This window comes from Sprattus sprattus (assembly GCF_963457725.1).
Source record: "Sprattus sprattus genome assembly, chromosome: 1".
In the NCBI taxonomy this organism is placed as follows: Eukaryota; Metazoa; Chordata; class Actinopteri; order Clupeiformes; family Clupeidae; genus Sprattus; species Sprattus sprattus.
In genome coordinates this window covers 17,189,349-17,261,437 of record NC_137920.1, presented here as the reverse complement: position 1 = coordinate 17,261,437, position 72,089 = coordinate 17,189,349, and positions in this window count along the sequence as shown.

Genomic DNA, 72,089 nt, shown 5'->3' with positions numbered 1-72,089 from the left:
TTTTTTCCTGCGTTTGCTGCTGCTATTTTTGCTATTGCTTCTTCCTTTCTTGATTTTGCTGCTTCTTCTTCTTTTCCTGCATTTAATGCTCCTTGTTCTGCTTCTATTTTTTCTTTTTCTGCTTTTGCTGCTGCTATTGCTGCTTCTTTTTCTTCTTTTTCTGCTTTTGCTGCTGCTATTGCTGCTTCTTTTTCTTTTTTTTCTTCTGCTGCTGCAAATGTTTTTGCTTCATCTGCATTTTTTGCTTTTACTACTGCATTTATTCCTGTTCCTACGCATGTTCCTGCTCCTGCTGCTCCTGCTGCTAGTGCTGCTCCCGCCAGTCCTCCTGTCGCTACAGTTGCTGCTATTGCTGCTGCTCCTGTTACTACTGCTCCAATCCAATAACCAATATAAGATCCTTTTGATTTCGCTTGGTATTCCCTCTGTTGTTTTTCGTAGTCCTCCTTGCGTGATTTCGCATCCTGCTCCAATAATTTTTGTTTCTCCTTCTCGTTTTTTGCGTCCTTCAAAATTCCTTCGTACTCCAGCTTTTTGTATTTCGCGCAGTTCTTCTCTTCTTCGTATTTCTGCCTTTTGCCTCTCGCGGCCTCCTCCTCTTCTTGGTATTGCTGCCTCATGACTTTCGCGTCCTCCTCCTCATCTGCGTATTGCTGCCTCATGACTTTCGCAGCCTCCTCCTCAGCTTCGTATTGCCGCCTCATGTCTCCCGGGGCTTTCTCCTTCTCTTCATATTTTTCCCTGTTTTCTTTCGCATCCTTCTCCTTTTTTTCATATATCTTCCTCTTTTGTTTCGCAGTATTCTCCTTTTTTTCATATTTCTCCCTGTTTTCTTTCGCGTTGTTCTCCTTTTCTTTGTAATTCTCCCTGTTTTTTTCTGCGTCTTTCTCCTTTTCTTTGTATCTCTTTCTCCTTTCTTCCATGGTTTTAATGACTGCTTCGCATTTCTGCCGTATGGCTTCAGCAGCATCAATATTTGCCTCTCTGGTCTTTCTTTCCCCAATTTTTGACTCCAGCACTGCTTGTTTTTTCTTTCTCTCTTCCTCAGCCTTCTGTCTCTCTTCCTCTGCCTTCCTTCTCTCCTCCTTTTCTCTTATTTTTCTCTGCACCTCCTTGTACATCTCACTGGTGTAGTTTTCTCCCCCATTCTTCTCCACCATGGCCTCAATTTTCTCTTTTAGCTCTCTGACTGAGAGAGTGCAAAGAGTGTTGTCTTTACTCTTATTGTTGAAGACGTGATATCTACCCCCAACACTTTCAATAAGAGATGAGAGATCAGAACTTTTCCTCAGAAAATCCTCCACTATCCCATCCAGCCCATCCCCACCAGTGAAGAGCACTATAGTGTACTTCAGCGCCCCCTCACCAAAGACCTCCTTGATCAACTTCACAGCATTCCTCTCCTCCTCTGTGAACCTCCCCAGCCTGATCACCAGCAGAAAGCAATGAGGCCCGGGGAGAGACATCTCAACACACTTTTCTATCTCACCCTTCAGCTTTTCAAAGGGTTTTTCTGTATCAAACAATCCTGGTGTATCAATCACTGTAATTTGTCCACCATCCAGTACAGTATGTTCACTCCTGCACGTTTCAGTCACAGATATAGGTGAGAAACCAACTTCAAAAGCATCTTTCTTCCCCAGGATGGTGTTTGCTGAGGCACTCTTTCCAGAACCAGATTTTCCCAGCAGCACGACATTTAGGGGAGACACTGTGGAGGAAACAGTCAAATCTCTTTAATGGTGTGAAATGAGCAGTCATTGGAGAAAAAAGACAGGATCTATATTTACATGACCTCATCCACATAGTTATCAACACAAAAAGGGGAATAACAACACAAGGATCAACACACGAGGATATTGGGTTACAGGGGAACAACATTTAATCTGCTTAATGTTCTTCAGAACATATGGAGATGCTGTCATGAGAAACACTACTCATGGTACAGTCTTGTGATGGAGTGTCATCACTCCACATGAGTATACGCTCTGAAATTGTTGAAGTGATTGAAGAAACTGAGACATCAGTTCTGAGAAAATCATCATATTATTCTGCTTTTAAGAAAATATTGTTCTTCAATAAATTAACTCCATTGTCTCCACACCTGTGTGGTTGGTCTTTACTTGTGTAAATAACCTGTTTGTGCTGACCCAAGTAGCCTTGAAGGCGGAAACACATGCATGCGACAGTGTGGGAAGTCCCCAACCAATAACACAGGGACTGGCACTTCTTTTTCTGTGTATAACTAAAATAAAAAATCAGAAAAAAGGCTTTACACATAAGAATTGCAATTTGGAGGTATGGTAAAGGACATTTGTCTTACATTCACTTTTCTTTATTTCCTTGGGTGGCTGAGCGATACTCTCCTCCATCGTAGCCTCTTTCATGTTCAGCCGTCTAATTATCCAGCTCTCTATATATAATCACACAAGGGTTAAAGAAATGGTTTGAGCTTCACAGTGGTTAAGAGTGCCTGTCACAATGAATAGCTTTTTGTCCTTAGATCACAGCTAAACCGATCTTACATGATTGTGATCTTGAATCTGTGCACTAAAAGTGACACATTTCAATTATTGTGGACCTTCAAGGTTATTATGATGTACAGACAAATGTGTGAGGTGGTCAGCTTAGTACCGTTGACAGACTGCACCAACTGTATCCACGCTGTAGAATCCCATTGTCTGACATAAAGTTAGGCCAACATAAGATGTGTTATTGATTTCTAATCTAAACAATTATATGCGAATCATACAAAACATCACTGTCATTACATTTGGTTGGTCTCATGCACTCAAGTCTCTTCCAGTACACTCGCCTGTATGGCTCAGTGAAATAGTTTTACTGTTAAACTAAACACAGTTGGGACTTTCACCCTCGAAAACACCTACAGGGGGAGCTTTGTACGCGAGGGGGGAAGTTTCCATGTTATGTAGCCTAACTTCAGGCGGTATATTCGAAAAAACCAAATAGAATGGCAAAGAGCTAAACTCAGAACTGGACAAATATCTATTATTAGCAGTAGGGTTACTCTTTGTTTGTTTTGTTTATTTATTTGGATCCCCATTAGCTTCCATAGAATGGTTGCTAGTCTCCCTGGGGTCCGTTTGGTTAGAACTTCTCTTCATTGACAAACATTAGGCGTATGTTTTGATCAGCCAGTCCTAGTCTGTCATTTCTTTACCGTATGCATCTTTATAAACCATTATAACAAAGGTAGATGAAATCAAGCATTCTGAGAGTGAATCATGGGGTGTGCTTTCAGTGGCGATTTTAGCCTGAAATTTCTGGTGGGTCAAATTTATATGACGTCATATTACGTCACAAAAATAGAGGTAGCTGATTATTATAACAGTAGGCCTATGCATATAGACCAGTCAGGTATACTATGGGCTGCATTTTGAGTGGCAGCAGGGAGCAGACATCCTATTTGAAATACATTTCACATGCTTTAGCGCTCAGTACGACACAAAGATGTTGCCTATAATAATAATAATAATAATATTTGCATTATATTTTAAACGCACTATTCGTTCCAAAGAATCTCAGAGCGCCTACATGGTATGCACTATAATATAGCATTAAAGTAAAACAATTAGACAGACACATAGGTTCAATAACTTCCATAATTTATTAAATAAAACTTTGTAAAAACAAAAAGACGATCTCCTTCAGCTCAAAAAAAAAGAAAAGGTTTTGACTCACCAAAAAAAGGAAGTTGGCTCGACGGTTCTTTGCTTGAGCAAACCTCTCGATTACTTTGTCATTAAAATCCAGCAGTCCATTAATGAAGGTGTTTTCAATAGAAAGCATGGAGAGGGCGTTCAGTCTCTTCTGTCCCATCGTGTTCCTAGTGAAAGTCTTTATCCTTTTCAGCGTTGAAAAGTCCCTCTCAGACTCCGCAGACGTCATGGGGGTTGTGATGATGATGCTGAGTAGAGTGCAGGTTTCAGACAAGGCCTCTTGCAAGTTGTTGTCGTGAATGGCCTTGAACAGCAACAGTGCTGATTTCCCTGTGTGCAGCTCAGTGTGTCCGTAAAAAAGAGTCAGCTCAGTTTGCAGCTTCCCCTCGTTTATCAGAGCTGTGGGCCAGAGCTTGATAGCACAGGCGAGTTGGGCCGCCGGGAATGACTTAACAAACTTTGGGAACAGTGTGCAGTCCACCAGTTGTGCGGCAATAAGATGGTCACTCTGTGAGAACCGGTCCTCCACTTGCGCAATCATCGTATCACAGGCCTCCTTCATCACGGCAGGCGTATTTGTTTTCCTGCGCTTTGATGTGCCCGGCTCCTCACTGGCTTGGTTACCAATCTCATCTGCTTTCTCTCTGATTTCTTTCACGTGCACTTTAGGCCGTAAGGTGACCCTCGAAAAGTGCTTTAGAAATCTAACTTCGCTCCACAGGCTCCGAACTAAGCGAACTTCAGTTCATTAAAAAGAATGAGTCGTGCTGAGCTACCAAAAAAAGTTTGCCGTTTTTTCTGAGCTATAAATTATTCTGCGAAAGGGTAATCCGTCAAAGGCTGCTGATCAACCAAGAGGTGCTGAGGATGAGCCAACTGAGGAAGGCATTTATTGACCTTGTGCAGTCAAGTGAAGGTGTTGATGCTTCAACCTACAGGTAATTGCAAGGCAGTTTATTATTTGTCAAATCCAAGGGAATCTGCTCTGCTTGTCATATGCACATACTGTACATGTATTATTAATAAGGAGGATGACAGTGTTCTTGATAGTGTGATGTTTGTTACAGTATGTGCTTCTCTTGGGAATACTTGGTATTATATATCTGTGGCATAGCAAGTAAACTCCACCAATATTATTTTATTCACTCTGAGTTAATTTGTGAAGGTGGCTATTGTATATCAGCCACACCATGAAGCCCCCCTTTGCTGGTACTCATATGACTCTTTTTTTGTTGTTGATTTGTTGTGTTGCAGACAGGATGTATTGAAGAAGAGACTCAGCCGTGATTTTCCACAGCTAGTGTTCCACATCCCCGACAAACGCAACACTTCTGAACTGGTCTTTGCTTTTCTGCAGTACTGTGTTGCACAGATTTATGTCATTATAGTTATTGTGCCAATTCAAAAGAAAGTGAGGAACTTGATAGTGTCCTTAATCTGTTATTCTTTAATTCTGTTTTGTACTGTTTTCATATTTTTCATAAAGATTGTTTATATGGTTGATCAGTGTTGTATTCATTTGTGGAAGAATGAATGAATGAATGACTGAATGAACAAATGGACATTGGTTGAAGTACAATGCTGCCTTTTATTGATACAAGGAAAGAGGTTTATTTGTCACATACATAGAAATACTAACGTAAAGCATGTAGTGACATTTTGTTTGGTGTTAAGCTTTTTGCCTGACCTCAGTGTTTTGAAAAGTCAATGGCCAGTGATGATGCCGTCAGGACACTATCCACAGCTGTGGGGTGTACTACGAAACTCGATTAGAGAGGTAGGTATGCAGTACCACGAACGTTGTTCTCTTTTGCGTTGCTACATCACCATGGTATCTTATGCTAGCAAGTAAACCTGGTCGGGAGGAGATTTTGTGCTAAGTAAAACTCAAACCGTGTCTCCCGTTTTTCTCTTTATCTGTTACGTAAATTCAAACCATGGTGGTCGCCATCTTGCCAGTCTGTTTACAAAAAGCAGCTACCTCATTGGTGTAGAACGATCACGTGTCGAACCGTGCCACCACTCGCGACCAAAATCTTATTACGCTGCGAAGGCTCTAGTTCTGCATAAAACATAGACGTATCGACAATCGGCTGGAAAGTAAGCGGCGAACTTTTTTTTGGTAGCTCAGCACGACTCGTTCTTTTTTATGAGCTAAAGATTGTGTAGTTCGCCTTCTGTGGAGCGGGATGAAACGATAACAGGGTTCACCATCCGGCCTACTTTGAAATTCTCCACTGCACGATTCACCCCAGACGCGTCAATCTCTCGTTTCTGTAGTATGCCCTACAAAACATCCACTTCTGGCATAACTCTGGCAAAGAACTCCAGCAGCTGGAGAAACGTACGGTCCCGCAGGTGAATGGAGAGGCCGAATGCCTCGCTGATGGACACCTTGTCCCATCCTGGTTGAGTGCGAATGTAATCCAGACACTCCAGTATATCTTCGCGAGTTTCCCATACCACATTCACGGTCCTACTTTTAAAATTCCATCGGGTGCCGGGTGGCCGCGGGATCCGCCTGTCCGATGTCTCTGCCAGAGCAGCCATTCTTTTCGGTGAGATGGAGAAGAACGTGGCAAATCCAGACAGATCAGCAAAGAACACCTTCAGCTCACTGATCCTGCATGCACGTACTTGCTGCAGAGTTAGGTTCAGCTGGTGTGCGTAGCAATGTACAAATATTGCGTTTTTGTAGCTTTCCTTAATAAGTACTTGCACGCCGCCTACACTGCCACGCATAACCGCTGCCCCGTCATAGGTTTGGGCTATGAGCTTGTCGGTCAGTCCCAGTGGGTCGAGGACATGTTTCATAGCAGTAGAAAGTCCAACGGCAGTTTTGTCCTTCACTTCAATGAACTCAAGAAACCGCTCTGTGACGCTGCTGTCCACCATGTATCTCAGGACTATGACCATTTGCGATTTGCATGAGGCATCAGTGGTCTCATCCGCCTGGACAGCTACAAACTTGGTGTCCCGCAATTGCTTGGCCACCTCACACCTGTAGACCTCAAACATGCAATCCAGGAGTTCGTTCTGAATGGTGCTTGATGTCCCCTTGAACGTAGGCTCCGAATCGTAGTGACGTCTCAGCCTGGTGTCGCCCTCGCACATCGTTTCAAAAATGCACCTAAAAATGCCGGGGTTTACAGAGTCGGCTGACTCATCGTGACCACGCAGACCCAGTTCACACTTTCCACACAGCTTTAGGCACGATATCAGTCTCCCCAGTACACATTGGTTTTCCTCCGCCTGCTTGTTGTGCTCTAAAATGCCACGCTGATAAGCACTGTCCAGCTGTGCCATGATGTTGACCCGTCCCAATAGTCCCAATTTCATGGCGCAATTGATATGAGCTTTGCTACTTTCATGCTTTACCGTTCTTTCCGCCAGATGCTTCAGGTCTTTAAAGCCATCAGTGGTCCATACTGAGTCTGCATTAGTGGTATTTCCAAAAAGAAGGCATGGAAAGCAAAACAGTGCTTTTTTTGTTGTGCTCGCAGTGAGCCATGTCTTTCTTTCAAACCACTCCATCTTGAAATTTCGGTTAGTTTTCTCACCAGGCTGGTTCAGAATGAAGTCGTCTGGTCTGTGTGGTCCCAAACGTTTTATTTCTAATTTCTCTTCCTGGGGCAATGTGCTGAATTGCACCCTCAGCAAATAATCTACGTTATTCCTTGCCCCTTGGGAAACAGGAAACGGAAATATACACATAACGTTCATTCAAGCAAGCTCACAGGCAGTAGAACACACGAATCAAATTACTCCAAAACAAGGCTATAATGCTTGTGAGTCAAGTTTATTCACACAAATATGTACGCTACTTTGCATATAAAAATATATATATAGTTTGCCACGAAGTAGGAATGGATTGAGCCTTCTGCTCAACAGCGCCATCTCGTGGGTCTGGTGGGGCACTGCCTAATGTAGAAACGCCACTGTGTGCTTTAATCAGCGATAAAGGTACTGTACGACCTGTTTACAGTTACCTGAGCGTTCCATATAAGTGCGCACTCAAAAATAACAGTAGATTCGAAATCGAACCAAGATGGTTACATGTTAGGAGCCTGTTAGTGGGAAATATTTTATGCGAATTAGGCTATCTACACGACTTGTTATATGTCTACATTGACTCGGTTAGTTGTTTATATGATACACGAATGTTGCAGAGTATTGTAAGTCTTAACTAAAGCTCTCGAGTATTAGTTGTAGGTTGCTGCTAACGCTTAGACCAAAAATCCATTGAAACACATAGTAGCTAGCTAGCCTTGCTGCTAATTATTATAACGTTGCTCTCACACGCCTCCCTCATTGAGGCAGAATTAGTGGCGATATCCAAATCAATATAAACAAATATTAACAAAGTTGAAAGTGTCCCATTGTCGTTTTTGTTATTTTAATGGCAACTTTATAAAATGAGCAATGTGAATGAACAAAATGGTGCGAGATTAATGTCGATCTCCTAGCTAATCATCAACAAACTTAGGCTAACAGACGTGTGATGTTCCCTATGCTGTTTGTCTGTTGCATAGCAACAGCCACACAAAAGGGGACTATTTTCTCTAGGCTACTGAGATGCGATACACAATGTTTGGTGGCTACAACTTTTTTGTGCTGAAAGGCAGCTTACTATTTATAATTTAATTGTACTTAATATTTATAATGTCGCTGGCAACCGTGTTATAAAAGCAATAAGGTACTCGAGTCAGTACTGTATCGTCAATAAGGTACTTGTTCGAGGGTTTGCCTCCGCTGCGCGTCGGGCCTAACAACACCCTCAAACAAGTACATTATTGACGATACAGTACTGCCTCTAGAACCTTTTGCTTAAGTAGGACACAGCCATAGTGTAATTTAGTTTGTATAATTTCACGTAGGCCTATATAGACCAACAAATAGTCATAAATATCAACTCTAATGTATTGAAATATTCACACTATCGTTTTCCCGGCGGCCTTGTAAAAATAGTTCATTGCCAGTCTTTCTTTGCCCAATTGAGTCCCATTTGTCAGCACAAAATCATATCACTTACCATATTTTGTTTTGTTTTTCCTCGTTCCTCAAGGTGTTGATCTTTTGAGTTTCTAATCACTGTTTAGGAGCATCATTCAATTCCACACCACATGCAATTTTCTGTGACTGAAACGTCAGAATGTTTCACAAGGAGACAACACGATACCTCCCACTTTTCCTATCACAGTGCCTCCTTGTGTTGCCTATAAATTACCTTATTTGTTATTTGTGTTGTCAGCAAATTGCCTTTGAAAGTAAGAAGACTATTAAAGAGCAATGCCTAACAGAGAAATAGCCCTCACTAGAGACCATTTGCATTACAGAATTATTACAAGAATCGCCGGGAATCATTTCCTCCACAGGAACCTTCAATCTATCTAATTTCTGGTAGACAACTATTTTGTTGCAACGCACTTCTATAGCTAAATTACATCATATAAAACACTTGTCTGTGTTAAGAGCCATAATCCCACATGTATTCCCTTATAACTTGGTAATACTGTTTACCTGAAAGATCAAATACAATAGAAAGGGTTTAGAGTCTAATCGTTTGAACACAAGATACAATAACCCAAAGATACATACTGTAGAAAAGACTGCAACTTCTAGGCTCTTCCTTTGGCTTCTTTGTCGTTTATTGGACTGTTCAGGTGAGTCAAACCAACATATCTTTATGCTGTGGTTAATGATTAACAGCTGTGACAGAACTCACAGATAACTAGGGCAAACGAGGATGCTTCACCTGGAGGAGGAAGGAGGGCAGGTATACAGACCACTCCCTAATTAACTCCCTAATTCTACAAAAATATGGACGAGCCCCCATTATGTTACAACCCGGCTCTTGGGAAGCAACACAATGAGACCACGGACAGAAAAAGGCTTAAATTAACTAGGATCTTTTATTAAATAACAGGGAAAAGGTAAGTGGAGAGTAAAAGCTGCTGGTCCTGCCACTAGACCAGCAGTTTCAGTGTGAGAGAGAGAGCGTAAAAGAGGGGTGTGGCCAGCTCTTAAAAGGAACTGACACCTGCAGGCAATCAACTAGGATTGCAGGTGACAGCCAAGGCACCTGTTGGGAGACAAAACAGTGAACACAAGAACCAGGCCCGTAACATCTGTTAGCACAATAAAGGGCAATTACAAAGTTAGGGGCAGAGAATGACATATTCTACAGACAATTAAGAATAAGTCAATAACATCCCTGGTGTTTAAAATTTGTATTTTATTTTGGGGGTTTAGTGAAGGTGGGTCATTTTGACTGGGACGGCAAGGGTGTATACAGAATGTAAAAACAACAAGAGGGTTAATGCACTTCTCGGTCAGAGTACTGTAAGTTCTCAAAATGATCTTAATGCTGTGTTTGTTAATGATTTACAGCAGTTACCTGACTTTGTCAGCACTCGCAGATAACTAATGCAGTCAAGGATCCTTCACCTGATTGGAGGAAGAAGGTCAGGTATGCAGACCAACCCCTCATACACGTGTTCTGGTAGCACAAGTAGAAAGTAAAGGGATGAGGGTGACATATGCGACAGACAATTTTGATTTCGTCAACAACATCCCGGCAGCCCATTTAGACGGACAATGATTGTATCCTAGTCGGTAAAGCGATGTTTTCACACATATTTTAATGCACTTCTCAGTCAGAGTACTGTAAGTTCTCAAAATGATCTTCATGCAGTGTGTAAATGATTAATGACACTTACAGATAACTAGTGCAACCAAGGACGCTTCACCTGATTAGGAAGAAGGGCAGGTATGCAGACTACTCCCTCATAAACGTGTTCTGGTAGAGAGGTGAATGGCAGAGGGTGACATATCTGACAGATGATTCTGAATAAGTCAACAACATCCCAGCAGCACATTCAGACAGACGCTGATTTTATCTTAGTTGGTAAAGTGATGCTTTCACACAGAATTGAACGCACTTCTCTTTCAGAGTACTTTACTTTTTCAAAATGAGCTCTGTGCTGCGTTTGTTAATGATTAACACCAGTTACTACCCGTCTTTGCTAGATACACACACACACCAATCAACACACCGCTGGCGACTACAACACACAGCACGCTTCAGATACACAGACACACACATGCACAACCACCATGCCACTGGAGACCATATAACACACATTACACCAAATGTGTAAGCCACATATAAACAAAACACACAGCTTACACTGAACACTGGTTGTCACACCTTTACATAACACTGCTCCTCCACCCTCAAACCATGACTCACATACAGCATGCCCAAGGTGAGCCCTATCAGCTAACAGGTTTAGTACGTGAGCTACATGTGTGTCCTAATAGATTATCTTCAACAAACTTGAGTTTTCACAGATAGCTTATGATAAATTCATGCATGTGAGAACTAACGAGTGAATTCTAACAAACTTGTCAGGGCCTGCTGTTCACATGGAATCCTTCTCTCCAGTGATATACAGGTGCCACCTAGTGGTGAACTGCACCACTACACCCATGAATCAAACCGTTCATTCCCTGCTTCAATGCAAACTGCTTCCTTTCCATTCACCCTCATGCTGTGTCTCAGTCAAAAATGAAAAACTTTTCTTTTCTTGCATTCTAAACTCCAACGGATTTATGACATACTGCACCTTTTTGACTTGAATGGATAAAATAAATTATAGTAATAAATAAAGTTTTTTTTAACACTGTTACTTTAGTGTCTCCAGAATGGCCAGGCCCTTAATGTTAATGTCCAAGCCTGTAACAGTCAGCAATGTGCTGTCCATAAATAAATGGCAATAAATGTTTGCTCAATTGTTGTTTGTTCAATTTCATCCTTAAAAGTTATGAATCATTTTTCTCTTTAGTGTTATGTTTACCTGTAACAGTCATGCCATTTTTTAATTAGATGCGGATGACATCCAGACTTGCTTTTTCAGCGCAGGAGGACACAATTTGCACAGAAAGGTGATATGTTACTGATGCAATCTTTTTTATCAGACAGTGTGTAAAAATCCTGCAAATAACAATAAGGTAAATCGGATGTAGTCGCTGAGTCTGCGTCTTTGCCTTCACTTGCCATTCTTATATAAGACCGACAGCTTTTGTCTTGGAATACCTTGCCTGTTTGCTCTACATGTGTGTGTGATGAATCATGGGTAACGTAGTGCAAAGTCGAGTTGGTTGGTTTAGGTTAGGCTACATCACAGAAATGTTACGGGCACTGAGCAACAAACTGCTGCAAGCATTCGATTTAGACAGCATCTCTCCTCAGGAGAAGGAAAATATTTCGTAACTTATGACATTAAGTAGATTTGCCATTCCATACATTTAACACAACTGTGGAGAGCATTACACATCCCGGTAGATTGTTTTTGAGGTACACAATAATTCATGGCTAACACGAATCGAAGTAAGAGTGTCATGTTCCAGGGGACGTTAGATAGGGTGACCATATTTGAGTTGGTGAAAAAGAGGACATCGCGGGGGAGGGGTTGGCGTAGTGTATACTGGAACCCGTGGGGCATACAGGTGAGCCGGCCCTCTCCCTTGACAAAGTTTTGTCATGCAGATGTCATGTGCTCTTGTAAACAATGCAACTACTGGAAGCGGCAAGGTGCTCTGTGTTGCCAGATTTGAAATGGCATATCGTACCAAATGCTCAAAATAATCGTATTTGAAGGATAATTATCATGCATCTGGCAACACTGAGAGGGCGGTCGATGAATGACAGTTCTCTCTACAGTCAGAGCTTGCGCAAAACTTGTAAGGTTCGAAACAGTGGTTTTGTGAAAGACCCAGAGAAACACAGGTATCCCATGAGGCAAACCCTGGACAATTTTGTAATCCCTGCCGGACGCATGTTTAAGGTCTTGAAAAGAGGACGTCTCCAGGTAAAAGAGGACGTCCAGTCACCCTAATGTTGGACCAATCATGCCAGCTACTGTCTGTTACTAGTTATGTTGCCGTGATACTGCCTGTTCTGGTTCTTTTGCCGTGATACTGCCTGTTACTCGTTCTGTTGCCGTGCTACTGTCTGTTACTGTTTCTGTTGCTGTGCTACTGTCTGTTACTGTTTCTGTTGCCCTGCTACTGTTTGTTACTAGTTCTGTTGCCGTGGCAGTGCCACACATCTCTGTCTGATTCTGAACCGGGCCATCAGTCAGAGGTGTCCAATAGTAACAAATGACTAATCCATGTGATGTATTAACAGACAGTGACAACCATTCTTGGGTTACTTTTAGGCAGTAGTCAGTCAAAACGTGATGCAAATTCAGACTAAGTATATATTTTAAGTATATAAAATAATGCACAACCCAAAATGCTTTACTGATACTGGAAATACTGTAAAGATTTGCTATGTGTCACATCATTCAACTGACCAGACTCAGTTTGAGATTGATGAAGATAAATTATAACTAGAATGCGTTTCGTGAACGAACTGTGAGAGTGTGCTTGCTCTGTTGCGGCCATCAAGCACAAGCAACTGCAGTGGCCGAGTGCGCATATGTTGTTGAGGGGCCTCACAGACTGATATCTGAGAACAAAATCTGTATAGTACTGTGTTTTCTGTGTTCAGTACAACGTTTAATCCAGGTTGTAGGATGAATCTGCCAGCCTTCCAGTGTTACCATCTGCAGTGACACTGAATACACCTTTTTGTTTTCAACAAATATATTTTAGCAAGCAACCAAGCTCAACCATTATATTTTGGCTCCGATGACGTTTAGACATATGAGGGTATCTTTGTTGTTCTGTTTTTGTTTGTTTGTTTGTCTGTTTATTGTGAAAGGGTCTAGTGTGTTACATTTAGCTTGGAGAAGTCTTAAAATAGGCTCCAAGTGACATTATCTCTTATGGGGTGTAATTATTCCTCCAAAGGTCGTGTGAGGGAGACTTGGGCTTGTTTTGATTTTGTATTGGTTGCGGATGCAATAAATCAATGTAAATATATTTATTGTCTCTCTATGGTGGAAATCAGATGTATTATGAAACTTGCATATTTACTAAGCACAAACATTTCAGGTGTCATGGTCATAATCCTAGTTCCAGAGTTTCGTTATACTGACTTACTGAGCTAAGTGAATTGTTGAAATTGTTACCTTGGCAAAAGGACACATCTCTGCAACAATATATATGAAATGCTGTGAAATTTCATAACCAACAGATTTAGCTGGACGGATAGTTTTGACAGTTGAAAGTGGTGTCAATGATAATAACAACTGCCCAGTTAGCTAACGTTAGCTAGTGACATGAGTATATTAACGAGTTAACAATGGATACCGACAGTTAGCATACCTAGCTAGGTAGCATTACCATTGGATGTGAATGACAGTTATGCTAGGTCTTGCTAGCCCTTTGGTTAAAGGAAACATCTCTGCAACAATTTATATGAAATGCTGTGAAATCTCATAACCAACAGATTTAGCTAGACGGATAGTTTTGACAGTTGAAAGTGGTGTCAATGATAATAACAACTGCCCAGTTAGCTAACGTTAGTTAGTGACATGAGTATTAACGAGTTAACAATGGATACCGACAGTTAGCATACCTGGCTATGTAGCATTACCATTGGATGTGAATGACAGTTATGCTAGGTCTTGCTAGCCCTTGCTGTCCCGAAGAAGGAGGGGGATTTTCACTTGACGAGCGGGGGCAATACAGTCATCTGGAGAGTTCAAAATGATACTAAACGAGGGGAAATCTACTGTATGGAGATATTTCTGCTAAGCAGACTGATAGAGATTATTTACAAACACTGCTAACGACTTAGGAATATAATAATCAAGTGCCTTGTATTAATATATTCCTTGTATGAATCATGTGCTTATGAAAGCAGGAGCATGGCTTTTCTCTCTGTGTGTGGAACTAGAATATTAGGTGCCACTAAGTCTGCATATGAACAAGAGCATGTTTAGACCAGAGGAGATAAGAAAGGAACTGTGCTTCTTCCGACCTTGTGCAAAACTTCCATCCTTGCAAGACAGGGAGCTTCAGACATGAGAAATACACCACGTGATCATCCCTGCTGAAAGCTAAACTTCTGACTATATAAACTTTGTGCGAAGGATTTATCATGCCTTCACTGTCAGCCTCGGCTGGGAAGGGAGCCCAATTGCAATTGTTGTTGTTTGTCTGTCATATATATACTTTCATGCAGCTCCGGAGTCCTGAACTAACTAGGGTGAATTTTCACCTATCACAGACAATTCAGATTCTAATTAGGCTGTTGGATATGTCCAATGTAAGGAGTGTGAAGTTTTAATGAAATATGATTGATGCAACTGTCGTTATCAGCAACAACATGAATAAATCTGGATGGTTGGATGTAGTTTCAGAACGAACGTCAAAGATCTTCAATGGTAAGACTTGTCTGTTGTGCCTCTGTTGGTGTCTCGTAAAACGTGAGTTTTATTAAAACATAGCGTGTGTATTGTGTAGCTATTTCATTCCGAGATGGCAGGGGAGTAAAATGCTCCGCTCGCAAAATAGATAACATGTTTTTAACTTGGGGGTTAATTCCCTTTCCTTTACATCTGCTGCTGGTTAGTATTGCAGACAGCCGGAAAGGTTAACAAACAGAATGAAATAGCTACACATTACACACGCTATGCTTTAATAAAACCCACGTTACTCACATACTGGTTAACACTGTTAGAGCGGGTGTATAAACTGTACCTGTAGCCTAACTGTTGCCACTACATTCGTTCATATCCAACCACTCGTTCAGGTGTTTTCTTGAGTTGGTACAGCCAACTACTGCACACGTAGTTCCCGAACCACTTTTCCTCGTTAAGTTTTCCATCCTTTTTCACACTGTGTCTCTGCGTCGATATCGGAGGTACCTAGCAAAATAAACCTGAGCCTGGGTGAAGGCTAAATAGCTCGCTAGCTATCATCACTCTATTCACGATTGTATCAATTGTATATCTAGGTTTTCTTTGGTGACTGTTTTCGCATTCAACAGCACAACATATCCCGGGCCTTTTGAACTGTCTGTGGGTTGTGAACGTAAACAACTCGCTAGCTATTACTACTACTGTATCATGATATAAAGCTTGATGGTGGTCTAGATGGAAACTCTCAGCCCAGCTAGTCATTTATTTATTTTGATGCCACCGCCGTGTTACAGAAATAACGTCTCTTGTCCTAGAGTGGGTGAAGTCACAATGGCTCAAGATTCCCCCATGTTAGTCTATGAGAGAAAAAGGTGATGAAAAAGAGGAATAAAAAAGGAGTGGCAAGGAGAACCGCCACGAAAAGATATAGCAGGTTGCACCGGATCGTGCCGGACGTTTCGGTGTTTGAACGGCGTCTGTACCTCGAACGAGCGAGGCCTGATTCGATGCAAGAAAAATGGGCGGAATAAAGAAAATTTATGAAGAACAATAGTGTGCTTCCCTTCAAGCAAGCACACTAATTATCATATTTAATATATAATATTTATAATGTAATGTGATGAAATATTCCTTTTTTGGGTGATGTGTGTTAAAGGCCTCTCGATATTGCATTTCATCAGACTCTCAGTTGCTTTTTTTGAACATGGTAGCATTCAGAAATATTAGCTTGCCTTTTTATATGGAATATATCACTTGTTTGTCTCATTTTAAAGAAACCATATCATGAGATAATTTGTTTTAGAACAGAGTCCTCTCATTTCCTGTCCCACTTTTCACTAAACGAATTGATTAAACTAATCGATTTTCACTAAACTAATCGATTAAAGGCCAAAAAGCCCAAAAAAGAATCCTTAAAGACATTAATGCCAGATTATGCTACACTTTCAATAACTTTGCACAATACGGCATATGTCATTTTGCCTTGGCAAAGGCACCTCAGGTCCACAAGTTTTAGTTTCTGTATGCTGTATCTGCAATGCAGGGCTGATTTCTTGTTGTGAACTCCAGTGCCACCATACGTTCTCAATGTTTCCATCATCAGTTCATTTAAAAATGCTCATCAGCTGTTTCAATATAGAGTTTGCTTTGAACAGATGTACTCCTCCTGCTTTTTTCACTCTTCTGAGTGTCTATGCATAAACATCCAGCCTAAAGAACCCTTGCATGAGTATAATAATCAGAATCAGAATTGTGTTTATTGGCCAAGTAAGTTTACAAGGAATTTGACTCTGGGTTAAGTGGCTCTAAATGTATAATGACTATATAATACATAATTATTACTCTTTGACATAGTTACTTGAAAAAAAAACAAATGTTGAAAAACGTCAGACCCATAACCCAAACCTAAACAGACGAAAGAGAATATTTGGCCCACAACCAATAGGGAGCTTGTTGAAAATTATCATTGTCAAACATCATTGTCAAACAGTGCCGTGGTGGTCATAGAGCAGAATTGCAGCTACAATTGTCATTAGGCCCGTGCGCAGGGATGGGTATCATGTAAGGTCAAGCATGAAAACCAGAGTGCAGGTGCAGGGCAGTGGAAAGTTACAGAGCAGTCAGGAGGGGGTCACCCATTTACACCCACACTCACACACACTTATACATACACACATACAGAAATACACTTACACATACACACACAGGCATATGTACACTTCTATATACACACATACACACTTACACGCACACACACATATACACATACACACATTCAAACAAACACTCAATTACACATACACATACACACACACACAGATTCACACACACCTACACACATGGATACACAATCACACACATGGATACACAATCACACACATACACGCATACGCACACAACCATACAAATGCACACAAATGATGAGGCCTCTCAAGGCCAACATGGCCTTTCATCATGTGATAACCAAGAAAATTGGCAGGAGGATCTTTTCTCCGCAAAGCAAAAGCTCCCTCGCAACAGGTGAGCGAGAATATTCTTAGTGGCTAATAATGAGTATAAAAAGTGTGAAAGTATAAGGGAATATTCTGATTGGGTCATTTTTAGATAAGGTGATGACCATGATGCATAAACTGACGAATTATGAGTATAAAAGACAATGCATTGGGTCTTAGAATTCAGAGTTTGCCCGGGGACCCCCACTCTCATATTTGGATGATCTGTCTGCAGGATTGAATAAAACTTCAGTTTATCGGACTCCGGACTTCTGACTCTGATTGAATATTATCTCTAAGTTTTTGGAAACAGTTGTAAATTCGCTACAACAAGCTCAATGGTATTACTGGACGTGAGGCAGCAGGAACAATTACCTCTGCTGGTGCAGTTCAGGTGAAACACCACTGGGTAGAGCTTTCATGTCATTACAGATAAGGATTCTACCTAAGCAGCAGTCCAGAAGTCCACAAGTGTTAAAAAATTAAAAAAAAGACAAAAAGATAGGATAGAATTGGAATAATAGGAAAGCTAAATGAATACTATTTGAATTTGTGTTATATTGCTTGTGAATAGACTGAGTGACACAATTCTCCTTCATAAGGTTAGATATCCTTGTTCTCAAGAAGTGTTACAGTTATATTGGCTTTTCCCACACAGAGAGCATGTCTATTACAGTGTGATGAATCAAACTGGCTAGGTGGCTATGATGTTTCCCAGAGCTTTGTTCTGTTAAAGGGTTAAATCATCCCTGCAAATGACTCCCACACTACTCTCAAAGTATCGCTGTAGTTATTTTTCATAGCCGTTACTTCTTTAAAAAAAAAAAAACAATAACAAATATCCTGCTGTTCCCCAAGGTCACAGCTCCAACTCTCGCACCAACTTCGTTGCCAAATGCAGCACCCAAACAGCTGCTCCTGTTTTTCGACCATATTCTTCCTTCTCCTCTTGTTTTGTCCTCTCCTTATTGCCAATACTGATGTCGATTACAGAAATAAAGCACTGGGGTGTCTCCATGTCTGGATAAATACATCAGCTGATTTGATCACGTGTTGCTGATTGGTCTCTAACCCACGGCCATAGGCCAATGCTAAGGCATGATGGCAGAGGCACCTAATAAGAGTTATTAACAGCTCTGTGATTATGACTAGAACATGAGTGCACTAAAAGAAAAGGTAGAGTGAGTTAAAAGAAAAGGTAGAGTAAAACACTCAGATAATAAAAAAAACAGAAGCATAAAATCAATTTTGATTATCTCTAAGTGCCAGAGGGAATTCCTCTTTAACGTATTCCCATAAAGTAAACATTGGTGTTACAACATAACCTGCTGCTGCCCCAGCCGCACCTACAACCGCTGCACCAACTAAAGGATTTACTGTTGCCATGCCAACTGCAGCCCCCACAACTGCTCCAACACCTGCTCCAACTTTTTTGACAAATTCTTCCTTCTCCTCTTTTTTCTTCCTCTCCATGTCAGCCTTGCTATATTCTTCCTCTGCTTTCTTTCGCTCCTTCTTCTCATACTCCTTTCTTTCCTCCTCTTCATCATATCTCTTCCTCTCCTCTTCCTCTCTCATCTTTCTTTGAGCCTCTTGGTACATCTTGTTTGTGAAGTGTTCTCCACCATTCTTCTCCACCAGGGCTTCAATCTTCTCCAGCAGCACTTCAACTTGATTCTGGTCATGCCGCTCTAAATTATTAAAGGAGTGATATCCTCCTCCACAGCTGTCTATCAGGTTCCGAAGGTCTTCATTTAAGTTGTTATCCAATGATTCTCCCTTAAGCTGATCAGCATGAGTGAACAGTACCATAGTGAACTCTGCCGCTCTCTTGCCAAAGTTCTCCTGGATCCACTTCACTGCATTCCTCTCCTCCTCTGTGAGTGTCACCCCTAATCTGATCACCAGCAGGAAGACGTGAGGCCCAGGAACAGACAGGTTGACACACTTCTCTATCTCACTTTTCAGCACATTTGGTGCCGTAAATGTATCAAGCAGTCCTGGGGTGTCGACCACTCTGATCTGCCTCCCTTTCACCGTTCCAGTCCGCCTTAGAGAAACTGAAGTGTCAGAGTAAAAGCCCTTTTTCCCCAGGATGGTGTTTCCTGTTGCACTCTTTCCAGCTCCACTCTTGCCCAGCAGTACAATCCTCAACCCTGTGGGGAAACATTCAGAAACAGTGTGTGTGTGTTAGATTAGGAGACTAAGAGTTTGATTGCTAAAGAGTGACAATACAGGTAATACCTAGAAGGTTAAAATCTGTTATTCTGTAAGCAATCAGTAAGGCCAAACCCAAACTAGCATTAGCTAAAAGTTTTGCTTGTTCAATGCTGTTCGTGTTGTCAGCGTGGCAGAACCATCCATGGGCTGTTTCCCACTCTACACACGTTTGTTTAGTTATCAAAACATCAAATGAGTGGGAAACTAAACCCAGGACATTATATTGTCGGTGAAAATTACATCCGTACAGCAACATAAATAACATCTACCCCTGTAAATGTGGATAAATGCCACATCATCTGTTATTATGAGTTTCATTTCTGAGGAAGGTAGGCGACTAATGTTAAAAATATTAAAACAAGTGGCTCAACTCGTGTATCAAGAAGACTCATTATACATACACACAAAGTATTTGCTCTTCAACATATTTCTCATTCATTCAGAGAGATAGAGGGAGAGATGAAAGGAGAGATAGATAGAAGTAGAGAGACAGAGGGAAGGAGAGAGATATGAAGAGAGGAAAGGAGAGAGAGGGAGAGAGGGAGAGAGGGAAGGAGAGAGATATGAAGAGAGGAAAGGAGAGAGAGGGAGAGAGGGAAGGAGAGAGAGATGAAGAGAGGAAAGGAGAGAGAGGGAGAGAGGGAAGGAGAGAGATATGAAGAGAGGAAAGGAGAGAGAGGTAGAGAGGAAAGGAGAGAGAGGGAGAGAGGAAAGGAGAGAGATATGAAGAGAGGAAAGGAGAGAGAGGGAGAGAGGAAATGAGAGAGATATGAAGAGAGAGATATGAAGAGAGGAAAGGAGAGAGAGGGAGAGAGGAAAGGAGATAAATATGAAGAGAGGAAAGGAGAGAGATAGGAAGAGAGGAGAGGAGAGAGAGGGAGAGATGAGAGAGGAAAGCACAAAGAGGCTAAGGAGAGAGAGATACAGTACAAGCAAGGCAAAAAGTAAACACTATAAATATCAGAATAAAATGTTAAAAATTCTGTCTCACCTGCAGATAACAGAGGCATTATCCACAACAGGATAAAACAGATCCCAAAGTGTTTCATCTTCTCAAATCTGTTCCGCTCTTGTGAAAGGAGACCAGACTGTTCAGAAAGTTCAGACAGACTCACTGTTGAAACAAACAATATGCTCGTCAGTGAGAGACTGAAACTTCCTGATAGATCATATCATCCCATTCAGTTCCATACAGGTCACCTGCACCTCCCACTCAGTGTTTCACTCTCCCTCCCTCTTACACACACACACACACACACACACACACACACACACACACACACACACACACACACACACACACACACACACAGACACACACACACACACACACACACACACACACACACACACAAACACACACACATGGACTGTGGAACTGGTAGGGCCGGTGGGGCTACTTTTCATTGAGGTGATGAGCTCCACACTCCAAAGCCTCCCAGGTCCACAGTTATGCAAATTAATAGAACATTTCCTTTTTCATTGTCAGACATGTCTGCAAATCAGATTGTTCTATGGGGTGGGCGTAATTATCGACAGGAAACGCCTTCAACCAAGGACTTCTCAGCTCGTAGCCCACTGCAGGCCAACGCATGTCATCTCACTCTGGGCTGGGGATTGTGGGTTGGTGTGGTAATGGACCCAACCAATTTCAAACACACAAATATATACACACACACACACACCATTTGTAATTGTGGCATTTGGTAATGTTTGTGCGTCACCAATTTTTCCCCGCAGATGTATTTGTGTACATGGTATGGTCTCCCCCCCTCAACCCCAGTGACAACCCATAACCGCCAGTGCACATCCCAACCCAACAGACCCAAAAACAAAACACTCCAGACTCCCCTATAAAGGGTCAAGAATGATCGACAACATCCAGTAGTTCATTTGTTTTTAATAAATCGGTTTTAAAGGCACCCAGTGCAACTTTATATAAACATTCAATGAAAAATAAACATTCAATTTCTAGTCTATTTTACACGTAGTAAGTCTCAATAACTCCATACCATTACATATCGACATTCAAGGAGCAAAGATGAGACGTCGTCGTTGTGTGGTGAGAACTGATAGAAAATCGTAAGCAACAACAATCGCAGCAGTCCTGACAAGTGTAAAAAAGACAAACAGAGAGATGTTGGAAAGGAAAGATAAATGTGTAATATTTGTATTTGTGTTTTATTGCTTGTAAATACACTCAGTGACACAATTATCCTTCATAAGACTGGGCAGCCTTTTTTATAAGAAATGTTACAGTTATATTGGATTGTCCACAAAGAGCATGTCTATTAGAGTATGATGAATCAAACTGGCTAGGTGGCTACGGTATTTCCCAGAGCTTTCCTCTGTCTATTTTATTTCTCACTCTTAAAATTAAAGAAAATAAGTTCACTAAATCGGTTGCAAGGTGCCCCTGGTTTATTATCTATCATTTTATATTCTGATTTTATGAGGCTACACGTTTTATCTGCTTACACATTAAGCTCGGTAGGCTATCAACTTCCTTACTGTCTGGAAAAAAAAGTTTGCAGCTGCTGGTCCAGTTTTCTCCGCTTTTTAAATAACCTTTATCTCTCCACTAACGTTACACACTTTGATCTCCACTGACAGTGTTTGGGTAACCATGAAAGAGAACCACGCAGAACCACGCAAGGTGGATTCAAACAGATTCACACAAGTGAGGAGGGGGGAGTCACACGCTTATGTTTTTCTTACAAACGGAAATACATTGAAAACTAGAAAATGCATTTCCTGAAGGAAATACCAGTGCATGAAATGCAAAGGTTAAGAAAGGAAGAAGAAAACAAAGAAGAGTGAAAGAAGGAAAGAAGAAAGGAAAGAAGAGTGGAAGAAGGAAAGACAAAAGGAAAGGAGATAAGAGTGGAAGAAGGAAAGAAGAAAGGAAAGAAGAGTGAAAGAAGGAAAGAAGAAAAGAAAGAAGAGTGAAGAAAGGAAAGAAGAGTGGAAGAAGGAAAGAAGAAAAGAAAGAAGAGTGAAATAATGAAAGAAGAAAGGAAAGAAGAGTGAAGAAAGGAAAGAAGAGTGGGAAGAAGGAAATAAGAAAAGAAAGAAGAGTGAAAGAAGGAAAGAATAAAGGAAAGAAGAGTGGAAGAAGGAAAGAAGAGTGAAGAAAGGAAAGAAAAGTGGAAGAAGGAAAGAAGAGTGGATGAAGGAAAAAAGAAAGGCAAGAAGAGTGGAAGAAGGAAAGAAAAATGGAAGAAGAAAATAAGAAAGGAAAGAAGAGTGGCTCTGGATGAAGAGATAAAGAGAGAGTGAAAATATTGAAAAAAGGAGATAAAAATGGAGTGAAGAAGAGAGATTGAGTGTGAGAGAAAGTTGACTGAGAGAGAAAGATGGAGAGATGGAGAGAAAAAAAAATAGAGAATGGATGGTGTCTTAATGTTCCTAGTTACAGTTAAATTGAGAGGGACAGAGAGAGAAGAGGTTCCTTTGATTTGGCACAGGTGTCAGTAAAGCACAGGTGCAAGCCAGTTTAAAGACCCTATTATGATGTCATAATGGCCCAATGTAAGTCAATGGGAGAAATTTATATTCATTTTTCTTTAATATCTTTAAAAGTATAAAGTTTAGAAAAGTGAAAAATACATAGCATAAGTGTCGTTTACAAGACCTACGCGACAAAGTTTGAATGAAGTTTCTACGTTAAGCGGTTCGGGCTGAATTAATCGCAGAAAAAGGTAACAAGAAGAAGAAGAAGAAGAAGAAGAAGCCTAGGAATAACAATACAGGGCATTTCATGCACTGTAATAAATAGGACATAACGGGAGACCGATCCATTGACAGGGTTCATTACAGTTTTTTACGATCGGATGCACACAATTTTAACTGCTTTGTTTTGCTTTTCAATCGCCTCACACAATAAGCACAACCACACACCCAATGAGCAAAAACATCAGATCCATTGCAAAATGAAACACTCTTGTAAAATCTATACACTCATTTAACAAAACCATATTTTGTTACCATATGAAACACACACATTACATATACTGAATTCTGTTTATACCACTTACACACTTCTGTTATAAACCTAAAACACTTTTAGCAATACTACTTCTCAGTGATTAGAGTAGTGTAAGTGAAGTACACAGAGAAAGTGAAAATACACAATACAGTAAAAACACTACCCAAGACCAATGCTGATGAAAATATTATTTACGTAATTCTCTCCATATACCCAAATCAGTCAACATGGAGAATCACAACAAAACATGTCCCAGTTTTCATTCTACTTCAGTAGTGTGCATAACACTGTAAGCTCAGCAAATATCAGACAAAGGTGAAAAGATGTTTCAAATACAGGTTACAATTCCATTTACAGTAAAATGTACAGATTTGTCAGTGTCGCCAGTGTTGACTGAGAGACCTGATGGATATTACTGTATTGAAAATGGCATGGTCACCGATAATGTTTGCTTGAATTTCTCTGAGCCTGATAGCATTACGTATTTGCCAAAAGCATGTTTATGATCTCTATATCTTGTTCTTGCGTGAATATGGGCCTGTCCTCCTTTCAAGTTTACTGTATTTGATACATTTGGTCTTCTTCTTCTTTGAGCACATTTTCCTCCTGCTACAGGTCTTCCTCTTCCTCTACTTCCACCTTGACCTCAACCTCATGACATGGCCGCGGCCTCTTCCTCCTTCTCCTCCTCTGTGGATTCCCCCTCTCACCCTCACTCTTCTTCTTTTGACTCCTTCCATTTTGGTTGAAGACAGATTACAGTAACTCATCTGCTGCATTTCTATAGTGCTTAAGCCTGTTTGTTGTGTCTACAATTAAGCAATCATGTGTTTGGGCACTTGATGGCTGTGTTTATTTGACCGGCTCATAGGTGTGGTAACTTGACAGAGTGTTTTGGAATTGCAAGGAAGTGACCTCTTGATATACGTCTGTGTCTAAAGCATAAAAGTGTGTTTAGTGCTTTGCAAATCACTTGTGTGTATGGTTTTTCAAAAAGTGTGATGTTTAAATGTGCTTATAGTTGTGCAGATCTGAGCCGTTGTTTTGCTCCTTGAGTGAAGGTTTTGATAATTGTGTTACACTTTTGATTTTAGTGTGTATCCGATTGTAAAAAACTGTAAAGGAGAACAAATATTTAACATATTTTCTGTTGTATATTGGGGGGGACAGATTGGTACTTTCTCTGTATTGGGGGGCAAAGAATGCGTGGTTACGCCCTTGGATTTGGGTATATGGAGAGAATTACGTAAATAATATTTTCATCAGCATTGGTCTTGGGTAGTGTTTTTACTGTATTGTGTATTTTCACTTTCTCTGTGTACTTCACTTACACTACTCTAATCCCTGAGAAGTAATATTGCTAAAAGTGTTTTAGGTTTATAACAGAAGTGTGTAAGTGGTACAAACATAATTCAGTATATGCAATGTGTGTGTTTCATATGGTAACAATATATGGTTTTGTTAAATGAGTGTATATATTTTACAAGAGTGTTTCATTTTGCAATGGATCTGATGTTTTTGCTCATTGGGTGTGTGGTTGTGCTTATTGTGTGAAGAGATTGAAAAACAAAACCAAGCAGTCAAAATTGTGTGTATCCGATCGTAAAAAACTGTAAGTCACATGTAATTATAAATAGTTAATTGCCTTTCAGCACAAAAAAGTTTGTGTATCGCAAACATTGTGTATCGCATTTCAGTGGCCTAGAGAAAATAGTCCACCTTTGTGTTGCTGTTGCTATACAACAGACAAACAGCATTGGGAACATTACGTCTGTTAGCCCAGCACTAAAAGTTTGTTGAGATTAGCTAGGAGATTGACATTGATCTCGCACCATCTCATTCATTCACATTGCTCATTTTATAAAGTTGCCATTAAAATAACAAAAACGACAATGGGACACTATCAACTGTGTTAATATTTGTTTACATTGATTTGGATATCGCCACTAATTATGCATCCGTGGAAAACGTTTCTCATTTACCCTTCGTCTGTGATGACATTGCTTCCGACCACTGTTGCTCTCTGCTGGTGGCTGGGTGTTGGAAGTGCCTTCTCCAGCAAGCTTGAAATGACAACTAAAGTAATTTGCTGTACAGTAATGCTGGGAGCGTTGCTCTCAATCCATTACATAGGGAATGTATTTCACGTATGTGTAGAACCTATTTAGAATGGCTGACCTTACATAAAACGGCAGTGAAAAAGCCCAGAGACTGGAGGCAAACCGTACCTCTGCCTTACGTAATGAAGGGGGCGTGTGAAAGCATATCAGCATGCTAACGTTATACCTATTAGCAGCAAGGCTAGCTAGCTTACATGCGTTTAAATGGATTTTTGGTATAAGCGTTGGATTTTTGGTAGAAGCGTAAATGTAAACAGGTTGTACAGTGCTTTATCGCTCAATAAAGTACACCCTGTGACTCACTCTCAACCAATCAGAATGCTTAATTTCATCTACCCGTGTTATAAAATATTTATAATGTAATGTGTTTCATTGTAACATTCCTTTCATGGGTAATGTGTGTTAAAGGCCTCTACATATGGCATTCCATTAGTCTCTCATTAGCTGTGTTTGAACATGGTAGCATTTATAAACATTAGCTTGCCTTCTACGTCCACAATTCCCTGTACAGACATCAGTAATGAAATACTTTTCGTACTCCGCTTGGAATCTTTTATTTGTATATGAAATATCCATTTTTGTCTCATTTAAAAGAGACCATATCATGAGACAGCTTGTTTGAGAACAGAGTTTGCTTTGAACAGATGTACTTCTTCAGCTTTCTCACACTTCTGTGTGTCTGTACATAGACGTGCAGTCTAAAGAACCCTTACATCAGTATAATAATCAGAATCAGAATCGTGTTTATTGGCCAAATAAGTACACATACAGGGAATTTGACTCCAGGTTGAGTGGCTCTCTAATGTATAATCACTATATAACATATAATTACAACTATTTTACATAGTTACTTGAACAAAAGATTTTTGGGGGAAAAGTCAGACCCATAACCCAAACCCACAAAAGAGTATATTTGGCCAACGACCAATGGTATTACTGGACATGAGGCAGCAGGGACAGATCAAATTGCCTCTGGTGGTGCAGTTCAGCTGAAACACCACTAGATGGAGCTTGCATGTCATTACAGAGAAGGATTCTATCTAAGCAGCAGTCCTGACAAGTGTAAAAAAAAAAGACAAACAGAGAGATTTTGGAAAGAAAAGATAAATGTATTATATTTTTATTTGTGTTCTATTGCTTGTAAATACACTCAGTGACACAATTATCCTTCATAAGACTGGGCAGCCTTTTTTATAAGAAATGTTACAGTTATATTGGATTGTCCACAAAGAGCATGTCTATTAGAGTATGATGAATCAAACTGGCTAGGTGGCTACGGTATTTCCCAGAGCTTTCCTCTGTCAAAAGGGAAGCATTGCTGCAAATGATTCATAAAAAACATACTGTTGCTACAAAAACAGAAAGTAAGCTAGTGGACCTGCTACCATGCCAGCCGCAAACGCCAAACCTGCTGCAACATATCGGTCAAATTGCTCTTGTTGTTTTCTCTCCTCTTCAGCTTTTCTATGATCTTCCTCTGCTTGCTCCCGTTCTTCTTCTCTGATCTTCTTCTCATACTCCTTTCTTTCCTCCTCCTCCTCCTGTCTCTTCATATCCTCCTCTTCTCTAATCTTGCTCTGAGCCTCCTGGTACATCTTGTTTGTGTAGTGTTCTCCATCATTCTTCTCCACCATGGCATCAATCTTCTTCAGCAGCTCTTCCACTTGACTCTGGTCATCCCTCTCTAAATTATTAAAGGAGTGATATCCTCCTCCACACTTGTCTATGATGTTCTTAATGTCTTTATTGAAGGTGCGTTCCACTGATTCTCCCTTCAGCTGATCAGCATGAGTGAACAGTACCATGGTGAACTGGTCCGCTCTCTTGCCAAAGTTCTCCTGGATCCACTTCACTGCATTCTTCTCCTCCTCTGTGAATCTCACCCCTAATCTGATCACCAGCAGGAAGACGTGAGGCCCAGGAACAGACATGTTGACACACTTCTCTATCTCACTTTTCAGCTCATCTGGTGTCTTAGATGTATCAAACAGTCCTGGGGTGTCGACCAGTGTGATCTGCCTCCCAAACACCAATCCACTCTTCTTTAGAGAAAGGGAAGTCACAGAGTCAAACGTTGAATCTTCTTCAAAGACGTCTTTCCCCAGGATGGTGTTTCCTGTTGCACTCTTTCCAGCTCCACTCTTCCCCAGCAGGACAATCCTCAACTCCGACCCTGTGGGGAAACATTCAGAAAAAAGTTAGTGTGTTTGGTTGCTAAAGAGTGTCCATACAGGTAATAGCTTGTAGGTATAAAAACGGTTTCTACTCTATATCAGTAAGGCCAAATCCAAACTAGCATTAGCCAAAAGTGTTGCTAGTTCAATGCCGTTTATGTTGTCAGCGTGGCACAAACCATCCATGGAGTGTTTTCCACTCTACACACTTTAGTGTAATTAAAGAAACTAAACCCAGGACATTCTGTACAGCTACATAAACAACATATGACACATTGTGTATAAAAAAATGTCCTACCCCTGTATATGTGGATACATGCCATATCATCTGTTATTTTGAGTTTAATTTCTTAGGAACGTACGTGACTAATCCTCAAAACATCTGTTCAGTGGTTCAACTGGTTTATCAAGAAGACTCATGATACATTAGCACAATAAGTATTTGATCTTCAACTTATTTCTCATTCATTCACAGAGAGAGATAGGGGGAGAGGAAATGAGAGAGTTAGAGGGATAAAGGAAGGATAGAGAGCGGGAGACAGAGAATAAAGGAGAGAGAGAGAATGAGAGAGGAAAGGAGAGAAAGCGAGAGATGGGGAGAGATATAGAAAGAGAGATGAATGTAGAGAGAGAGGGAGTGAGGAAAAGAGAGAAGATACATACAAGGCAAAAAGGAAACAAAAAAAAATGTCTGTCTCACGTGATGATGAAACGCCTGCAGATAACAGAGGTATTGTCCACAACAGCATAAAACAGATCCCAAAGTGTTTCATCTTCTCAAGTCAGTTCAGCTCTGGTAAAATGAGACCAGGCTGTTCAGAAAGTTATGACAGACTCTGTTGAAACAAACAAACTGCTTGTCAGTTAGACACCGAAACTCCCTGATGGATCGTATCCTCCCATTCAGTTCCATACACGTCACCTGCACCTCCACCACTCAGTGTTGGTGTTGTTTTTCTCTCTCCATCCCTCTTACACACACAAAAACACACACACATAAACACACCCACACACACACGTCCATGCACACACACACACATACACACATACACACACATATACACACATACACACACATATACTTACACACAAAAGCACCATATGTAATTGTGGCAAATAGTATTTCATTTTATACCATATATTATGAGACCCAGTCTTGGATTTTGGTCAGTCCATGAAACAGGTTTTAATCTTGAAAAAATGGCACCCAACCATTGTGAGACAGAGCCTGAGTTTTACACGCCCAGAATTTCACCTGAATTATCTGATTAATCCTTTGAAGATTTGCTTGTTAAATGCTCCCTGAGAAACAAGGGGGTCACTCTCAGTATTCATGAGGTCTTGGAGACACAAGTCTCTGAGCCATTTGCTGACACTTTCAATATACTCCCTCAGGATAAACTCTTCTCCAACCAGAAATGATTACATTCTTACTTAGGTCCAAATAAAAGCAACAATTACAACTAGGTGTAAGATACATTGAAAGATTGACTGTAGCATATCCTTATTAAATATAAATCTCAAATGCCGGCTCCTTCAGGCATGTAATGTTGGTTTGAGCATCACCTATTTTTCCCTGCATATGCACTGGTGTATATGGTATGGTCTCCCCCCACAACTCCAGAGACAACCCATAAGCGAACCCCAACAGACCCAGAAATAAACACTCAAGACTCCCCTGTAAAGGGTCCAAAAAGATCTCCAACATCCAGTCATTCATTTGGTTTTAATAAATTAGTTTTAAACAGTTGTTTATGGCAGTTCATTTTTACTTGATTTATATTTAAATGTCAAGGTTTATTCCTAATATAAAAAATACTGTTTTATCATAAAACCTCTATATCTACATTAAGTACAATGACTGATTTTGCCTACATGGCTTAAAAAAACTATTTTTCACTTAAAGTTAAAGAAACACGTTTAGAAACAAGCTGAGCTGCACACAACATTTTTATTATTCTCACTTTAGAGTCCTTTTCCTAAGGGCCGTGGGTAAATCGTATTACGTAAGTCTATGAATCTACTTCCTTTCAGTGTGTTGCCTTTGTCTTGTGTCCCAATGTTTGTTCGGCCTTCTGCACACTGCCTGCGTTACCTGTTGATTTTCATTTCAGCGCCCATGTTAACATGTTGGAGCATGTACACTGCCAATGTGAGATGGGCATCTCATGCAAGAACATCAATGAAAAATATACAACGCAGCCAGACCGCACATGCAACCCAGACAGTTCCCTTTTTTAGGAAAATTGGTCCTTTTATTTGTTGTATCTAAATGGGATGATGATGTATTTACAAATGGGTTGAGTTGTTTGCCTCCATTTCGTGTAATTTCAGGGTTTTTATAGACTTAAACATTTTATCGGCATAACCCCTTAATCTCAAGACCTTAAACAAAGTTCTTGTAGCTATTTCAAGGACTTCCTTAAAAGAGCAGATTCTTCTGAAGCCAATAAGTTGTGATCTCAAGCGGTCTTAGTGTAATCTTATTGTGTTGCCACCACCTTTTTTAAACCGGTATGGTCTGGCTGTCGTCACAAGTTCCACACAAGACCAGCACTCAATGTTGGAGTACAAATAGAACCTGTTTATTATTTAATATGACATTATTCATAAAATGCTAGGTCGAGCTCAATCAACAGGAATTAGGGTCCGTTATTAGAATTATCGCACAAGTCACTTCGCCTTAACCACACACAGAATATTTCACCACCCAAAGGCCCAACAGGGGAATTATAAATAAGCACACATTTGCTAAAACTCTTAAATATATACTGGAAACTAGTCATCATTTCACTGCAAACAATAATCCATCAGGGGCTCATAGGCTAGTCAATACATTCTAAAACATTTCCCCAAAACAGAAAGAGCATGTTTATTAGACTGTAATGAATCAAACTAGCTAAGTGGCTATCGTATTTCCTGGAGCTTTCTTATGTCAAAGGGGAATAATCCCTGTAAATGATTCATGAAAGATTACTGTTGCTGCCAAAAACAGAGCGCTAGCTGTATTACCAAGGTGACAACGTAGTGTCCAGCCAGCTACTATCACCAAAACTTTTAAAACTACTTTTCGGTAAAATTCTTCACCCTTATCTTGTTGTTTCCTCTCCTCTTCAGCCTTTCTTAAATCTTTCTTTGATTGCTTCCGCTCAACTTCTCTGATCTTCTTCTCATACTCCATTCTTCCCTCCTCCTCCTCTAGTCTCTTCCTCTCCTCCTCCTCTCTCATTTTGCTCTGTGCCTCCTGGTACAGCTTGTTTGTGTAGTGTTCTCCACCATTCTTCTCCACCAGGGCATCAATCTTCTCCAGCAGCTCTTCCACTTGAGTCTGGTCATGCCGCTCTAAATTATTAAAGGAGTGATATCCTCCTCCACAGCTGTCTATAATTTTCCGAATGTCTTTATTGAAGTTTTGTTCCACTGATTTCCCCCTCAGCTGATCAGCATGAGTGAACAGTACCATGGTGAACTGTGCTGCTCTCTTGCCAAAGTTCTCCTGGATCCACTTCACTGCATTCCTCTCCTCCTCTGTGAACCTCACCCCTAATCTGATCACCAGCAGGAAGACGTGAGGCCCAGGAACAGACATGTTGACACACTTCTCTATCTCGCTTCTCAGCTCATCTGGTGTCTTAGATGTATCAGACAGTCCTGGGGTGTCGACCACTGTGATCTGCCTCCCAAACACTCTTCCATTCTCGTTACGAGAAACTGAAGTGGCAGAGTCAAAAAATGAAACTTCTTCAAAAACCTTTCCCCCCAGGATAGTGTTTCCTGTTGCACTCTTTCCAGCTCCACTCTTACCCAGCAGCACAATCCTCAACTCCAACCCTGTGAGAAACATTCAGAAGAAAGTTTGTACTGTATGTCTGTGTGTGTAGACAAGGAGTTTGGTTACTAAAGAGTGCCCATACAGGCAATAGCTTGCAGGTATAAAAATTGTAGTTTCTGAGGAAGGTAGGTGACTAATACTCAAAACATCCATTTAGTGGCTCAACTGGCGTAACAAGAAGACACATGATACATGAGCACAATAAGTATTTGATCTGCAACATATTTCTCTTTCGAAAAAGAGAGTTAGAGGGAGATAGTCAGAGAGGAAAGGAAAGAGAGATAGAGGGAGATAGAGAGTGAGAAAGAGAGAGGAAAGGAGATATAGAGAGAGATGGAGCGAGGAAAGGATAGCAAGAGGGAAAGGAAGGAAAGAAGAGAGAGGTAAAGAGGAAAGGAGAGAGAGGTAAAGAGGAAAGGATAGAGAGAAGGAGAGAGGGAGAGGAAATTGGAGAGTAGAGAGAGAGAGGAAATGTGGGAGAGAGGGAGAGAGAGAGAGGGGACAGGAGAGAGGAAAAGACAAAGAGAGAAGAAGAGAGAGGGAGAGAAGAAAGGAGAAAGGGGAAAGAGAGATAGATACATACAGAACAAGGCAAAAAGAAAACAATACAAATATAGGAATTAAATTATGTCTCACGTGATGATGGAATGCCTGCAGATGACAGAGTCATTGTCCACAACAGGATCAAATAGATCCCAAAGTGTTTCATCTTCTCAGACTGTTCAGCTCTTGTGAAACGAGACCAGACTGTTCAGAACGTTAAGACAGGCGCACTGTTGAAACACACATACTGTTGTGTTAAATAAATGTTTATCCCCTTGATGATCCCTTTTTAGGAAAATTAGTCTTTATATTTGTTGTATTCAAAAGTGATTATGAAGGTGAATTGGATTGAGTTGTTTGCACTTCTATAACCTAATGACATCATATAAAACAGTCAGCTAGAGCTATTATCCTTCATGCATGCCTTCTTTGCCCTTTATTAAACTGTCCAGCTTGGTCAAATCACAGATCTTTGAGTGTCTTGCTCTCTTGTTGCAAAGCATTTATTTTACAGCTCTCTTGTTGCAAAGCATTAATATTGCCTAATGACATCATATAAAACACTTGTGTTCAGAAACATAATCCCACATGTATTCCCTCATTACCTGGCAATACTGGTTACCTGAAAGATCATGTTCCATGGGGTTAATAGTCTAAGTGGTCAAACACAAGATACAATAACCGAAGACACACACTGTGAAAAGATGGCAACTAGGCTATCCCTGTGGCATCTTTGCTGTAATTGCACTGGCCAGGTTAGTCAAACCAGCAGATCTTTATGCTGTGTTTGTTAATGATAAACAGCCGTTACCTCACTGTGACAGCAATCACAGATAGCAAGTACAACCAAGGATGTCTCGACTGATTGGATGAGGAAGGAGGGCAGTTTGCAGACCACTCCCTAATAAATGTGTTCTGGTATCACAAGTACAAAGTGAAGGGTAGAGGGTGAGATAGCCCACCGATATTTTCTAAATAAGTCAATAACATCCTTCTTGTAAATGTGGACAAGTCTATACAGGATATAGCTATCCTTACATACCTGTATATGTACAATTCACATAATACTAGACCAGAAAGGTTTAACCTACGAAATTTTCACGTGGCGTGGGGTGTAATGGAACGTACCATAGACATATAAATGTACACACCACATAACCAACTGAAGTCTATTGAGTTAAGGAGTATAAAATGTTGGACAGGGCAAAACTGACCGGTGAAGCATCTGATTTCAATCCCTTAATGGAATCCAAACATATAGCCTAGGAACATGTGTTAACACATACAGGCTACACAATCATTGTGCATGAAATAGGCTGACCATTTTAAAGTCATTAAGATAACATTTTCAGGCCACTTTCAACCATAACTTTAGCAGACATGTCTAAAAAAGACCAGGCAACACACAGACATAGGTGTAGATCCCGGGGGAGACGGGGGGGGACGTGTCATCATCATGATCCCCCTATTCCTCAAAGTGGTTTGGTTCACAAGCAAGCCGACAGCTCCAGGTTTCAGTCAATCTGCCCAGTACACGGTCAGGTTGTGAGATTGTTTCCTCCTCTCTCCCCCGTCACTCCCGCTATGATACACGATATGTAAGAGATTTACCTCATTCTCGTACGCAGCAAGAACATGTAAAGAAGACGTTTTTCTAAACTCCATTTACAAAGTTCCAATCGATATGCACAAGTATACATACGTTTAATAATGGATTGACATGACAACGTGAACGTTTGCCGATAACACACGCATGGTGGTAGTTAACAACGTAACGATAGCTTGGTAGACGGTTAGGGCACTGTCCTGTCAGGGGCAGGTTAATGCTAGGTAATTAACGTACGTCTACATGCAGATTAGTTAAATTTACCGAAGTTAAATTAATGTATTTTTTTCCTGTGGTGCATGAACAATGCTGTTATTGGCAACATGGGGCAACGTGGTACAGGAGGTAGAGAGGTCGTATATAGATGGTTGCCAGGTTGATTCCCTGAAGAAGCGTCCTTTAGCTGTTTAAGAACTTATTTTCAGCATCAAGTTCTCCTGAACTTTGGACATTATTTGTCTGTGATTAGATATTTCCCCCTACGATGAAATGGGATCTCTGCACCTGCACACAGAGAATAAGCAGACACACTGCCTATATCAGGTCCCACAGTTGTCAGTGCATGGGGTCAAAGGAATTATATGCACACCTCAGAAACAGGGTTGTGTCAATGCATAGATTTGGAAAAGGCTGCAGAAAAATCTCTGCAGCTCTACAGGTCCCAAAGAGCTCAGTGGCCTCAGGTTTGGAACCACCAAGAATCTTCCTACACTAGACCTGGCCCTCGCCAGGGAAGTGAGAAGGAACACTAGGGTCACTCTGACAGAGCTACAGCATATCCTTGTGGAGATGGAAGAACCTTTCAGAAGATGAACTATCCAGGCAGTACTCCACCAATCAGGCCTATTCGGTAAAGTGATCCGTCACTCATGATTTAATGCACCTTCTCAGCCAAAGTACTAGCCTGACGATGTCAAGCTCATAATTCTAGTCAAAATATGAGTCTGATACTGCTCCATTGAGCTGTGATTATGGGGCGTGTTTCAACGAACCAGGGAAAAAAATGCCTCTGCGCTCAATTGGATACCTAGAACCAATCAGAGCGTAGTATGACCATCTGATGGATTTTTGGTCTAAGCGTTAGCAGTAACCTAATAATAATGGTCTTGAGCTTCAGCTAAGACCTACAATACTCTGCAACATTCGTGTAGCACATACACAACCAACCGAGTCAATGTAGACATAAAAAAAAGTCGTGTAGATAGCTTAATTCACATGAAATATTTCCCACTAACAGGCTCCCTAGCCGCCGCCATCTTGGTACGATTTTGAATCTACCGTTACTTCAACTCAAGCGTTGGTTGAACATCTGTCCATCATCGTATAAAGCCCACCCTGACAATTTCATTGGTTAGATCATTTTGCTGAAAACTGATAATTTCTCCCCAACGGAGCAGTGCCAGACCGAACTTCCGGATCTCAAATGTTGTGGGCAGTGTTTGGTCTGGTATCCAGGCTACCAGAGTACTGTAAGTTCTCAAAATGATCATTTTGCTGTGCTTGTTAATGATTAAAAGCAGTTGCATCACGGTGACAGCACTCGATAGTTAACTAGTGCAATCAAGGATGCTTCACTGCAACACCTTTTCAGACAGCGGCAGTGGCATGCTTCCCCTTAATGGTCTCCTGTATGTTTCTTTGAAGTCGCATGACCTCCCTGCACTGAGCCGCTGAAACAGAAGTGATATGGGCGCATCAGAACAAGAACTAAGAAACGGCTTGATGCAAATCCAGTGGTCACGGGTTAGAATCCGGCCTGATGCCCACATTTCTGTTGTCCTGGTAATCTTTTGTTTGGCATGTTGGTAAGGTTATTTAGATGACCATTTTTCAATGGTTTTGTTCTTTAATGAATGTTTGTCTATTAATTGCAGTGCACTTCTGCTAAAAACACAGCAAGTAAGAATGCTTCCATATTTGTTATCCTCCTGAACCAATACAGCAGCCTTGTGTTTTGATTCATAGTATCATTTGGATAATTGGCCTTAGTTACAAGAATGTAGCTGTCGTGACAAGACGGTACCTAAATATATTCACACGCAGCCTTTCAATGGTCGGTCTTCTTGCTGGTAAGGGTTCCTTTCTGTGTTTGGTGATTAATATTATTGAGAGGCTATTTAAACCCCACATATTTTCCTTGGGTGTGACCATCCTGCCATATGATGTATCTCATTTTCACATTCATACCAAACCTGATTAACCAGTCAACTGTATACTCAATACAACACATTTAAAGCAAATCATAACTTCTTTAACTTAAAAAGTGTTTCTGTGAGCAAGTCTAGATAAATATATCAGGTGATTTGTCTCTAATCTAGAACACTGGTCACGTCATTGTCGTACCACTTTGGTTGTCCATTGTTTGATGGCAGGTAGTCTGCATGTTAGTACACAGCTTAGGGTGATTCTATGGAAGTGACAATGGAATGTTATCTGTCAACATCACAATTCTTTCCTGTAAACCACTCCTCTTCATAGAAAGAGGAGGTGGACACAGCTGTTAGCATTGAGGAACATGAGAGCAAATGTCAGATCAAGACAGGTGAAGGTCCTTTTTGGCCCATGCTGCATTGGCTCTTTTAACCAAACACCTGGTGCAAAGAGGCCAAACGCAATGTGAGTGCTTTTGCTAGTTTCAGACCGACGCAGTTGACATTCTTCTTGTCCAGCGCCCACTTTGTTTGAATAGCAAATGCACTTGGTGATCTATCAAACTATCTCTCTATCTATCTTTCTGTATCTATCTATCTGTCTTTATATCTATATATCTATCCCTCTATTTATCTATCTATCTTTCTATAAAAAGGCAGGTTTCAGAGTCTGATAAAAGGGGCTATGAAGGACCCCACTACTGCAGCGCACCATCTCCCTGCATTCGTTGGGTCGTCTGCCTATCAAAGACACACAGCCTTTCTTGCTGGCAAGTGTTCCTGTCTGTGTTTGTATACGTTATTTTATTGAGAGGCTATTTAAACCCTACGGATGTGCCTGGGGTGTGGCCATCCTGTAAGCTTTTCATTTTCATTCACAGTCATTCTAAACCTGTTTAACCAGTCAACTGTATACTCAATATAACAAATATAAAGCAAATCATCTTTTATTTAACTTATCTGGATAAATACATCAGGTGATTTGTCTCTTATCCAAAACATTTGTCACGTCACGGTCATATCACTTTTATTGCCCATTGTTTTATGGCAGGTAGTCTACAAGTTAGTACAAAGCTAAGGGTGATTATATGGAGGTGACAATGGAAAATTATCTTTATGATCAAGTGACACATGAACACACCTGCCTTTTGAACTACCTGCCTAGGCAGTCAAACCACCACTTGAAAATGTGACAAAAAAAGCTTTCTATACAACGGTCTTGATAGCCTATTATTTCATTATCTTAAGGCTCCACCTACTCTCTTCTTCACAGTGTCGAAAAAGGGCTTTTAATGACAGTTTCTTCTGTCTTGACAGTGTCAGATAAGAACTTTAAACATGACAGTTACTCCCTTCTTTACAGTGTCATATAAAAATGGTAGTTCCTCACGTACCTGTGCGCTTGACAGCAGACTGAATTTCCTGTGTGTCTCTGAGTGCACCTGATGAGAGAAATGGTGCCATAAGTCTCTTGGGTGTGTGTTTCAACACTAGTCACATGATTTCCTCATAAAAGAAACTTCCCTCCAATTGCTCCTCCTGTTTCTATGACACATGCAGCAGCGGGCATTTTTGGGGTGAGCATGCAGACAGACACACAATCACACAGGCAGACAGGCTAACAAGCACACATACACACAGACACTCAGGCACACAGGCACACAGGCAGACAGACACACAGACACACAGGCACACAGTCACACAGACACACGGGCACACAGACACACAGACACACAGGCACACAGGCACACAGGCACACAGACACACCTGTAAACTGTATGCTGAATCACTGATAAAGCAAATGACAGGTGAAATGACGATGCAGTCGAACCACCACTTGAAAATGTGACAAAAAAAGCTTTCTATACAACGGTCTTGACAGCCTATAATTTCATCATCTTAAGGCTCCACCTACTCCCTTCTTCACAGTGGCGAATAAGGGCTTTAAAAATGACAGTTACTCCTGTCTTGACAGTGTCAGATAAGGTCAGATAAGGTCTTCAAAAGTGGTAGTTCCTCACGTACCTGTTCACTTGACAGCAGACTGAATCTTCTGTGTGTCTCTGAGTGTGCCTGCAGAGGGAAATGCCAAAAGTCTCTTGGGTTTGTGTTTCAACACTAGTCAAATTACTTCCTCAGAAATGAAACTTCCCTCCAATTGCTCCTCCTGTTTCTATGACACATGCAGCAGTGGGCGTATTTTGATTTAATGGCTACTGATGTTGTGGTGAGCATTCAGACAGGCACAAAGGCAGATAGGCACAAAGGCAGACAGGCAGACAGGCAGACATGCAGACAGGCACACAGGCACACATACATACAGACACACAGGCACACAGGCACACAGACACACAGGCACACAGACACACAGACACACAGACACACAGACACACACGCACACAGACACACAAACACACAGACACACAGGCAAACATGCACACAGGCACACAGACACACAGACACACAGACACACAGGCACACAGACACAGAGACACACAGACACACAGGTACAAAGGCACAAAGGCACACAGACACACAGACACACAGACACACAGGCACAAAGGCACACAGACACCACAAAGATGGAAAGGAGATCCACACAATTTCACACAATTAGTATCTGTCATTTGATTGATTATTGTTATTGATTTTATTGTTAGTGTTTTTCTTTGTTAATATGTGATAACTAATAATGAATGTGATTTGGATATGGGTATTATTCGCATACGTTTCTTTGACATAAAACATGTATTTCAGACTGTAGAGCACACTGAAATTTGACCCCAGCAATTTAAACTTGTGGTAGTGGCATGCGTCCCCTTAATGGTCTCTTGCAGGTTTCTTTGAAGTCACATGAACTCACTGCACTAAGCCGCTGAAACAGAAGTGATATGGGCGCAACGGAGCAAGGACTAAGAAACGGCTTGATGCAAATCCCATAGGCATTTATCAGAGAAGATGTCTGACAACAAATGCAGGTCAGAAACTAAACGACTGTTCAGCTCAATTAAATTTCCTCGTCCCTGAATGGGCTTGACAACAATGACACAAAGTTTATGGGAAGATATGGTAAGAGAAGAAGAAGTGCAGGTCAGAGGTGTGTGTGTCTCCCAATGGTGCTTGCTAGCTCAAAACAGCACTAAATTGTCCACTAGTGGGCAAAAAATATATTACACCCAAATGTAAATGATCAAAAGAACTCACGAGCCTGTATCTAGGCCTATATACAGCCGCGGAAAAAATTAAGAGACCACTTCAAAATTATCAGTTTCTCTGGTTTTACTATTTATTGGTATGTGTTAAAGTAAAATGTACATTTTTGTTTTATTCTATAACCTACTGTCAACATTCCTACCAATTTTCAAATAAAAATATTGTCATTTAGATCATTTATTTGCAGAAAAATGACAATTGGTCAAAATAGCAAAAAAGATGCAGTGTCTTCAGATCTCGAATAATGCAAAGAAAACAAGCTCATATTCATTTTTAAACTACACAATACTAATGCTTTAACTTTGGAAGAGTTCAGAAATCAATATTTGGTGGAATAACCTTGATTTAAAATCACAACTTTCATGTGTCTTGGCATGCTCTCCACCAGTCTTTCACATTGCCGTTGGGTGACTTTATGCTACTCCTGGCGCAAGAATTCAAGCAGCTCGGCTTCTTTTCATGGCTTGTGACCATCCATCTTCCTCTTGATCACATTTCAGAGTTTTTTTTATGGGATTCAGGTCTCGAAATTGGGCTGGCCATGACAGGGTCCTGATCTGGTGATACTCCATCCACACCTTTACTGGCCTGGCTGTGTGGCATGGATCATTGCCCTGCTGGAAAAAACACTTCTCAGAGTTGGGGAACATTGTCAGAGCAAAAGGAAACAAGTTTTTCTTCCGGGATAACGTTGTACTTTGCCTGGCTGAGGTTTGTAAAAGACCATAAGGATTGAACCAAAGCTGACTGGAGGGTCTCCTAGTTCGTCTTCTCTGATGAGTCCAATTTCACAGTAGGTGCAAGACTCTGTGTCTTGTAGGCCTCTCCAGGTCTCCGTCTAACCATCAGACGACCATGTGTTGGGCAAAGCTGAAAATTGGACTCATCAGAGAAGACGAACTAGGAGACCCTCCAGTCCGCTTTGGTTCAATCCTTATGGTCTTTTACAAACCTCAGCCAGGCAAAGTACAACGTTGTCCCGGAAGAAAAACTTGCTTCCTTTTGCTCTGACAATGTTCCCCAACTCTGAGAAGTGTTTTTTCCAGCAGGGCAATGATCCATGCCACACAGCCAGGCCGGTAAGGGTGTGGATGGAGTATAACCAGATCAGGACCCTGTCATGGCCAGCCCAATTTCGAGACCTGAATCCCATAAAAAAAACTCTGAAATGTGATCAAGAGAAAGATGGATGGTCACAAGCCATGAAAAGAAGCCGAGCTGCTTGAATTCTTGCGCCAGGAGTAGCATAAAGTCACCCAACGGCAATGTGAAAGACTGGTGGAGAGCATGCCAAGACACATGAAAGTTGTGATTTTAAATCAAGGTTATTCCACCAAATATTGATTTCTGAACTCTTCCTAAGTTAAAGCATTAGTATTGTGTAGTTTAAAAATGAATATGAGCTTGTTTTCTTTGCATTATTCGAGATCTGAAGACACTGCATCTTTTTTGCTATTTTGACCAATTGTCATTTTTCTACAAATAAATGATCTAAATGACAAGATTTTTATTTGAAATTTGGTAGGAATGTTGCCAGTAGGTTATAGAATAAAACAAAAATGTACATTTTACTTTAACACATACCAATAAATAGTAAAACCAGAGAAACTGATAATTTTGAAGTGGTCTCTTAATTTTTTCCGCGGCTGTATGTGTTTGATCTTCGCTTTCTTTTGTAGTGATATAGTGCTTGTACTGCATACAGTATGCACGTCAACACACACTACAGCTCAACTATCAACTATCATGTTACTTTGTGCAGTCCTCTCTGACTCTCTTGAGAAACTCACTTACGTATGTATGGTGTGTATCTGCATGCTATATGTATATGATGTAGTCCTTATACAAATGTGTCCAAAAAATAAGTAGAGGCATCAGTGAAAATGGGTCATAGCCTGTCACAACTGTGTACTTTATTTACAGGTGTGAGATCCACGTAACAACAAGGAGAGGGAAGAAGAGGGGACTCACAACACAGACCCTCTAGACTCTAGAGTCTAGAGGTCGCGCCAAAGGTCACACTGGAGAGGAACTAAGGACATTATCACTAAAGTCTTTGTTCAAACATTCAAGTTCAGAAACAACTTGTGGAGAGGCAATAAGTCATTAGACTCTATGACTTAACTGCTTTGTTTTTATAAAGTGAATCTAACAGGCTGTAATATATTGTCATTATCAAGTTAGTGTAGTAGGCTGCAATAGATTGCCATTATAAACATAATCTAGCAGGCTGTAATAGATTGTCATTATGAAGTTAATCTAGGAGGCTGCGATGTATTTTCAAGGTGAAGCCCCAAAAAAATGGTAAAGAGGTGAAATGAGATGTGAACAGAGGGTGCAGATTTTTATTAGAAAGATAAACAGGTTTTATATAAAGAGAGTGATCACCGAATCAAATGAAAGGAAAGGGGGTAACTGAACTCTGCACTAGTGTCAGTTTGACCTGTTTTTATTTGACCCCACTTGTCAGGGCCTCCTCTTCACATCGAATCCCTCTCTTCAGTGATCTACAGGCGCCACCCAGTGGTGAACTTCACCACAATACCCATGAGCCAAACTGTCATTTCCCTGCTTCAAGCTGGTGCATACTCACTCACCTTGTGGAGGGAAGAAAGGAAAGAGAGGTAAAATAAGAGAAAAAGGGAAAAAGGAGAGAAAAAAAGAATGAAAGTTTTCATTTCATACTTTTTTTTTTAAACATTAAACTTGTGTTTTTATATGTACTGTATTATATGTACTGACTTTGTTTATTGTGTACACACCTGACACTTCTGAAATATGGGAGGTTGATTAATTAAACAGTAATTAAATCGACAACAAACATCTTTGGAAGAATAGAATGCTATGATAGCAATTAGCGTTCAGTAGGGCCCGTCATAAAAGCCTGCACCTGGGCCCGTTGTAACTACCTTACGCCACTGAGTCAAATTTATAAATCCAGATACCTTGATATGAAGATTACTGTTGGCTGATATGTGGGGAGAGGTCTGCTGTTGTCAAAATGGGCTCTTGTAGTCTTAGCAATCTGTTGATTCACCATTTATTTCTAGTGAGATGATGTGTCATGATAGACACAACCATGGATACATTGTTCTGTTGGTGTATGTGGGGGTTGAATGATATCATCCAAGTATAACAAGGTGAGACAACCCTTGTTTCTGAACTTTAAAACGCTAATAACAGTCATTCTAGATACTATTGGCAGTATGCAAAACCACAGCTGATGGAACCATTTGTGAAGGCTTGTGTTGTCGGGGGGGATCCTCGGCCCATCTTTGTTCTAGATGCTGCTTTTTTACCAAATCATGATTACAATGACCTGTTGACATTGCTAGTTTCAAATCACATAATTATTTAATTATTGTAGCTCATTACTACTCCTAAATGCCCACGTCCCAACTTTTTTTGGAATGTGTTGCAGGCCTGAATGGCAGGAATGGATGTATATTTACAAAAGAAATGAAGTTGACCAGACAAAACATGAAATATCTTGTGTTCTGCAATGAAATACAAGTCAAGGTCAATATATAAATCACTGCTTTCTTTTTTTTATTTGCATTTTCCATACCGTCCCAACTTTTTCTGATTTGGGGTTGTAATATGTATACAAACATCAAATGTTACATACATGATTTATACACAAACAGCTTAATGGGTATACAGTGTGCTCATAGGGTTACAGTTACAAGGTTAACAGAAGAACATGTCTGTGGTGGCAATTATATATATTGCATATAAATGCTAGCATAGAGTATGGGATATAATAAGTGTACGGCAGTGTGGTGGTGATGGGTGCATGTGGGCCGAGGGTTTCTACAAGTACATTGGGTGGAGGGACTACAGCGAAGATACTCGTTACTGGGAATGAGTGGGTAGGGTTCGGCTGTCAATATGCATAGATGAGGAGCAGTGTGTCCAAATTCACCAGCTTTTGATCATTCTATAAGAGGGAGAACATTTGTAAGTAGACATCAATTAATAAACAGATAAGGAGACACATTTAGGTAGATTTTTAACAGTCAGGTAAGACCCAGTATGAGAATTGCAGAGATTTGAATGGTTTAAACCAGGGGTACTCAAGTAGAAATGATGAGGGGCCACAAAAAAAAAATTCAGTGACTCAAGGGGCCATTTATTGGGACCGTGTACGTCCGATAACGTATCATAACATAACGTATATAACATTTACAACATTTTATAACATAACATTTCCTTTTTATTAAAAACAAAAATAGTTCCTAAAATAAAAATATAATTTTAATTTGGGCATATATTAAAATAAATAACTAAATAAAACCAAACACAACCCTGTTATTAACCATGTTATTAAACAAATAGCCTTCAGACAGCTCATTTTTGTGCTTTGTTTACCAAACTATTTCACATTTCTCACATGTCCCCTTTAATGGGAGAATTGGCCTCTGCTTTCTTTGGCCAATGCTTCAAACCTGGGCTGATATGGTGTGATTGCTATCTGTTTATCGTTGCAACCCCCAGCCTCGTATTGAGATCGCGGCGCGCGGTTTCAAAATAAGAGCGCTCAGCGAGATTTTTTTTTTTTTTAATAATTAAAAAAACTTTTCAAAACAGCTCGAGGGCCATTAATAGACACCCCGCGGGCCACAAAAGGCCCGCGGGCCGCTACTTGAGTATGACTGGTTTAAACTGTTCACCAGGGGAGGAGATGGGAACAAGACGCATTTCATCACTTAGAGGCTGGGGCAAGAACGGCAATGGTACACCTATACTAGAGCCTACTAGTCACTATAAACGTTGTTGATAAACATATAGTTAACGTTAATAGTAGTCGAAGATTCTAACTCATGAGTACTCTAAGATCTTGACTTGCCTGATTTCAGCATCTCCAGTTTCAGTTTCAGATCATCGGCAGGCTTTTTGCAGCCGATATTCCCCAAGATGGTCACCACGAAACTGCCGCAGACGCTCAAACCGTAGACGTTCACCAACTCGTCCACCGTGTCGTCTACACTAGCGTTCTCCAACCTCCGTGTGGGGATTTCGCCAAGGCGTATAAGGTTCTTCTTAAACTTTTGGAAGTCGTCATTTCTAAGACCATCCAGTGTCTTTATCAAGACATCGGAGATTGCTGTCTCACTCATTGTGGAGGTTTGTTCAGCAACCCAACTGGAGTGAAGCGAACAAACAGAGAATAAATTACATGATGTGTATCAGTTAGACATTTCAACAGAATTTGTGTTGCATGCATCAGTTGCAATAGAAAATTGATTATAAATAATCAGGCATAAAAATAAACACATATGAGATTGATTATGAATATTTAGGCATAAATAAACAAATATGAGATCATGCTGATTGGACATTGGTTCAGCAGTCACTGTTTAGATGGAAGCAAACTAACTAACAAACACACCAACAAATAGTGTGAGCTGTATTAGTAAGATGATATTGCTGAGATCAAAGCATATTATGTCACAAGAATCAGTTGAAGAAACAAATCTTTTTTAAATAAACACTTATATCTTTCAGATAGTTAAGGTGTCTTCACAACACAAGTTAAAGTTCACATTTTGCAATATTACATGCACTCTTCACATCACTGCACTGATCAAGAATGTCCAGCCAGATATGTGCCTGTAGAAATGTATTGGTGGCACTTTAGCTCACACAGTAGCCTCGACCATATTTGGGCTTGAAGCTCTAGGAGGTCACGGGTTCAAATCCGGCCGGATGCCATTTCTCCTGTCCACTCCCCACCTCTTCTCCCTTTCATTTCCTGTCCAACTCTGCACTGATCTATCCATCAAAGGCATAAAAGGCCAAAAACAAATCTTAAAAAAAAAAGAAATGTATTGTTCATGTATGCTAATGTGTTTTTATATTCTCATCAAATTTGTGATTCAAACTCTAAATATCAATCTCGCAGTGAAGCAACGCAATGCTCACCTGTATGAAATAAAGTGACTACATTTTCATTGGGCATGCTACCTTTCAGTTGTGGGTATGCTGTATGTAAACATAAAAAATAAAATGCATGATGCGCATGCACTTGCTATGTTTGTGTGGATCATAGATTTACCTGCTACATTATTTGCCAGACCCAAGCCTTAAAGACTTGTTTTAAGTTAAGTTAGGAGTTAAAACAGGTAAGTATGAATGCCATTGGCTGCGTCATCGTTAGTTACAGTCCCAATTCATGAGAAACTGTAACTTCTGTATCATATCACGTAGGCCTATAGACTGACAACAGTCACAAATATAAACTTATCTTTTGAAATAGACACACTCTCTATCACGGCCTTGTATTTTAAGTTCATTGTCAGTCTTCCTTTGTCCAGTGTAGTCCCATTTTTCAGCACTTCAAAACACATATTTTGTGTTGTATAACATTTCATTTTCATTGTCAGGCACATCTGCGAACACATAGCCTGTCGGTTCACCTTAGGTCACTGTCAAACTAATTAAATGATTCCTTTGGCTAGACTGGTAGAGCGAGATGCTTACAGCTGCAAATGTATTAATTATATATAAATATAATATACAGTATTTCATTCATACTCTACCTGTTTACCCTCTCTACTGAATACTACATGTGATCATAATAAAGCACTGGCAAGTCTCCATGTATAGATACATACATCAGCTGATTTGATCAAGTGTTGCTGATTGGTCTCGAACCATATTTAATTACAAGCCTCTTATTCTTACTCAAATTCACACTAAACCCATCTAACCTGTAAACTGTATACTCAATGTAACAATAATAAAGCAAATCATCATTTCTTTAACGGAAATAAATAAAGTGTTTTTATGTTCAGGTCTGGATGAATACATCAGGTGATTTGTCTCTCATCCAGAACACTTAACACAATCATGTCAGTTTTGATAGGGCAGGTAGTATACAGGTTAGTACACACCTGAGTGTGATTACATGGAAAGTAGAATGGAATGTTCTCTGTCAAAATTCCAAATAAATTGTCGGTTTATTTCCTGTAAACAGTTCCTCGTCATAGAAAAACAAAATGGAGAAAAAAATGTGTTGGCATTGAAGAACATGACAGCAAATGCCAGATCAAAACAGGTGAAATACATGTTTGGCTTATGTTGCATTTCTCTTTTAATCTGTTGGGCCCTATATTGCACCTGGAATAAAGAGGCCAAAGGCGAGTCCAGTGTCTTTTGGCAATTGTTTGAATGGCAAATACACTTGTGCCCATATCAGTGCCCTGGGGCTTGTTGGTTAAAATAAAGTTTGTGCTTTGCTATCTTGAGGCTGCGGGAAGCAATTACACAATTGACCAGCAAAAACTTGGTCTGAAGTGAATTGCTCATTAGTTTTATAAAGAGAGTATCAAATCAAATCAAATCAAACTTTATTTGTACGGCGCATTTCATACACAAAGGTAACACAATGCGCCTTACAGTAGGAAGGAAAGAAAAAGGGGGGAGGGGGGTTTACAAATACTTGTAAAGAGACACAGATAGAAAAATAAGTAAACGTTACATAAATGTTAAATAGATACATTTTACATGATACCAGGGCACCACACATGATACCAGGGCACTACATTAAACGTTGTGAAAATGTTAATAAATGTTAATAAATGTTAATAAAATAAATTTTACAGGTTACAAAACACTTTTAAAGAGACACAGATTTTGCCAGAGAAAATCAACAGCAAATGATGTACTAACAGCACTGGCAATGTAAAGGACTACTTAGGACGGTTATCATCATGCTTAGAGACAGCTGCTTGGGCTGGGGGTTACAAACACTTGTTAAGAGACACGGATGAGTAAATAAATAAATGTTTCAAAAATGTTAAATTAATACCTTTTTTACAGTGAGTGATAAGCCAGATCAAAGAGGTATGTCTTAAGTGTATGTTTAAATGTTTCAACCGTTTCAACCATTCTAAGTTATTCTGGCAGTATTCCAAAAGGCTGGCATAGTATCCTTATTAACAACAAAGCATTTCTAGTTGTTTCATTTTACTCAATGAATTAAGGAACCAAATACTGCAGTGCACTTCTCTGCTAAAAATATACCAAGTAAAAATGCTTCCCAAGTTCTTATCCTCCTGAACTAATACAGCAGCCTTGTGTTTTTATCGATAATATCATTTGGATAATTGGCCTTACTTACAAGAACGTAGTTGTCGACAAGACGGAACCTTCTAAATATATTCTCCCACAGCTTTCAATGATGAGTCTGCTTGCTGGCAAGGGTTCCTTTCTGTGTTTGGTGATTAATATCACTGAGACACTATTTGAACCCTACAGAGGCAGCGTGGGTGTGACCATCCTGTCATCCGATGCCTCTCATTTTCACATTCATACTAAACCTGTTTTTTGTCCTTAGTTATCCCCTGCTTAACCCCGCCTGACCCCAGTCTCTTTTGTGCGCTCCCGTTTGGACATGTCTACAGTGCCTGAGTTGCTTTCGTGTTTTTTTCCGTCTTTTCCCCTGTTAACCAGGTACTGGCTGGTTTATTAAACTCCCATCTCCTTGCACATTTTTGTGTCATCTGCAAACCCCTGACACACAGCCTTTCAATGATTGGTGTTTTGCTGGCAAGTGTTCCTTTCTGTGTTTCTTTGATTATTATTATTGAGAGGCTATTTCAAGCATACAGACGTGCCTCGGGTGTGATCATCCTGTGATAAAAACCTTTCATTTTTAATTGTCTCTAATTCAGAACACTCGTCACGTCACGATTATATCAGTTTGGGCGTCCATTGTTTGATAGTGATTCTATGGAAGTGACAATGGAATGTAATCTCTTAAAATCACAATTATTTCCTGTAAACCACTCCTCTTCATAGAAAGTGGAGTTGGAGACGTGTTTTTGGTTTTGAAGAACATTATAGTAAATGTCAGATCAAGACAGGTGAAATGTTTGGTTGTGTTCTATTGCCTATGTCAATTTTATGAGCCCTATCGCGCACCTGCTGCAAAGAAGCCAAGCACGAGGCGAGTGTCTTTGTTAGTTTCAGTCCGTCGCAGATTTCATTTCCCCCTTCAGCGCAAGGCACACAGGCACACAGACACACAGACACACAGACACACAGACACACAGAAACATCTGCAAACTGAATACCGAATCAATGTTAAAGCAAATAATCATTCCTTTAACAGAAATAAATGAAGTCACGTCTGGATTAATACATCAGGTGATTTTTGTCTAATCCAGAACCCTAGTCATGTCACATTCCTGTTTTTAAGTCCATTGTTTGATGGCAGGTAGAATACCAGTTAGTACCCAGGTGCAACCGGCTGCAGGTGAGAGTGATTCTCTGGAAATTCAAATTGAATGTTCTCTGTCAGTATTCCAAATAAACTGTCAGTTTTTTTGTTCCTGTAAACAGCACCTCGTCACAGGAAGAGAAGGTGGAGACATGTGTTGGCATGTGTTTACAGATAAAAAAAAACTTGTTTGGTCTGTGTTGCGTTGCCTCTTTTAATCTTTTGGCCCTATCTTGCACTTAGTGCAATGAGGCCAAACGCGACTAGAGTGTTTTTGCTAGTTTCATTTCCTCCTTCAGCGCCCACATTTTATACTATGTTGTACCCTTCTAAGCACCCTTGGTCTTGTTGGTTTTTAAAATTAGGTTTGTCATGCAAATTGGCGCACTGCCATCTTGAGGTAGTGGAAGGCAATTACAAGATTAGCCAAAAAAACTTGGTCTGAAGTTACAGTAATCAATCTTTATTTCACTATTATTTAAAAAAAAAATGCATTATAAAGATAGTAGTCAAATATGCTGCAAAGGTGGTGGCATAAAGCGTAGACACTCAATACAAAATGAAAGTATTACTGTACATGAATATATTAAAGGCTACAGAAGTCACGGAATTTGAAAGCAGCACTCTGAATATATAACAAACAACACATTTAGGAGCTGCCCTTGCTGTCCAGAGTTCCTAATTATAACTGCATGTCCAAACTAGTATCGTCTAATCTTGGTTGACAAAGCTGCAAGATAGTTACAAAGTTCTTGTTACAATAATAAAACCAAAGCTATGATTATCCTAATAGTCGTTGCTGTGGTAAGGCTGAAGTCAGGGTAGAACAGGTACAGCTAATTTGCGTGGGGCATATTATTACTGGCTGTGTAAAAATACAAATAAAATAGATAGATAATAGGAAGGCTAAATTAATAATAAATTAATAATATCTATATTTGTGTTCTGTTGCTTGTGGATAGACTCAGTGACACAATTCTCCTTCATAAGGCTAGGCATCCTTGTTCCCAAGAAGTGTTACAGTTTTATTGGCTTTTCTAGAAAGAGCATGTTAGAGTCTGATGAATCAAACTGGCTAGGTGGCTACAATATTTCACAGAGCTTTATTCTGTCAAAGATGCAAATGACCCCCAAACTTCTCTTAAAGTGTCGCTGTAGACTAAAAATACATTTTAAAAAATCAGTTTTAAAGTTTTCGGACAATAATAAATATCCTGTTGCAACCCCAAGTTCACAGCTCCAACTCCTGCAATAACTTTGTTGCCAACTGCTGCCCCCAAAACGGCTGCTCCTGTTATTTTTGAGCATGTTGTTCCTTCTATTTAACCTGTTTAACCAGTGAAGTGTATACTCAATGCAACAATAATAAAGTAAATCATCATTTCTTTAATGGAAATAAATAAAGTGATTCCATGGTCACGTCTGAATAAATGCATCAGCTGATTTGCCTCCAACCCACAGCCAGCTGGTCAAGGCAAAGGCATAATGGCAGAGGCAGCTAACAACAGCTATATGACCTCCCTACAGACCTGGGCTAAACCCTGAATGTTCATCACTTTAGGTTAGAATCTTAATCAAGGATGAGGGCTATTTGCTCATACAAAAAAATAAATTTAGTTTTAAAACACATTTTCAGACAGTGATAAATATCCTGTTGCTCCCCAAAAGTTCACAGCTCCAACTCTTGCAACAACTGTGTTGCCAACTGCAGCCCCAAAACGGCTGCTCCTGTTTTTTGACCATGTTGTTACTCAACGCAACAATAATAAGTAAATCATCATTTTTTTTTATGAAAATAAATACAGGGATTCCATGGTCACGTCTGAATAAATGCATCAGCTGATTTGCCTCCAGCCAACAGCCAGCTGCTCAAGGCAAAGGCACAATATCAGAGGCACCTAACAACAGCTCTATGACTATGATTAGAAATTAAAACATTGTCCGGGGGAGTGTCTCCTGATCTCCCTTACAGACCTGGGCTAATCCCTGAATGTTCTCAACACCTAGTTACAACCCTGCCTTTTGTTCAGATAACATAAAATTAGGTTAGAATCTTTATCAACGATGAGGGCTATTTGCTCATACATGATGCATCATACCTTTTTGAGCCCAGGTGGGGCCCCATGTTGTGCAGCAAGAGCCCATTCTATTTCTCCCCCGCCCTTCAAACAGCCTGAGACCACTATGGTCATAATGAATAACTTGGCAACCTTTTTTTGGCAACCTTTGGCGTTGTGTTCTATGTTAAAATAATGATGTTAACTGTAGACTACAACCACAGCTATAGAGTTATATTTGGATATATTCAATGTAGAGGAAAAATGTTCTTTATTTTGATGAAATGTGTACAAATTTCAACATTCTTGATGTGGAATGTGCATAACCTTTACATTGTACAGTAGAAACAACATATTTACAAACATATCTTTAAATGCACTGATATCGATTATAACATTCAACAGCACATTAAGCAGATATGCAGAATAAAAGGTTCATTGCATTAAAAGAAAAGAAACATGAAATAAACTCAGATGCTCTTGTTAATTAGCATCATTGTCAACTCCCCAAATGTGTCTCCCTGTAACTGCTAATGCTTCTGTTGCTGCTGCTACGAATGGTGCTACTCCACCTACTGCTGCTAGTGCTGCTCCTGCTGCTACTGCTACTAACCCAGCAAAGGCCACCACAGTCTTTGTCTTCTTCTCTCTCTCCTTCCTCTCTAATTTTCTCTGCGCCTCCTTGGACATCTCACTGCTGTAGTAAGCTCCCCCATTCTCCTCCACCATGACCTCAATTTTCTCCTTTAGCTCTCTGACCTGGGTGCTGTGTTTACTCTTATTGTTGAAGACGTGATATCTACCCCCAAAATGTTCAGTAAGAGATAAAAGGACAGGACTTTTGCACAGAAAAGCTTCCACTGGTTTTCCCTTCAACACATCCCCATGAGTGAGCAGCACTATAGTGTACTTCAGTGCCCCCTCACCAAAGTTCTCCTGGATCCACTTCACAGCATTCCTCTCCTCCTCTGTGAACCTCACATCTAATCTGATCACCAGCAGGAAGGCATGAGGCCCAGGGAGAGACATCTCAACACACTTCTCCATCTCAACATTCAGCTCTTCTGCAGGCCTTTCTGTCCCAAAATGAAATCCTGGTGTATCAATCACTGTAATGTGTCTACCGTTCACTACAGTATGTTGATTACTGCAGGTTTTAGTCACAGATTGAGATAACTCCTCTTTAAAAGCTTCCCTCCCCAGGATGGTGTTTCCTGAGGCACTCTTTCCAGAACCAGTTTTCCCCAGCAGCACGACCCTTAGAGGAGACACTGTGGACAAAACAGTTAAAACTCTTGAATGGTGTGAAATGAGCAGTAATTGTAGTAAAAGACAGGATCTATATCTACATGACCTCCTCCAAATAAGTAATCAACAAAAGAAGGTATTTTAGTTTCAAAACTCACACACACGAGTAAACGTCTATCAAAGCAGCTTTCAGGTTTTCGCAGGCGTGAACTTAATCTGCACACTCAATTTTAGCAGCCGCGAGAGGAATTTCAACAACTGCCTGCTCAAATGATTGACATACATTCTCGCGAAAACTTGATTTGCTAGCTCAAATTCAAACTTTCGGCAAAGTGTGAGCAGGAACCAAAGCAGGACAGGTTCTTCTCTGATTGAACCTGCCTCCGTCCGCTTCAGCAGCGTGGAATCAGCAATTTTATCCATGTGCTCCGCTTTTGTACGGTGCAATGTCTCTATCTACATATTTACAAGAATTTACGCCTGAAGTGGGTGCAATTCAGTTAGTAAATCCGGCCCTCAGAGTCTCTCTAGATTAGGGATGGGAACTCTAGATTAGGGATGGGAATCGAGAACTGACTCTTGTTGAGAACTGGTTCCCAGTGGATCGATTTCTTGGAAAGTTAGACCAAGTCTTTTAAGATTCCACTATCCATTGCAATGCCGTTTGTGCATGCTTCAGGACGAGTGGAGAATTTACTGGCATGCTAAGGCAGTAATCTCTGTGCCTTCAGGATCCGGGGTATAACATCTGGTGCGAGTGATGGCTCTCAGTTGTGCATCTGTGTTGAAGCCTGTTAATCAGTTTCTGTGGTTGGGCAGTAGATATATTGGTTAGGTTAGATTGCTGGGTATGTACATGCATGTGACAATGAGAGTTGGGAAGCTCCCAACAATTAGTTAAAGGACTGAAGCATCTTTTCCTGTTTATAACTAAAACTAAGCAAAAATACTTTACACATAAATTGCAATTTGGAGCTGTGGTAAAGGTAATTTTACTTACGGTTCTTAGGTGACTGAGCTGTACCCTTCTCCATCATAGACTTCATCCTATCCAGCACTTTTAGTGTCCAGCTCTCTATATATAACCACACAAAGGCATGAAGAAATGGTTGAGGAAACAAGACCATTTTTGGTCTTACATTTAAAAAAAAAAATTGTATTTAGGAATGTTTTCTTGTTTTTCTACATTTGAAGAAAATAATTCTTATTTAGTGCAGCTTTACTGATTTCAAGATAAATTGCCTAGCATGTATTTGATTTGATTTGATTTTATTCGGATCCCCATTAGCTGATGCCAAAGACACCAGCTACTCTTCCTGGGGTCCACACAAGAAAACAACGTACCAAACAACAGATAAAAAAAAAAGGAAAAGCATATAACAAAGAAGACATCAACATACAAACAACAGATAAAGGAAAGGGAAAAAGACACATAACAAAGAAGAAATCAACATACAAACACCAGATACAAGAAAGGAAAAAAACAACAACTAAATAACCTAGCCATCACACACAAAAACAACAGATGACAAATAGGAAAAAAAGGATAAGTGAGTAGATAAATAAAAATTAGTAATACATACTAACAGCCATGAGGTGTTGCTTCATCTGCTTTTTGAATCCAGCTTTGTTCTGGGTTTTTTTTATGTGATCTGGAAGGGAGTTCCATTCTACCATAGCCCTGCATAATACTGTACGTTGTTTTGAGTTTGTTTTTATTGTTGGAATTGTGTAGTTACCACTGGTGGCATGTCTGGTGGGGTATGTGTGTACATTAGAGCTGAGTGTGAGCTGCCTAAATAAACAGTCAGGGGTTTTTAATGTGTTAATATTTTTAATGAAAGAAATAAGTGATGCTTTTAGCCTCTCATCAACTTTCAGCCAGAAGAGTCGGTCATGCATGTTTTTCACGTTTGCTCTTGGTGTGCACTTAAGGGCAAGCCTAGCTGCTCTGTTTTGTACCCGTTGAAGCTTCCCTAGATTTGTTTTTGTGGTACCTGACCAGACTACCGAGCAATAATCAAGTTGAGACAATACCAGGGTCTGCAGAACCTGTTTGATCAGATGAGGTGTTAAAAAAGAAGAGCATCTTCTAACCACAGATATATTTCTACCCATCTTTTGCACCAGTAAATCTATATGTTTTGACCATGATAGTTTAGAGTCTAAAGTTACCCCCAGAAGCTTTGTTTCCTGTACTTGCTCAACAGCAACATTGTTCAGTACCAGGTTCAGCTGAGGTTTAGAGCTAAGTGAGTGCTTTGTCCCAAATACAATGCTCTTAGTTTTGGAAATGTTAAGGACCAGTTTGTTATCAGAGACCCATTTGAGTACCATCTGCAATTCTTTGTTGAGGGCTGAGGTGATTTCTTTAACTGTTGGTGCAGACATATATAATGTTGAATCATCTGCATACATAGACATACAGGCTTTTTTACAAACAAGTGGGAGATCATTTGTAAAAATTGAGAAAAGCAATGGTCCTAATGAGGATCCCTGAGGAATTCCACATTGTACATGTCTTGGGTTTGACAGGCTTCCATTAAAGAAAACCTTTTGTTTCCTATTGGTTAGGTAACTTTCAATCCATGCTACGGCAGATGGAGTAAAGCCATAGCACTTGAGTTTTTTTAATAGCAGGTTATGATCAATAACATCAAAGGCGGCACTAAAATCCAGTAGCACTGCTCCTACAATATTCTGTTGATCAATATCTTTTAGCCAATCATCTGTCATTTGCGTGAGCGCTGTGGAGGTTGAGTGTCCCTCCCTGTAAGCATGCTGGTAAATGCTTGTCAAGTTGTTCATTGAGAAGTAGCATTGTATCTGATCAAACACAATTTTTTCCAACAGTTTGCTCATAACAGGTAATAAGCTGATTGGTCGACTGTTTGAGCCAGTAAAGGCAGCACGAGTGTTTTTCGGTAGTGGGATTACTTTAGCCTCTTTCCAGATTTATGTAGCCTCATTTCAAGATGATGGTGCTAGCATTTGCTGAATATAAGCACATTTCTCTACATTTTGAGAAAATAATCCTGTAATGTTTTGTATTAAGGCATCTGTTCTTGTTTTAATGATTACTGATGACAAATGTACTTGTTTTTAGTCTGGTCTCACTAGTATTAAGATATATTTGGGTTCTTTGAGGCTAGATATTTTAACTTGTTTTACAAACTCTTGGTAAGTCAAGTCTTCCTGTTCTGTTGGCAGATCATTTTTTTTCTCGTTTTTTGAAAGCTGATGTTTTGCAGTGAAGCTCATTGACTGTGAATAGGCAGCCGCTTCTTTCCACCAACACACCTGACACAACCCCGGCATTTAAACTGAAAAACCAAGAAACCTGCACTGCAAAAATGCTTTCTAACCTAGTGTTATTACTCTTATATTGAGATGAAAAAATCTAGTTGGTCTTGTTTCTAGCTAAATTGAACTTACCTAGTGCTCTTTGGTAAGGTTATTTTTGCCTATTTCAAGCAAATATTACTTATTTTAAGAGATCTTAACAAGCCAAATTTGCTTAACGCACTGGCAGCCAAATTTGCTTGTTTTAAACAGATTTTGCTTAAAACAAGCAAATTTGGCTGCCAGTGCGTTAAGCAAATTTGGCTTGTTAAGATTTCTTAAAATAAGTATGATTGGAATGGGGAAAAGGGAATGATTTGTTCGGGGATCATGTTATGACGTTCCAATGTTATGCTATTTTGAACAGGCAGGGCATTCCCCTCTCTGTATTGGTATGTTCCAATTGGGTTAATTGGAAAGCTTTATTTAAGCTCTACATTTTCTCACTAAAGGGTGGGAGTCTGGAGAGCTGGTAGACTAAGAAAGCAAGTATTTGGAAAGAGAATTGTGCATTGATAGTTGTTTTTGGTTTGTTGGTTTGTTGGTTTGCTTATTTGTTTGTTTAAAGTGTGTTTGTTGACGTTTTGTCACTGTACTTTTTTGTCATCATTGTTTTTGCACTGTAAATAAATTCTCACCAAAGTTCTCTATACAGTATTTCCCCTTGTTTTGCCGTGTTCCTCACACCCTCACCCACGACCCCTGGTACTTATTACTTTGCTCATTATAAAGTGGATCTAACAGGCTGTTATAGATTGTTGTTATAAAGAGAATCTAGCAGTGTGTCATAGATTGTCGTTTCTGAAGTTAATCTAGCATGTTGTAAAATGTTGTCGTTGTCAAATTCAATGTAGCAGGCTGTAATAGATTGTGGCGCTGTTGAAGCTCATAAAAATGGGTAAAGTGGAGAAAGGTGGGCTCAGAGGCATGTTTGGAAACAAGTGTTAGTTCTGTGGATATTCATTGAACCCAAATGCAACATGATGTGCTTGTATCTATAGCGATGAGTATCATCTTGGTCTAGGAGTCTTTATACTCCTTTTAAATGATAAATAATTATATAATCTAGAATAAAATGACATTATACAAATGTGCACCATTTTGTACTGCAGGACTGTTTACCTATAGGTTTTGTAAGAAGAGAGTGATCAACAGCATCTGGTCTTGGGATGTGAATGTGGAATTTGGGCGGCCGGTCTGGATTGTCTGGGCTGACACGGGCTCCTCCTGAAAGGCAGAGAGAGAGAGAAGAGGTAAGAAAGAAAGTGAAAAGACAGGGAGAGATACCATATCAGAAAGGCCTAAGAAGCCATATTGATTTAACAACAATCCGATCGATTTAAGATAATCCTCATGGCAAACTGAGTTGCACACAGTCCCTGACCACACATGCATTTTACTAGAGGGATATTTAAGCAATAAAGTACGAATGAGAGTGGGGTAGGTAAGGGATATTCCCTCGGGTAGTGTTCGGCCGCAGCCACCGAGGCTGGAGGCCGAGTGGCGCAGGCAACAACACCCGTGGGAATATCCCTTACCTACCCCACTCGCACGAGTACTATATTGCTTTTATACAACAATTCTATATCCAACCAATTAACATTTCAACACAAAGTTATTGATTTAAAAAAATGTATTTCGCCATTGTTTCTCCGCAACAAAAAATAGCTCCATTGTCAACGTCTTGGTTTGGAATTATAAGAATTTAGAATTAACGGTAATCTTCAACACACTATAGAATGTTTCATCGCGGAGTGATTTATTATTAGCTGTGAAAAGTCCGAGTTGGGTTGTTCTGGAATAATCCAACGCATGGAACGTCTCTCGTCCAATCAGAAACAGCTAAATAACGCGATAGAACACAATTGTTTTATAATGTTGTATAATGGTGCAGTCCTTTGAGAGGAGCATGTACAGGGTGGGTGTGAGACAGCTAGACCAGTAAGGTTAACACAGGCGAACACGAAGGGACAGAGGAATACAAGGACATCTGCTGTAGTGAGCACTCTGTGGATAAAAAATGGTGAGAAAAACCGTAGCAGTTAGCATAACAGTGCTTTACTTAAGGGATATGCTAAAAAAAAGGGAAAACAAATCTGAGAGATAACCACCAGACAGCAGTGAGAGATAAATTAGGCTATAAAAGGCTAAAATAGCAATGCCCTGTCTTTGACATGAGCCAATATTGAAGGTGAGAGGAATTGCATGTGGGATTTAAATACACTTTAATTGAATAATGTTATCTAAGCCTGTTACATTCCTGTGTTTTAACAGAGTCGTCACCTATAGCTACTGAGCTTTCTACACATGGTTGCACAAGGTGAGTATGAGAGCGCACTCTGACTATGTAGCCTAAATATGGCAACATGCGCCTCATAGAATTGTATTATTACTCCAGTAAATTGAGCTTTTCATTTCATGGAGCAAACCTAGTGAATTAGTGACCATAACATTTTTATAAACAGCTGATGGGGCACTGTGGCGCAAGCAGTAACCCTGACCATATACAGGATTTAACGCCCGCCCACTCCCCACCTCTTCTCTCCATCTCATTTCCTGTCCAAGCCTTCACTGTCCTATCCTTTCCCACACAATCTCTGCCTTAGGCACCCCAGGACCATGGCCAGCTACCAAGCCAAACATGATTATTATCAGCGCTCTAAATCAAGCAACCTGATTGTCGAAATAGTGAACCACATCAATTTGAGGTCTTTGGCACTGTAATCTAAATATTAACTACATTAACTCCAGCCATGAAAGCATGCTGCTGTGTAAGAGTAACTTGCCTGATGGCAGTTCCTTATCCACTTCCAAGGCCAACTGTTTTTTGTTCATCTCCTTCTTCTCCTTCTCCAGCTCCTTCTTCTGTTCCTTCTGTTCCCTCTCCAGCTCCTTCCTCTGTTCCTTTTGTTCCTTCTCTAGCTCCTTCTTCTGTTCCTTCTCCAGCTCCTTCAGCTCCTTCTCCAGGTCTGAGGCCAACTTGTTTTGGTTCATCGTCTTCAAGATGTCCGACACGACACCACCGCAGCCGCTCTCACAGTAGACCTGCACCATCAAGTCCAATGTTTCATCTACTCCAGCTTTCTCCAACTTCATCTTGGTGATTTCTCCACGTTGTTGAAGTTTGCGCTTGAACCTGTCGAAGCTGCTAGAGTCAAGACCCTCCAGTGTTTTAATGAGGATATCTGTAATTCCGCTCATTGTGGAGGGTCGTTCAGTAGCCCGACTAGACGGAAGCAAACAAACACAGAGTAAGACATTATTTGATCAGCATTTGTGTGTTTCATGTATCAGTTGACATAGAAAACAAATTATAAATAATCAGACATGAATAAACACATATGAGATTGCACTCATTGGACGTCGGTTCAGCAGTCGATGGTGTGATGGAAGCAAATTAACTAACAAACAAACCAAACAATAGTGTGAGCTGTATTCGTAAGCTGATATTGCTAAGATCAAAACAAAGTATTACAGAAGCATCAGTTGCAATAGAAAATCAATAATAAAAAAAAACACAGTTGTTCATAAAGTCTTCCCGTTAGTTAAGGTGTCTTCACAACAGAAGTAAAAGTTTTGCAATATTGCATGCACTCATCACACTACTGCACTGACGAAGAATGTGCTGTCTGATATTTGCCTCTAGACATTTCATGTGCATGAACACTAATGTGTTTTTATAATGTCATCAAATCTGTGTGTAGTGAGATGAATTCACCTGCACTCTCACGTCACTGCACTCATTTAGCACACCTGTTCAATAAGTGGCCATTGCTTGGGTGTGGCTATAAAAGCCTAGAAGTTTGCACTAATTGTAGATGGCGAATTGCTACATCCTGTGCAGAGTGGTGTCCTATTTCTCCCGTGGTAGGTTTTCATTGCCACTAAGCATTTAATTTTAATCACACTGTGGACTAACTCCGTCCTTCATTGTAGCCTGGTGTTGTGATCCTCTCCTCCTTCGCTGACCTCGAGAACGGTGGCCCACTAGTTCCAGGTATGCTCTGTTCTTTAATGTGTTAGCAGACCTGGTCTTTGTATTTTTATAATTACAGTGCATGAAATGCCCTGTATTGTTATTCCTAGGCTTCTTCTTCTTCTTCTTATTAGTGTGCTTGCCCGAAGGGAAGCACAGTATTGTTATCGTCAAGTTTTCTTTATTTATTTATTTATTCCGTACGTTTTTCTTGCAGCTAACTACTCCTCGCCTGATTGAGCTAGAGACGCCATTCAAACACCAAAACGTCCGGCTCGATCCGGTGCAAGCTGCTATGACTTTTCGTGGCGGTACCCCTTGGCACTCCTTTTTTATCCCTCTTTTTCATCCCCTTTTTTCTCCATAGACTTGCATGGCAGAGCTCTGCCATTATGACGTCATAATAGGGTCATTAAACTGGCCTGCAGCTGTGCTTCTCACTGACACCGCCAAATCCAAGGAACGTCATTTTCTCTGTCCCTCTCAATTCAACTTTGAAAAAGAATAAGAGGAACCGTATTTCTCTGTCCCTCTCAATTCAACTTTGAGAAAGAATAAGAGTAACTACAGTTTCTAACCTAGCTACCGTATTTCCACTTCGTTAAGGTGAGTTGAATGGAAGCATTTTCAGTGTACTGACTGAAATTTTAATGGAAACTGATAGTTAGCCGTAGCAGCTAACATATAAATTAACGTTACGTTAACGTTGGAGACGACATTTTCCGTAATTCAAGTTGTGAAGTAAACCTTTGAAGTAATTCATGAATTTAGTTGTGTGGATATAGTGAACTAAGGCTTGTATTCCCACTACGGTAACGTTAGCTGTGTTAAGCAGAGCTATCCTAGCTGTGTTAAGCAGCTGTAACATCTGAGTACGGGGCTAAAGGCTAACTAACACTACGTAACGGGAGTATCCACTGGCAGTTTCAGCTAGCCGTAACGGGGGATCATTTTCCTTAATTCAAGTTGTTAAGTAAACCTGTGAAGTAATTCATGAATTTAGTTGTGTGGTCAAGTGAGCTAAGGCTTGTATTCCTACTACGGTAACGTTAGCTATCCTAGCTGTGCGGGGCTATGCAAAGGTTGCTTATACTGAAAGAATGGTTAACTTGTTGTGGCCGATAGCGTGAGTTAACATTAACCCGTGTCCTGGGAGTAATGATTCATGAGAGACCTTGAATCATTAGGTTAACTGAAAAACGTTTGAGGATGTAGCTGTTGTAGTGTGCTCAGTTTTCGAAAACTAGACTGAAACTAAGAAGGATAACTATGACTAAATGTGACTAAAACTAATATGCACTGAATCTAAAATAGCTGCTGAATCTAAAATAGCTGCCAAAATGAACACTGAGATGTATTAATTTTGGCAGCTATTTTAGATTCAGTCTTAAGACAAAAATGCATATTAGTTTTAGTCACATTTAGTCATAGTTATCCTTCTTAGTTTCAGAAGAGGTTTTTCATGGTTGCTAGCTCTAATCAGATGTACTATAGGCTTATAAGAGAAGACTAACTTTTTATGCCAACGAACACCAATAACTAGAACTAATTTGACAGACTATAAACCAATGTGATACACGTGCTCTCTAGCTATACAGTAAAAGTGTTGCTTACGTTTGATACTAGACCTACAGTCTAACTCTAACTGCATTAAGTCTAACATATAGGCCTATCTTACAATAAACTTTAAGTAAAGCTGGCTATGTAACCGCATTCATTCCAATATTGTTGCAGAGATGTTTCCTTTTACCAAGAAAGCAATTTCAACAATTCACTTAGCTCAGTAAGCCAGTATAACGAAACTCTGAGATACCCTCATATGTCTAAACGTCAGTGGAGCCAAAATATAATGGTTGAGCTTGGTTGCTTGCTAAAATATATTGGAAGAAGGCCCCACTACACTGATTGAGTAGATGTAAATACATGTTAATTCATAGGCACTTGTTCTCTCTGTCACAGAGCAAGCACACTCTCGCAGTTCGTTCACGAAACGCATTCTAGTTCTTCTTCTTCTTATTCTTGTTACCTTTTTCTGCGATTAATTCAGCCCGAACCGCTTAACGTAGAAACTTCATTCAAACTTTGTCGCGTAGGTCTTGTAAAGGACACTTATGCTATGTATTTTTCACTTTTCTAAACTTTATACTTTTTAAGATATTAAATAAAAACGAATCTAAATTGTCCCATTGACTTACATTGGGCCATTATGACATCATAATAGGGTCTTTAAACTGGCTTGCACCTGTGCTTCACTGACAGCTGCACCAAATCAATGGAACCTCTTCTCTGTCCCTCTCAATTTAACTGTAACTAACATTAAGACACCTTCCATTCTCTACTTTTTTTTCTCTCCATCTCTCCATCTTTCTCTCTATCCCTCTCAGTCTACTTTCTCTCACACTCAATCTCTCCTCTTCACTCCATTTTTATCTCCTTTTTTCAATATTTTCACTCTCTTTTTCTCTTCCACTCTTCTTTCCTTCTTTCACTTTTCTTTCCTTTCTTCACTCTCCTTTCTTCTTTCCTTCTTTCACTCTTCTTTCCTTTCTTCTTTCCTTCTTCAACTATTATTTCCTTCTTTCACTCTTCTTTCCTTTCTTCACTCTTGTTTCTTTTCTTCTTCCACTCTTCTTTCCTTTCTTCACTCTTCTCTCTTTTCTTCTTTCCTTCTTTCACTCTTCTTTCCTTCATCCTCTCTTCTCTCCTTTCTTCACTCTTCTTTCCTTTCTTCTTTCCTTCTCCCACTCTTCTTTCCTTTCTTCTTTCCTTCTTTCACTCTTCTTTCTTTTCTTCTTCCTTTCCTAACTTTTGCATTTCATGCACTGGTATTTCCTTCAGAAAATGCATTTTCTAGTTATATTTATAGTCAGTAGCCCCTTATACATGCGTCAATGTAAAGCTGTTACATTGCGCCTACCACGATAGAAACTCGCGAGCGTGTTACAATTGCCTCATGTATAAGGGGTCTAGATGTAAACCGTTAGTTTTTCCGCCGATCGTCTGAGCCTTTCGAGAGAGGTGGTTTACCACGTTAATTCGTCTTAGAAAAGGGCGTGTCAAATCAGGCCGATGTGTCATGGGGGAGGCCGTGCGTGACTGGGGGGAGACGGTGACAGGAGGCTAGAAAGTTCACTCCATCATCTCTTTGAAATTCCTTATTCCATGAGTGGTAGGCTACAATGACTGGCTGTTTTAAAATATAACTAATAGCCTAACCAAACAAAATAACCCAGGAAGTTTCATCTTCGAGACGTTAAGGCTTCTTCCAATACTGACAGCTGACTCATAGTTTGCAGGTTTGCGGGAGACGCGACATTTGAGGGATGTCACTTAATTTAAACCTTTTTTGCTTCCGTTAGTGTGTGTGTGTGTGTGTGTGTGTGTGTGTGTGTGTGTGTGTGTGTGTGTGTGATAGAGACAGAGAGGACTCAGTAAAACATCGGAAAACACCGTGTCTCGTAAGCCTTAAACTATCAATCACCCCCACAATGAAATATGCCATTACAGTCGCGACAAACTTCTTGGCATTGTGGTGCGCCCAAAACGCAAGCTATAAACGTAGCCATCCTAATGTAACCAAAATATACCTCTGCTGATATGCCTTACCTTCGTTCTATTTAGAATTTGTCTTAGCACTATGCAGGAATAAAATAGCATCTACAGTGTCAGGATTCAGGCGCTCTCGCCTGGCTTCTATAACGCGCCCTGCTGCACTGAAGGAGCGCTCACTCGCAGCACCTGTTGCTGGAACGCATATAATTCGTTTTGCAAGGTGCTGTAGTCGTGGGAACGACTGGCCTGGTTTCTCCCAAAAGGAAAGTAGATTTTCCTCTGCTGATCCCGCGTCTATATGGAAGTTTGTAGAGAGATTGCCGGGGAGTAAAATGCTCCCTTTCCGTTACGTCTGCTGCTGGCTAGTAATACAGACAGCCGGAAAGGTTAATAAACGGAATGAAATAGCTACACATTACACACGCTATGTTTTAATAAAAGCCACGTTACTCACATACTGGTTAACACTGTTTGTTACAGCACATAAATGTTTGTCGCTACATCCAAACTGCGTCACCGTTGTCCCTCCCTGTGCTCCAGCCGCACCATTTTGCTTGCAATGTGCATCATTTAATTGAAATATGCTTATTGGCATTTGTTGCACCTTAATCATTTTCTACAAACATGATATGCTATGTATGGTGTAGTAGACTGAGACTGTAGACTCAACTGTAACTAATACCACTGTCATATAATTATGAGTCCAGTAAAAGACGGAGCAAACACAGTTTTCTACCGTTGTTGAAACACATCCACGCGTAGACTCGTTTTCTTTCCATCCGAGAGTGGTTATTCAAAGAAAATATCTATATGCTGATAGAAAGAAGGGAACTTTAAGCCACTACACTGCGATGCGGATCCACGTTGATGTTGTTAGTAAACAAACCAGGTGGGAGCACATCTCCGTGGTCTTTGCGCATGCCCGAGGCAATGTAACCGCTTTACATTTTGCACATGTATACAGGTAACGACAAGAGCCGTTTCCCTTGAAAATCTTCACACCTACACGCGAATACGATACGATAAACTGATCTGATCTCAGTGGCACATGTATAAGGCCCTACTGTCGTCTGTTTAGTGAGGACGCACGTTCCCGCGGCAGCCAGTGTCCTCGAGTAACGTGGGTATTATTTATATCTCCCTATTGGCTTAATTTTACCTCCGTTGGTTTTTAATTACGATATGTGTTTTGCAGACGCAACCCAGCCTGGTGGAGGGCTGGATCCACGAGCTGCTGTCTTGTCTTGTCTTTCTTTTGATTTGGTTTTCCCGAGTTTGTTTGGGGATTTGGCGTCAGCCTTTCCCTATACTCTGCCGTGTAACCTAAACGGCGTGTCTGTCATTTGTTCACGTGCTTGCTTTTGTCTCGTCTCACCTAGTTTAATTGCTTTGTTTTGGCGTGCTTCACTTGTTGTTCTGTTGCTTTCGTTTCGTTATTTTGGTTCGTGTTTTATGTCCGTGTATGGGCATAGTGGCGTAAAGCATAGTTTATTCTTGTGTTTTGTTTTGTATTGTCTGCATGTGTATTGTTTATGGGTAGTTCAGGTATCCTGTGAGAGGGGAGACTATCCTGCCCTTTAGTGTTTGTGTTTATGTGTTGTCTTAACTGGGATCGACTGGTGCTTAATAGTTTCTTTTATCCCCTTTTGTGTGTCTGAGCAGGCATTGTGCTATCCTGGAGGGGGGGCTAGTCACCTGGTGGTGGAGTCCCGTTATTGCATGCTCACGTGTGATCATTGGTTGCTGTGTGGTTGCTGTGTCACTTTGGTCACTTTCCGTGTGCTGTGCTGTGCCGTGTTTGCCTTCACCAGGGTGGTGTGAATCCTGAGCACACTTCCCAGTTAGCCCGCCGCCCCTCTAAGGTAAGTCTCTGCCTGTTATGGTTTCCTTACCTAGTGTGTTTGCCAGCCCTAGTCATGACTGTTTGAGCCTTTTTATTGCTGATTTAAATAAATACTTTTCTACCCTGACTAACCTCTCAGTTTGTCTAGGTCCATCTCCCCACATCTACATCGAAATTGCTATTCTTTATAATAAATATATTCTGGAACTCACGACTCTTGTGTGCTGTGTGTATCGAACCTGTTCTCGAGGGCTGAGGTGTCTAAGAACATTTAGATTAGATATTCTCTGGGTGTAATTCCCAGGGTGGCGTAGTTGGCTACTTACAAAGGGCTGTGGGGTTCCCCCCCTTATGCTCCTGTTACATGTGCTTGAAATACAAAACAATCTCCTTGCAGTGTAGTGACCTAATGCACACCTATATGGAATACAGTTTTCTTATTCACAAGCAACTGACTACATTACCATTGCACTATCCGCACTTTTTCTGGAGTCAAGTCTAAATGCTGTCAACATTAGTTAAAGCTAAAGGATTCTCAATTGATGAGAGATGGTACTAGCATATTGCATTCATTTAAAACAATGACAGCAAGCTACACTGGTTTCATCTAAAAATCTGATTCCTCAGAGTCAGATCAGATCTGTTATAAGTTCTCCTGTACATGCATTTTTGGTGTCCACGCGGACCAAAGCTCTCTCAAATAAATGTTGTTTTTATACTTTCAACGTTTATAATATCTAAATAGATTAGTCTTTTTCATCTGGTAAACATGGAGCAATTTAGTGCGAGAGGCAGGAGTGATGTTAGACCAGAAGCTGCAAGTTAAACTTATACACAATTATAGGAGGTATTACGACCCTAAGCTGTGTACTAAATGTAACAATAGTAAATGTAACAAGTAAATCAATATTTCTTTAACCATGGTCACGTCTGTATGAATACATCAGGTGATTTGTCTCTAATCCAGAACACTCGACACATCACGATCATATCAGTTTTGATGTTCATTGTTTAATAGAAGGTAGTCTACAAGTTAGTACACAGCTGAGGGGGATTCTATGGAAGTGACAATGGAATGTTCTCTGTCAACATCACATTTATATCCAGAGAAAAAGAAGGTGGAGACATGTGTTGGCATCGGAAAACATGACACCAAATGCCAGATGAAGACACATAAACAACAAGAGCAATCCGAGATGTCTGACCTCCAGCAAGGAGGTACACAAATCCGGATCCAGAATCCGGATCCAGATATTGATCATCCTGAACCAAGATCCACCTCTTGTGAAAATTTCAGAAAGATCCGCCCAGTAGTTTATGAGAAATCTTGTCCACAGACAGACAAACAGACAGACAGACGGACAAATAAATTAACGGAGCTGGAGGTAATTACATGACTTGCATAGCCTCAGGTGCAACATGAGAGTCTTTGCTAGTTTTTAGACTGACACAGTTGTCATTTTCTTGTCCAGCACCTACATGTCCCTTTAAAATGGGAGAGTGAGCCTGTCGGTTCACTTTTGGTCACTGTCACACTAATGCAATTATTCCTTTGGCTAGATTGATAGAGCTAGATGCTTACAGCAGCAAATGTATTACTTTTATATATATATATGTAGTGAGATGAATTCACCTGCACTCTCACGTCACTGCACTCATTTAGCACACCTGTTCAATAAGTGGCCATTGCTTGGGTGTGGCTATAAAAGCCTAGAAGTTTGCACTAATTGTAGATGGCGAATTGCTACATCCTGTGCAGAGTGGTGTCCTATTTCTCCCGTGGTAGGTTTTCATCGCCACTAAGCATTTAATTTTAATCACACTGTGGACTAACTCCGTCCTTCATTGTAGCCTGGTGTTGTGATCCTCTCCTCCTTCGCTGACCTCGAGAACGGTGGCCCACTAGGTCCAGGTATGCTCTGTTCTTTAATGTGGTAGCAGACCTGGTCTTTGTATTTTTATAATTATATTTATAGTCAGTGTCGTCTGTTTAGTGAGGACCCACGTTCCCGCGGCAGCCAGTGTCCTCGAGTAACGTGGGCATTATTTATATCTCCCTATTGGCTTAATTTTACCTCCGTTGGTTTTTAATTACGATATGTGTTTTGCAGACGCAACCCAGCCTGGTGGAGGGCTGGAGCCACGAGCTGCTGTCTTGTCTTTCTTTTGATTTGGTTTTCCCGAGTTTGTTTGGGGATTTGGCGTCAGCCTTTCCCTATACTCTGCCGTGTAACCTAAACGGCGTGTCTGTCATTTGTTCACGTGCTTGCTTTTGTCTCGTCTCACCTAGTTTAATTGCTTTTGTTTTGGCGTGCTTCACTTGTTGTTCTGTTGCTTTCGTTTCGTTATTTTGGTTCGTGTTTTATGTCCCGTGTATGGGCATAGTGGCGTAAAGCATAGTTTATTCTTGTGTTTTGTTTTGTATTGTCTGCATGTGTATTGTTTATGGGTAGTTCAGGTATCCTGTGAGAGGGGAGACTATCCTGCCCTTTAGTGTTTGTGTTTATGTGTTGTCTTGACTGGGATCGACTGGTGCTTAATAGTTTCTTTTATTCCCTTTTGTGTGTCTGAGCAGGCATTGTGCTATCCTGGAGGGGGGGGCTAGTCACCTGGTGGTGGAGTCCCGTTATTGCATGCTCACGTGTGATCATTGGTTGCTGTGTGGTTGCTGTGTCACTTTGGTCACTTTCCGTGTGCTGTGCTGTGCCGTGTTTGCCTTCACCAGGGTGGTGTGAATCCTGAGCACACTTCCCAGTTAGCCCGCCGCCCCTCTAAGGTAAGTCTCTGCCTGTTATAGTTTCCTTACCTAGTGTGTTTGCCAGCCCTAGTCATGACTGTTTGAGCCTTTTTATTGCTGATTAAATAAATACTTTTCTACCCTGACTAACCTCTCAGTTTGTCTAGGTCCATCTCCCCACATCTACATCGAAATTGCTATTCTTTATAATAAATATATTCTGGAACTCACGACTCTTGTGTGCTGTGTGTATCGAACCTGTTCTCGAGGGCTGAGGTGTCTAAGAACATTTAGATTAGATATTCTCTGGGTGTAATTCCCAGGGTGGCGTAGTTGGCTACTTACACAGGGCTGTGGGGTTCCCCCTTATGCTCCTGTTACATATATATATATATATATATATATATATATATATATATATATATATATATATATAATTCATACTCTACCTGTTTAATCTCTCTACTGTATCCCCAATGTATCAATACTAAAGCACTGGGATGTCTCCATATATGCATAGATACATCAGCTGATTTGATCAAGTGTTGCTGATTGGTCTCTTACCTAAGGCATGATGGCAGAGGAACCATATTATATTATAAGCCTCTTATTTTCACTCACATTCATACTAAACCCATTTAACCCGTAAACTGTATACTCTGCACTCAATGTAACAATAATGAAGCAAATCATCCTTTCTTTAACGGAATTAAATAAAGTGTTGCCATGGTCACGTCTGGATAAATACATCAGGTGATTTGTCTCTCATCCAGAACACTCGTCACGATCATATCAGTTTTGATAGGGCAGGTAGTATACAGGTTAGTACACACCTGAGAGTGATTCCATGGAAAGTAGAATGGAATGTTCTCTGTCAACATTCCAATTAAACTGTCGGTTTATTTTCTGTAAACAGTTCCTCATCATAGAAAGAAAAAATTGAGACAAGTGTTGGCATTGAAGAACATGGCAGCAAATGCCAGGTCAGAACAGGTGAAATACTTGTTTGGCTTGTGTTGCTCTTTTAATCTTTTGGAACCTATCTTGCACCTGGTGCAAAGAGACAAAGTGTGACTTGAGTGTCTTTTGCACATTGTTTGAATGACAAATACACTTGTGCCCATATGACCTTCCACTGGCTTGTTGGTCTTAAAATGAGTTCAGGCACGTTGGTGAATTGCTTTCTTGAGGCAGCAATTACCAGATTGATCAACACAAACTTGGTCTGAAGTGAATTGCACATTATTTCACTGTTACTTTAAATGAGTATTATAAGGAGAGTACCCTTATTACCAACAAAGCATTTCCAGTCATATCATGAAGGACCCCACTACTGCAGGGCACCTCTCTGCTAAAAATATACCAAGTAAGAATGCTTCCATATATTTTCATCCTCCTGACCTAATACAGCAGCCTTGTGTTTTTATCGATCATTGTATCATTTGGATAATTGGCCTTACTTACAAGAAAGTAGTTGTCGACAAGACGGCACCTTCTAAATATATTCTCCCACAGCTTTTCAATGGTGAGTCTTCTTGCTGGTTCCTTTCTGTGTTTGGTGATTAATATCACTGAGACACTATGAAAACCCTGCAGAGGCAGTGTGGGTGGGACCATCTTGTCATCTGACAGCCTCCCTCTCATTCCCTCTTTCTCCAGTTAGCACGTAACCGCGCATACCTGCACACGCGCACACACACACACACACACACCCACACACACACACAGACGAGGAGGATCCCTCATGCCACCCTCCTCTGTATTCCCAACACCACTTTGTGCCTAACTTTTGTTATACTCAGTTGCTTATGTGATTACTATAAGCCATTTATTACTGTTTGTCACTTTTGATACAATGTTTAGTTAGACTTAAACAATTGTCTTGCCTGTTGTTGTTCCAATATTCCACTGAAAGCCATTTTCCGCCAATTAAGTACTCCAATTGCCTTCACTTCACTCTGGCTGTTTCATGAAGTGTTATATACTTTGTAGTGATATTGTAGTACATTAGTATTGTGATACCATACTAAGACTGGAGCATAGTGGTACAACTAGAGCTTCCCATTATTTTAGTAATTTAATTAAAACTAAATGTAATGATTATTACATTTTATTAGACTGATTTAATTTAACTAATGTAACAACCCCCGTTTCACCTACATATCACAGGATGGTCACAACCAAGGCACATCTGTTTGGTTTAAATAGCCTCTCAATAATAATAATAAACAAAGAAAGGAACACTTGCCAGCAAGTGGAGACACGTTTTTGGCTTTGAAGAACATTATAGTAAATGTCAGATCAAGACAGGTGAAATGTTTGGCTTGTGTTGCATTGCCTATGTTAATCTTATGAGCCCTATCGTGCACCTGGTGCAAAGAGGCAAAGCGCGAGGTGAGTGTCTTTGTTAGTTTCAGACAGTGCAACGCAGTTTTCATTTCCTCCTTCAGCACCCACGTTGTTTACCATGTTGTGGCCGTCTGGGCGCCCTGGGGCTTGATGGTCTTAAAATGAGGTTTGTTCAGGCACGTTGGTGCATTGCTATCTTGAGGCAGTGGAAAGCAGCTAGATGATTAACCAACAAAAACTTGGTCTGAAGTTAATTGCGTGTTATTTAGCTGTTATTATGTGAATGATAAAGATAGTAGCCTTATATGTGTGGCCCTTAGGTAGGCCTATCACCAGACTACGCCACCCCTTGAGGTATACTGGAAGAGCAAGGGGAACTCCGTCACAATAATTTACCCACGCCGGTTCTTTTGAGGAAATACAAAAGATCAATTTTATTCTTGGTTATTGTTAAAATAAGGTGTCGCGTTGGTCATTGTGAAAAGCGAGGGTCGCGTTTTCCCAGGAGCTACTGTCTAGCCCTGAGTTTGCACACACATCGTCACACGTAAACTGATGACCGCACTACATTTCCCATAATGCAACACATTGTAGCGGTAGCCGTGGCAGCGTTTCAAAGCTGAGTTACAGCACGTTCCGGTAAGCTAACTTTACAAACAACCACAACACACGTCAGTTCAATAAACTTCATTTATTTACTTAACACCATAGCGAACAGTGAGGTACCCACTGATTCAGTTACAGATTCCATTCCGTTCACAATACTTTCGTTAGTTATTCAAACACACGCAACACAACTCACGAGTCAACTGCAGGTCTCCTAGGTCCGTCCGCAAACTGGTCCGTGTGGAAACGCGAGCCACATTGGCGCTAGGTCCTTATTCTGTCCTGTGACAGAGTAATTGGGTTTTGCTAATGGAGAGGGGTGCTGAGTTGCCGTGAATACTTCCGTGTATAATTATTATTACTGATGTGATGTATTTGATGACTATTAGTGAATGAGGAAATGTGTATGAATATATGATGTGATATTATTATGCTATATGTGTTTCTATGGCTTTTGTAATTGTTGTTCTGTGAAAGATTGTATGTATGGATTTACCTATCCTGGTGAGTTCTCCCAATTAGTAATTCATTGGTTGGCCTATTTAAAGCTAGTGGGAAGACTGGGTGGGGAGATTCGGGGTTGCCAGTGGGTGACATGTCAGCTTGCTGTGAGGCTGTGTTTACTTATCTGAACAAAGTGAGTTTGGTATTGCCTATGAAGGGCCGGTTTGATTTCTGTTTTGCCAAAGTATTTTCTTTATTATTCTTTTGTTATTATTTTTGCACTTCGCACTTGTAAAATAAACCTGCACTTTTTTCTCACTTCAACGGCTGAGCTGCGTCTTGCTTCTTACCCTTCGAACCTTGGTTGTGGCGTCCCGTCCCGTGTGTGAATTGGGGGTGCAATACCGCCTTTTCTCACATTTGGTGGCAGCGGTGGGATGGTACGCTAACGGAGACACTGGGTGGAAAGTAAGCAGTAAGGAGACTGGCACTGGCAGGAGAGGGCCTACCACCGGCGGCTCAGCTGGAGCTGGAGCTGGAGCTGGATCGGCAGCTGGAGCTGGATCGGCAGCCGGAGCTGGATCGGCAGCCGGAGCTGGAGCAGCAGCAGGAGCTGGAGCCGCAGGTGGAGCCAGAACGGGATGGCCGACTTGTCCCGCCACTCATGTGGCGAGACTTCAGAAGGGGAGGGAAATGTGAAAAGGTGAAGTCCCTCCCCCTTCTCACTTTGTTCCCCTGCACCTGTGGACGGATCCAATTGGGACTGATTGGGCCTAATTGGCCCTGGACTACCTGGTTAAAAGGTGCACCTCATTATGGTGCAAGGGACAGACTGAACAGGCTGCAGAGAAGCTGAGACAAGGTACTAGACAAACCTGTGTGACACAGTTGTACCTTGTCTGTTTTAAAGCTTTAGTTTTGTTCAGTGTATGTTTCTTTGTTTTGGGGTTGTGATTACCCTAGTGTTTGTCTTTATATTTTGGGGGTTCAAGTCCCTCGGTGTTTTGTATATATGATTTGGGGGTTTTTGAGTCCCGGTTGTAAATAAATATACGCGGTATTTTTATAAGAAACCACTGTCTCCTGCGCTGTGTGTTCTCCTGCCTGCCTGCAACCACGATCCAGAAGCCTACATCCCACATGGTGAGATGGCCGGCTCGGGCCTTTCTCACATTTGGTGGCAGCGGTGGGATCGTGGCGCACTCCGAGAGAAGAAAGAACTCTGGAAGACGGGAGCTGGTCCTAGGGGGTCTGGACAGAGTAGGGCACCAAACACACTGACTCACCCTACCTCTACGTCACAGCCTAGACCACCATATACCTCACAGCCTAGACAGGCCTCAGCACCCACAGCCACACAGAGCAAACATAAT